Raw genomic sequence first — 71,076 nt, forward strand, 5'->3', positions numbered from 1 at the left:
CTTGGAGAGTAGAGTAGAGCAGAGTAGCTTTTCTACCACATTCAACTGATACAGTAAAAATGGGACAGCATTCTTCCAGGGTTGAGGGTGCTACATGGGCAGCACAAACTACACAATCGTACACGGCATAAAGTGCAGAAGAAATGCAAAACACGCAGGTTACAGTGTCATCGAAGAATGATCAATAACAGGCATTTTCTAGCAGCAATTCAAAGTTGTGTGAAGAATTTCAGACAGGAAAGAGACCGATCATACTAAGGAGCCTGATGGCTTGGGGGGAGAAACTGTTGCCCAGTCTGGCCGTGAGAGACTGAATGCTCCGGTACCTTCTGCTGGATGGCAGGAGGGAGAAGAGTTTGAGTGAGGGGTGTGTGGGTCTTCCACAATGCTCTTTGTCTTTCAGATGCAGCGTGTGGTGTAAATGTCTGTAATGGAGGGAGGAGAGACCCCGATGATCTTCTCAGCTGTCCTCACTATCCGCTGTGGGGTCTTACGATCTGAGACAGTGCAATTCCTGAAGCAGGCAGGGATGCAGCAGGCGTTCCTTGCCACCTCTCAGGCCAAGCCTGGATATTGTCCAGATTTTGTTGCACTTAGACATGGACTGCTTCAGTATCTGAGGAATCATGAATGGTGTGGAACATTGTGCAATCATCAGTGAACATCATCACTTCTGACCTTATGATGGAGAGATGGTCATTGCTGAAGTAGCTGATGATTGTTGGGCTGAGGACACTCCCCTGAGGAACTCCTGCAGAGATGTTGGAGCTTGAGATGACTGACCTCCAACAACCACACCCCTCTTCCTATGTGCCAAGTCTGACACCAACCAGCAAAGAGTTTGCCCTGATACCCATTGATTCCAGTTTAGTTCAGGCTCCCTTGATGTCACACTCATTCGAATACAGCCTTGATGTCAAAGACTGTCACTCTCACCTCACTTCCCGAATTCATCTCTTCTGTCCATGTTTGAACCGAGGCTGTAATGAGGTCTGGCCCTGGCTGAACCCAAACTGGGCGTCACTGAGCAGGTTATTGCTGAGAAGGTGCTGCTTGATAGCACTGTTACTCTCACCTTCCATCACTTTACTGATGGTGGTGAGGACACTGATGGGATGCTAATTGGTGAGGTTAAATGTATTCTGCTTTTTGTGTGTACAGGATATACCTGGGCAATTTTCCATATTGCTATATAGATGCCAATGTTTGAGTTGTAGCTTCGTTGGGGAATGATAAATTCTGGAGCACAAGTCTTCAGTGCTATTCCTGGAATATTATCCGGGCCCATACCCCTTTGCAGCATCTAGTACCTCCAACATGGGTCATTATTCAGAACTTCTGGCTGAAGATTTCTGCAAATGCTTCAGCCTTACCTTTTGCACTAATGTGCTGCTCTCCCCCAGAATGGTAGGATTTGTGGAGCCTCCTCCTCCAGTGAGTTGTTTCAGTGTCCTCCACCATTCCTGACTAGATCTGACGTGTTGGTTGAGGGGTCACTTAGCTCTGTCTATCACTTGATGTTTATGATGCTTGCCATGCAAGCAGTCCTGTTTGAAAGCTTCACCAGGTTGATCCCTCATTTCCAGGTAAACCCAGTGCCTCTCCTGGTGAGTCCTCCTGCATTTTCCATTGAACCAGGGTTGCTCCAAGTTTTCTTGCTCATGTTTAACCTGACACTGTGAGACTTCATGGTGCCCAGAATCCATGCGGTTTCCTGCTGGGGCAGCTCCCTCCTGGCTATCTACCACTGAGGTAAAAACAATAACTGCTGATGCTGGAAACCAGATTCTGGATCAGTGGTGCCACTTTTGATGGTGAAGTGCTCTGGGCTGTTATCTGGATGACCTGGTTCCATGTGTATGGCCATGTCAAGCTGTTGCTTAATGTGTGTGCATCAGCTCTCCCAATGTTGACACACGCTGCCAGATTTAAAGAAGGAAGCCTTTGCAGGGTGTGACAGGGCTGTGTTGTTCTGATTTTATCTGGTACCTTAGGCCATGCCGGGTAGTTTGCTGTCCTTTCTTCCATTCCAGAGGGTGATGTAACTGAAGGCTTGCTGGGCCATTTCAGAAGGCAGTTCACAGTCAGTCACACTGCAGTGGGTATGGAGTCACATGGAGACCAGTCCAGGTAAGAACAGCAGTTTCCTTCCCGAGAGGAGATTTGTGAACTGGACAGATATTCACAAAAATTGACATTGGTTTTCACAGACATCATGAGACCTTGAATTCCAGGTTTCCATTGAATTCCAATGATCCCAGGAGCCATGCTCGAATTCAGAGCTGAGGGAGTCAGGCCATTACCTGAATCCCTGGATGACTAGTCCCAGTGCTAATTGTACCAGGCCTGATGAGAACAGTTTCGGTTTCTGCTCATGGCCGCTATTACATGGGGTAAGGGGGAGGAAGCTGCTGTGTGGAATATGGGACTCCTCACGTGCAGCATCGAACTGAAACATCACTTTGGGTTCTGCTGTTGTTCAATTCCCATTCAGATGGAGCAGATTCCTTCTCCAAGAATATGTTGTTGCAGATAACGAGAATATTCCGGATCAATCACAGAATCACACAGTTTTTCTGGTGCAGGAGGAGGCCTTTCAGTGGATTGTGTCCGCACCATGTGCCTATCTCCTGCCTTTTCCTCATATCCCTGCACATCATTTCAATCCAAATCACCATCCAATGCCCTCTTGGATGCATCAGTTGAACCAGCTCCACCTGCCTCAGGGAATACCTTCCATACCCTTACTGCTCAATATGTGTACAGGTTTCTCTCACACCACCCTGTTTCGTTTGCACATTGTTTTAAATCTCTGCCCCTCATTCTTTTTTCTTTGACAAGCAGGAACAGCTTCTCACTATCCACTCGATCCAAACCCTCTTTCAAACTTCCTCTCAGCCTTCATCTCTCTGAGGAGAACAGTCCCAACTGTGGGAAGGCATTTACATCCCCATCTGACCTGGAACGACCTCGGTGCAGTCACAATGGGAGAGACTGCGCCAACTCTGAGTGGGGGAAGGGATTCAATCAGTTATTGATTCGCTGCAGCACCAGTGGGTTCCCGCTGGGGAGAGACCTTTTAAATGCTCAGACTGGGGGAAATGCTTTAAAGCTCCTGGGGAACTGATGTCCTATCAATGTGTTCACACTGATGAGAGACTGTTCAGGTGCTCTTATACTAGGACTCAAAATGAAAAATTCTCATTCCTGGAATCATTTTTGGAAACCCCTTCTGAATTCTCTCCAATGCCTCTCCTATAATGAGAGTTGAAAAGTGTGGTGCTGGAAAAGCGCAGCAGGCCAGGCAGCATCCGAAGAGCAGGAGAATCGACGTTTCGGGCATAAGCCCTTCTTCAGGAATGAGGTTGGTGTGCCAAGTGGGCTGAGATAAAAGGTGGGGGGGGGGGGGGGGGGGGAGAGTTTGGGGGAGGGGCGCTGGGAATACGATAGGTGGAAGGAGGTGAGGGTGAGGGTGATAGGCCGGAGAGGGGGTGGGGCGGAGAGGTTGGGAAGAGTGGGGGAAGGGATTCAATCAGTTCCTATAATGAGATGCTCACAACTGTATACAATACTCCAGCTGAGATCGAACAAGTACATTGAGCAAGTTCAACATCAGCTTCAGACCATAAGACACAGGAGCAGAAATTAGGCCATTCAGCCCATCGAGTCTGTTCTGCCATTCAATTCCAGCTGATAAGTTTCTCAACCCCATCCTCCCGCTTTCTCCCTGTAACCCTTCATCCCCTTGATACTCAGCAACCTATCTATCTCAGTATTAAATATACTCACTGACCTGGCCTCCACAGCCTTCTGTGGCAGTGAATTCCATAGATTCCTCACCCTCTGGTTGAAGAAGTTTCTCCTTATCTCCATTCTAAAAGATCTTCCCTTTTACTCTCAGGCTGTGCCCTCGGGTCCTACTCTCTCCCACCAATGGAAACATCTTCCCAACATCCACTCTGTCCAGGCCATTCAGTGTTCTGTATGTTTCAATTAGATCCCTCTCATCCTTCTAAACACCACTGAGTATAGACCCAGACTCCTCAAACATTCCTCATATGTTAAGCTTTTCATTCCTGGGACCATTCTCATGAACTTCCTCTGAACACGCTCCAGGGCCAGTACATCCTTCCTGAGATACGGGGCTTAAAACTGCACTCAACACTTTAAATGTGATCTGACTAGAGCCTTATAGAGCCTCAGAATTGCATCTTTGCTTTTATATTTAAGTCCTCGCAAAATAAATATCATCACTGCATTTGTCTTCCTACCTACTGACTCAACCTGTAAGTTTACCTTGAGAGGATCCTGCACTAGAACCAAGTCCCTTTGTACTGCAGACTTCTGAATTTTCTCCCCATTTAGAAAATAATCCATGCCTCTATTCTTCCCACCAAAGTGCATGACCTCACACTTTCCCATATTGTACTCCATTTGCCACTTCTTTGCCCACTCTCCTAACCTGTCCAAATCCTTCTGCAGCCTCCCCACCTCCTCCTCAATGATATCTGTCCCTCCACCTATCTTTGCATCATTGCAAAACTTTTTATCCTCACTCTCCGCTTCCTGCCAGACATCTATCCATGCTAGCACCTTACCTCGAACACCGTGGGCCCTTATCTTACTCAGTAGCCTCCTGTGCGGCACCTTTATCAAAGGCCTTTTTGAAGTTCAGGTCGATAACATTCATTGGATCTCCTTGGTCTGAGCTGCTTGTTACTTCCTCCAAGAATTTGAGCAGATTTGGTCAGGCATGGCCTCCTTCTTGCTGTTGTATTCTATGCCCCTATTAATAAATCTGAGACCACTGTATTAACTGCTCCCTCCATCTGTCCTGCAATCTTCAATGATCTGTGCACATATACACTAAGGTCCCTCTCCTCCTGCATCCCTTTAGTGTGGTACCCCGTGTTTTATGTGGCCTCTCAATGTTCTGCTGACCAACATGCATCACCTCACAGTTCTCTGCATTGAACATCATCTGCCACCTACCCAGCCACACCACCAATTTGTCAATGTCCTTTTGGAGTTCCACACTGCCCTCTTCACAGATCACAATTCTTCCAAGTGTTGTATCACCTGCAAACTTGGAAATTATCCCCTCTATCCACAAGATCCAGTTTTTAATAGAAATTAGGAAAAGTAAGGATCCCACAGTAGTCCACTGGGGAATTCCATTATAATCCTTCCTTCAAACCAAACACCATCAATTGGCCAATTATTCTCTGTTCACTATCACTTAACTAATTTGGTGTCCACTTTGCTACTGACCCTGATTTGCCATGACCTTTAACTCTCCTCACAAGTCTATTGTGTGGCACTGCATCAAACATCTTCTGGAAGTCCTTGCAGACCTCATCAACAGTATTATCCTCATTAACCCTTTTTGTTACATCTTCCAAAACTCCAGCATATTCATTAAACATAATTTCCCCTTTAGAAATCTGTATTGCCTCTTCTGAATTAACCCATAATTTTTCATGTGACGACTAATTCTAAACCCGAATAATTGTTTCTAGAAGCTCCCCCACCACCAAAATTAATCCAATTGGTCAGTAAATGTTGGTATTATCTTGACAGAATTAATTGAACAAGGCCATAATGTTTGACTTCTCCTGTTTTCTGGCACCTCCCTTGAGTCCAAGGTAGACAAAACGATTATGATCAATGCCCCACAATTTCTACCCGCACTTCCTTCAAAATGTTTTGGTGCAAACCATCCAATCCTGGTGTCTTGTCAACTTTAAGTGTCAGCGACTAATCTAAAACTTCTTGTTATATTTTTACAGACAGTGTTCCCCTCTCTATAGCCATGGTGTGGGCAGCATCTTCCTTTTGGAAAAACAGGTGCAAAGTATGAATTTAACCCCTTGACCCTGACCCTTGCTTCCCTTTTTTGATCTCCGATCGCCCCTACTCCTCCTTTAACTACTGTCTTTGTGTTTATGTAAAAGTAAAAGACTTTGGGATTTCCCTTTACATGAGCTGTTAGCCTTTTCTCGTTGCTTGTCCTTTTTGCTTTTCCATCTCCCACCTAAAACATCGATATTCCTTTCAATTCAAATTACATTTCTTGCCTTATACTTGCTACAAACACACTTTTCCTTTCTAATGTTAATTTCTGCCTCATCGGTCACCCAGGGAACTCTGGTTTTGTTTCTCCTAACTTTTGTATTACAGGGAATAGATCCCAAGCCATCTGTTCCTTGAAGGTGACCCATTGAACATTTAATGATCTTCCGGCCAACCTCTTATTCCAATCAATTCTGCTCCATATCCCTGCAGATCCAGTGAATCAGCTCTTTGCCAACTGTCTTTTCTTACTCTGGGTTGCTGCCTCTCATTCTCCACAACTTTCCAGAAAATTCTATTATTATGATCACTGGCTCCTAAATGTTCCCCACTGACACTTGATCCACTTGGCCCGCCCCATTTCCAAGGATCAGGTCCAACAATGCATCCTTCCTTGTTGGACTGGACACTTACTGGACATGAATTATCCCAAACACAATCTGGGAACACTTACCCCTCACTGTTCGTTACCATCCCAGTTTTTATTTGAGTAAAGGAAGATCCCATTTTAACTCCTCTATATTGTTAACATTTCTCTGTCACTTCCCTGTATATTCTACATCTGTTTCACAAGTTACTGGTCTATAGACCAAGTCATGAAACTGCACCTTCTTTACCTCACAGCTGGAGGCAAGTTGACTCTGTCCAGGAACACTCTGAGTCACCTTCCTTCTTCAGAACGGCAATGAACTCCTGAACTCATAATGTCATTCCTCCACATTTATTCCCCGCTTTAACTTTCCTGAACAAGTTATGCACAGGAATATTTAACATTCAGTCTTGTCCTTCCTTTAGCCAGGTTCTCCATCACTGCCACAACATCACAGTTCCATGTTGTAATCTTCATCCGTAACTCCCAACCTTATTTACAATGCCACATCCATTTATGGACGTGCATATTCCCTCTATTATAGACTTCCTTTCTCTCTCCCTTACTCCAGCTTCACATTGTAACTTCCTGCTCTCTATGCTCGGGCCAGCTGTATTCCGAAGGATTTTTTCATTCTCGGCTCTCATGCCCCACCCAAGTTAATACAATGTGTTTTATATATTTTTTGAATAATAAAAAGTATTTGATTTGCTGAGTAACTCACAAGTATACTCAAATGAAACTTCTCAATGGTTCAATTCATTTTGATGCTAAAACAAATACTAACAGATAAATGTCTGCACACTCTCAACACTTCCATGCAGTCTTTGCAAGGAATCTCATAAAAAGACAAAGACGACACAAAACACTATCTAGACAAACAGAGAGACAACTAGCGATCCACATCCATGAACACCAACTCACCACTAAACGCCACGACCAGCTGTCCCCGATAGCCACACACACAGATGACAAGGACCACAAATGTGACTGGAACAACACAACGGTCACAGGACAATCTAAACAGAGGACAGCCAGAGAATTTCTAGAAGCAAAGCACTCATCCACGGACTCCATCAACAAACACACAGACATACCGGCCACTACAACGGTCAACCGGAAACAGCAGGAACAGAATCAAATAAATTCCAGAAGACACAGGACAGCAGCGTTTCACAGGAGGATCCAATGCACTGAAGATGTCCCCTAGCCAGGGGGTGAAATGTCTGCAAATCAACTTCCCAGCTCAGCAGCACTTCACAGTAGGATCTGAAACTGTGCTGATCCTTCCATTTGCTCCACCTTCTCATTTCTGCCAGGTGATCCTGCCTCTAGATTGCCCACTCAGTCAAACAATGTCTTTTTTGAAATTAGTTGCGGAGTAAAAGTCTGTCAATGATTTTTGAGGAAGTTGACGAAGGACATCTTCAACAATGTTTTCCATGGACCTTCATTGGGACATCACATTTTTATTTTTTCCCCCTGCACTGCCTATTTCCGCCACATGGTGGTGGTATTGCTCCATTTACCACTCCCCTCCAAATCCTCTCGTTCCAATGAAACTGTCAGGCAAAGAGATAATCCCTTATCTGTGGTTTCGGAATATAGCAGCCAACCAGATTCAACATCTCGTTTTGAAATTTTGAATTGTACTCTACGTCCCTCTACAATTTTTCAAAGTTAAATATGATACAATACCAGGTTATAGTCCAACAGCTTTATTTGGACGCACTAGCTTTCAGAGCGCTGCCCCTTCATCTGGTGGTTGTGGAGTGTAAGATCGTAGGACACAGAATTTATAGCAAAAGTTTACAGTGTGATGTAATTGAAATTATATGTTGAAAAAGGTCTGGATTGTTTGTTAAGTGTCTCTTTTTTCGAATGAGCATGTTGATTTCAGTTCTTCTATTGTGTGGGTGGGACAGTGGCACTGTGGTTGGCACTGTGGTTAGCACTGTTGCCTCACAGCGTCAGGGACCCGGGTTCAATTCTCACCTCAGGCGACTGTCTGTGTCGAGTTTGCACGTTGTCTGCGTGGGTTTCCTCCGGGTGTTCCGGTTTCCTCCCACAGTCCAAAAATGTGCAGGTTAGGTGAATTGGCCATGCTAAATTGCCCGTGGTGTTAGGTGAAGGGAGAATGGGTCTGGGTGGGTTGCGCTTCGGCGGGTCGGTGTGGACTTGTTGGGCCGAAGGGCCCGTTTCCACACTGTAAGTAATCTAGCCTGAATCTCAGAAATATTCTTAAATGAACTGGAGTCATGTTGGCTCAGATAATGCATTGTAGGTGTGAGTTGCCCTGTGTAGGGTTGTCTGTGTCCCAATGTTCAGACTGATTCTAATCTAAAAAAAAGGGATTTACAGAATCTTACATGGATTCAAGCAGTTTTTGAGCAAAGTACAATGTAATTCTGCAAAAACAAATTCACCCCACAAACTTATATGTGTGTTTTCTTCTACTAAAACACATTACCTCACATTTCCCTGCATTGGGATTCACCTGTCAATCTGTTTGCCCATTTGGCTCAGTTGTCAATGTCCCTTTGAAGTCACTCAGCATCATCCTCACAATTCACTATTCTCCCCAACTTAATATCAGAAGCAAATTTAGAAATGTTGCCTTTAACACCCACATATACAAATCAGAAAAAGCAAAGGTTCTAACACCGAACCTGGGAACACCTCTTTCAACTCGTCTCCAGTCTGTGAAATGCCTATCTATTCCTACTCTCTGTTTCCTATCTTTTAGCTAACTTCTAATCCATGCTGCCATCAATCCCTAACATTTCTCATTTGCTAACCAACCTGCCACGTGACACCGTATCAAATGATCTCTGAAATTCCAAATAGACCACACCCACAGCACCTCCCTCATCCACTGTCTGAGTCACCTTGTAAAGAACTCAGTTGAATTTGTCAGACATGACCTGCCCTTGACAATCTGTGTTGACTATCTGGTATGGTAAATGTTGGGATTTAGTTTCCTGTGGAAAATCTGTCTCCCCCAGCTTTAAATATATTGGACCATGGAGCATCCTTAACCCTCTGCGTAGAGAACTGCAAACACTCACTGTTTCTCCTCATCTAAGCTCGAAATGTTTGGCCCCTAATCTTGACACTGGTGTCCCCATCTCATCGATTTCCTGAACAGAAGGTACAAGCTCTTAATATCTGCCCTGTCAAGCTCCCTTTAGAAACATCAATGTCTCAATAAGGTCATCTCTCATTCTCCTAAACTCCAGACAATTTACTCCCCCTTCATCACAGGCAACCTCCCAATCCGGGGAACAATTTCATGAACCAGGAGGATTCTCTTCAGGAAGAAGGTCCGGTCAAATGGTGATCCTTCCTCCACCTTCTTCATATTCACCCTGACTGGATTAGTGACCCACCCCCCTCCATCTGGCCTGTGGGGCGGGCTCTAGCAGAGGCCACAGCTTTGATCGGCTGCTCACTGAACTGGTGTTAGGCTGAAGCCAGTAACAAGCACCAGTGAGAAGGTGGCTGGTGGTGAGAAGGGCACTGCCTGTGAGATCCTTCAGTCTGGGCCACCTTGAAGTGGCTGCAGGCGGGGGGGCGGGTTCAGACTGTAACACATCTCCTTCTGGAATGTTCCTTTGTAAAGGAAGTCTGGAGGAAGATGCAGTCGGGGTTCATTCTGAGCAGCTCCATGACACGGGACTCTGTGCTTGACTCTGGGCAGAACCCAACTGCTTTTGTGACTGTGTACATTGAAAGATATTTCTATAAATATATATTTTTAAAGTTAAAACAAAATCAACCAATTGCAGCTCAGCTGATCTGACGACCCGCCCACAATCACAATCCAGGATGATCCCAAGATCCTCTGATGATGCAGGGTCTCAGCTCAGTCCCGTCCTGGGAGTCCCACCTTCTGGATCAGGGAATCACCCTGTGCCAGGCGATTTTCTTTCCCCACTGCACCTTGGCAGCAGCTGCCCTGAGCTGTAGTGCGTCCCTCAGCACGTAGTCCTGGACCTTGGAATGTGCCAGTCTGTAACACTCGGTCAGGGTCAACTCCTTGTTCTGGACCAACGGGTTTCAGGCAGATCAAGGATTGTCTTTCACCGAGCAATATTTTGTCTTTAAATAGAAACCCCATTGGGTCATATTTAACCTCATGGCCCTCACTATGTTCTTCCTTTTCACTTCTGCCTCCCTTTCCAGTCGCTGTGTCTGACCCTGAGACTTTAATGTTGCAGATTGCCTCTCCCTCCTGTTCCCTTATACTGACAGGAGCCAGCTCCAGGCTCTGTTCAGCTGATCATGGACATTGGAGAAAGTTCTCACCTTTTCCCTGGACGATGCCCAACTCCTTGTATTTGTTTGGGATCTTTCAGCGGGAATGATATCCACCCGATCCCACTGGGAATGATCTCTTCCTGAAATTAAAGAGGATCTGGGACTCAGGTCTTAATATCTGGTATTTTGTTGACGATTTTCCACTTTTTCCAACAGATGTGTAAAGAATAAACATGATCACAGCAACTTTTCAGTGAATTTACAAATTGATCGATGATCCTCGGAGCCTTTTCAGACACACGGTACAGGACCGCCCCCGCCTGGCGGGAGACGGTACTGCGGCCCAATAGCCTTCAGTAACAGTTCCATCCAGCAGATGGCGGTGACACACAAACAAATCCTGGGGATGCTGGAAATCAGAAATAAAATCAGAAAATGCTGCAAATCCTCAGCAGATCAGGCAGCATCTGTGCACAGAGAACCAGAGTTAACGGGCAGTTAAACTTTGAGCATATTGCATATCCTGACAGAGATTCTGTGTAATTCCCCTCCCCAATGATCCAAGCATCTCAGGAGAGGATGCTATGCAAATGCAGCTTTGCCACCCTTCAGTGTTTGGATTTCTCCCTCAGGATTTCATGTTCCGTGTGCAGAGTGAGAAATGGAAACACAGAGAAATCCCAGTTCCAGACTGGGAAACAGGTGAAGAGATGGAGGATGGGACTGAAGCAGGGAGTAAATGAAGGAAGGAGAGACACATGATATTTAATTTACTTTTTATTTTCACCATCTGACATTTATATTTGTATCTGATTTATTGACAGTTTGGTTGTGATGTTACAAAGTATAATCTCAGAATTCAATAACACATTCAGTAACATCCTGTTGTCAATGGGAGGTTTCTGACCCCAATCCCTGACCCAGACCCTAAACCTGGGGGTCATTGTGATGTCAGGGAGGCCCCGCCCCTTTAACAACTGATTCTCAGAAACTGGTTTAAATCCCAAATCCTGAAGAAAGGATAAAGTTTCCCAGTGAATTTATTCCCAGTGAAGGTGTGGAGATGGGACTTGGTGTCTACGTCGTAAAATGAAACTGTCCCAGATTCATAACTGAGATAAACTCCCACCTTCCTGGGGATCAGATCGACAGGGAGAGGGGATTGAGAAGAGGAGTTTATATAAAACTGATCCTCACCCCGCCCCATGGTCCAGAATCCATTCTCTGGAATCGGACTGACCCATCTCTTCCTCTCCACAGATTCTGAGGCTACTCCCAGACTCCAGCCCTGACTCCCCCCCACCTCCACCTCCCAGTAACGTCTCCCCGATGTGAATCCCTCTGATCCCAGGGCACAGACACAGGCCCAGTTTGTAAACCTCTTCTCTGTGTCAGGGAGACTCCTCCGGGTCTCGGTCCATCTCAAACGCTTCAGATCCACAGAGATCTCGAGCCAGGGACTCGCTGTTTCCACATCCAGGGTCACCGACACTGGGAGAGAAACACGGAGAATGAGAGACAGTCCCTGGGTATGAGTCAGTAGGGAGTAGGGGAAGGGGTAAAAACGAGGTAAAAAAGGACTTTTGCCCGAAACGTCAATTTTGCCTGTCCTCGGATTTTGCCTGTCCTCGGATTTTGCCTGTCCTCGGATGCTGCCTGAACTGCTGTGCTCTTCCAGCACCACTAATCCAGAAGTAGAGGAAGGGGATGTGTGTGTGTGGGGGGGAGGGGGATGTGTGTGTGTGTGGGGGAGGGGGATGTGTGTGTGTGTGTGGGGGGGGGAGGGGTGTGTGTGTTGGGGGGAGGGGGATGTGTGTGTGGGGGGGAAGGGGGATGTGTGTGTGGGGGGGGAGGGGGATGTGTGTGTGGGGGAAGGGGGACGTGTGTGTGTGGGGGGGATGGGGATGTGTGTGTTGGGGGGGGAGGGGGATGTATGTGTGTGGGAATGGGGGCTGTGTGTGTGTGTGGGGGAGGGGGATGTGTGTGTGGGGAGGGGTATGTGTGTGGGGGAGGGGGATGAGTGTGGAGGAGGGGGATGTGTGTGTGTGGGGCGGAGGGGGGTGTGTGGGGGAGGGGATGTGTGGGGGAGGGGGATATGTGTGTGTGTGGAGAAGGGGGATGTGTGTGTGTGGGGGAGGGGGATGTGTGTGTGTGGGGGAGGGGGATGTGTGCGGGGGAGGGGATGTGTGTATGGGGGGGAGGAGGGGGATGTGTGAGAGTTGGGAGGGGATGGGGATGTGTGAGTGTGCGGAGGGGATGGGGATGTGTGAGTGTGCGGGGGAGATGGGGATGTGTGTGTGTGCGGGGGAGGATGGGGATGTGTGAGTGTTGGGGGGAAGGGGATGTGTGAGTGTGCGGGGATATGGCGATGTGTGTGTGCGGGGGGGGGATGCGGATGTGTGAGTGTTGGGGGGGGAAGGGGATGTGTGAGTATTGGAGGGGATATGGGGATGTGTGTGCGCGCGGGGGGGAATGGGGATGTGTGCGCGCGCGCAGGGGGGAACGGGGATGTGTGTGCGCGCGGGGGGGGAAACGGGGATGTGTGTGTGCGGGGGAGAATGGGGATGTGTGTGCGTGCGGGGGCGGGGGATGGGGATGGGTGTGTGTGTGTGGGGATGTGTGTACGGGGGAGAATGGGGATGTGTGTGTGTGGGGGAGAATGGGGATATGTGTGGGGGAGAATGGGGATGTGTGTGGGGGAGAATGGGGATGTGTGCGGGGGGGAATGGGGATGTGTGTGAGTGTGCGGGGGGGATGGGGATGGGTGTGTGTGTGTGGGGATGTGTGTGTGTATACAGGGGATGTGTGTGCGGGGGAGAATGGGGATGTGTGTGTGTGGGGGAGAATGGGGATATGTGTGTGTGTGCGGGGGTGGGATGGGGATGTGTGTGTGTGTGAGGATGTGTGTGCAGGGATGTGTGTGTGTGTGGGGAGAATGGGGATGTGTGTGTGTGGGGGAGAATGGGGATATGTGTGTGTGGGGGAGAATGGGGATATGTGTGTGTGTGCGGGGGTGGGATGGGGATGTGTGTGTGTGTGAGGATGTGTGTGCAGGGATGTGTGTGTGTGTGGGGAGAATGGGGATGTGTGTGTGTGCGGGGAGAATGGGGATGTGTGTGTGCATGGGGGGATGGGGATGTGTGTGTGGGGGGGTGGGGATGGGGATGTGTGTGTGGGGGGGTGGGGATGCGGATGTGTGTGTGGGGGTGGGGGTGGGGATGGGGATGTGTGTGAGTGTGCGGCGGGGATGGGGATGTGTGTGTGTGCGGGGGGGGGATGGGGATGTGTGTGTGCGGGGATGTGTGTGTGCGGGGGAGAATGGGTATGTGTGTGAGTGTGCGGGGGGGATGGGGAAGTGTGAGTGTTGGGGGGGAAGGGGATGTTGAGTGTTAGTGGGGATATAGGAATGTGTGAGTGTTGGAGGGGATATGGGGATGTGTGTGCGCACGGGGGGGAACAGGGATGTGTGTGTGCGGAGGGGTAGGGATGTGTGTGTGTGCGGGGGGGATGGAGGTGTGTGTGTGTGTGGGGGGGAATGGGGATGTGTGTGTGCGGGGGGGAATGGGGATGTGTGTGTGCGGGGGAGAATGGGGATGTGTGTGCGGGGAGAATGGGGATGTGTGTGTGCGGGGGAGAATGGGGATGTGTGTGTGTGGGGAAGAATGGGGATATATGAGTGTGTGAGGGGGGGTGGGGATGTGTGTGTGCGGGGGAGAATGGGGATGTGTGTGTGTGCGGGGGAGAATGGGGCTGTGTGTGTGTGCGGGGGAGATGGGGATGTGTGTGTGTGTGCGGGGGGAGATGAGGATGTGTGTGTGTGTGCGGGGGGAGATGAGGATGTGTGTGTGTGTGCGGGGGCAGATGGGGCTGTGTGTGAGTGTGCGGGGGGGATGGGGATGTGTGTGAGTGTGCGGGGATATGGCGATGTGTGTGTGTGCGGGGGGGGATGGGGATGTGTGAGTGTTGGGGGGGACGGGGATGTTGAGTGTTGGTGGGGATATGGGGATGTGTGTGCGCACGGGGGGGAACAGGGATGTGTGTGTGCGGGGGGGTAGGGATGTGTGTGCGGGGGGGATGGAGGTGTGTGTGTGTGCAGGGGGGGAATGGGGATGTGTGTGTGTGTGCGGGGGGAGATGGGGATGTGTGTGTGTGTGCGGGGGGAGATGAGGATATGTGAGTGTGGGGGAGGCTGATGGGTATGTGTGTGAGTGTGCGGGGGGGATGGGGATGTGTGAGTGTTGGGGGGGAAGGGGATGTTGAATGTTGGTGTGCGTGTGTGGGGAAGAATGGGGATGTGTGTGTGCGGGGGGGAATGGGGATGTGTGTGTGCGGGGGGGAATGGGGATGTGTGTGCGCACGGGAGGGAACGGGGATGTGTGTGCGCGCGCGGGGGGGGGACACGGATGTGTGTGTGGGCGGGGGAGAATGGGAATGTGTGTGTGTGTGGGGGGAATGTGTGTGTGCGGGGGAGAATGGGGATGTGTGTGTGTGTGTGCGGGAGGGAATGGGGATGTGAGTGTGTGTGTGGGGATCTGTGTGTGCGGGGGAGAATGGGGATGTGTGTGTGTGGGTTGATGTGTATGCGGGGAAGAAGGGAGATGTGTGTGTGCGGGGAAGAATGGGGATGTATGTGTGTGCGGGGGGGGGATGGGGATGTGTGTGTGCAGGGGAGAATGGGGATGTGTGTGTGCGGGGGGGGGATGGGGATGTGTGTGTGCGGGGGAGAATGGGGATGTGTGTGTGCGGGGGAGGATGGGGATGTGTGTGTGCAGGGGGAGATGGGGATGTGTGTGTTTGTGAGGGTGGGGATGGGGATGTGTGTGTGTGTGTGCGGGGGGGATGGGGATGTGTGTGAGTGTGCGAGGGTATGGTGATGTGTGTGTGTGCGGGGGGGGATGGGTATGTGTGTGTGGGGGAGGGGATGGGGACGTGTGTGTGTGTGCGGGGGAGAATGGGGATGTATGTGTGTGCGGGGGGGGATGGGGATGTGTGTGCGGGGATGTGTGTGTGTGTGCGCGGGGGAGATTGGGGATGTGTGTGAGTGTGCGAGGGTGTGGCGATGTGTGTGTGTGCGGGGGGGGATGGGGATGTGTGTGTGCGGGAGGGGATGGGGATGTGTGTGTGTGCGGGGGGGATGGGGATGTGTGTGTGCGGGGATGTGTGTGTGCGGGGATGTGTGTGTGTGTGCGCGGGGGAGAATGGGGATGTGTGTGCGCGGGGGAGAATGGGGATGTGTGTGTGTGCGTGCTGGGATGGGGATGTGTGTGTGCAGGGAGGGGATGGGGATGTGTGAGTTTTGGGGGGGAAGGGGATGTTGAGTGTTGGAGGGGATACGGGGATGTGTGTGCGCACGGGAGGGAACGGGGATGTGTGTGCATGCGCAGGTGGGAATGCGGATGTGTGTGCGCGCGCGTGGGGGAACGGGTTGTGTGTGCGCGCGCGGGGGGGGAACGGGGATGTGTGTGCGCGCGCTGGGGGGAACGGGGATGTGTGTGTGCGGGGGAGGGGGATGTGTGCGGGGGAGGGGATGTGTGTATGGGGGGGAGGAGGGGGATGTGTGAGAGTTGGGAGGGGATGGGGATGTGTGAGTGTGCGGAGGGGATGGGGATGTGTGAGTGTGCGGGGGAGATGGGGATGTGTGTGTGTGCGGGGGAGGATGGGGATGTGTGAGTGTTGGGGGGAAGGGGATGTGTGAGTGTGCGGGGATATGGCGATGTGTGTGTGCGGGGGGGGGATGCGGATGTGTGAGTGTTGGGGGGGGAAGGGGATGTGTGAGTATTGGAGGGGATATGGGGATGTGTGTGCGCGCGGGGGGGAATGGGGATGTGTGCGCGCGCGCAGGGGGGAACGGGGATGTGTGTGCGCGCGGGGGGGGAAACGGGGATGTGTGTGTGCGGGGGAGAATGGGGATGTGTGTGCGTGCGGGGGCGGGGGATGGGGATGGGTGTGTGTGTGTGGGGATGTGTGTGCGGGGGAGAATGGGGATGTGTGTGTGTGGGGGAGAATGGGGATATGTGTGGGGGAGAATGGGGATGTGTGTGGGGGAGAATGGGGATGTGTGCGGGGGGGAATGGGGATGTGTGTGAGTGTGCGGGGGGGATGGGGATGGGTGTGTGTGTGTGGGGATGTGTGTGTGTATACAGGGGATGTGTGTGCGGGGGAGAATGGGGATGTGTGTGTGTGGGGGAGAATGGGGATATGTGTGTGTGTGCGGGGGTGGGATGGGGATGTGTGTGTGTGTGAGGATGTGTGTGCAGGGATGTGTGTGTGTGTGGGGAGAATGGGGATGTGTGTGTGTGCGGGGAGAATGGGGATGTGTGTGTGCATGGGGGGATGGGGATGTGTGTGTGGGGGGGTGGGGATGGGGATGTGTGTGTGGGGGGGTGGGGATGCGGATGTGTGTGTGGGGGTGGGGGTGGGGATGGGGATGTGTGTGAGTGTGCGGCGGGGATGGGGATGTGTGTGTGTGCGGGGGGGGGATGGGGATGTGTGTGTGTGTGCGGGGGAGAATGGGGATGTGTGTGTGTGCGGGGGGGGATGGGGATGTGTGTGTGCGGGGATGTGTGTGTGCGGGGGAGAATGGGTATGTGTGTGAGTGTGCGGGGGGGATGGGGAAGTGTGAGTGTTGGGGGGGAAGGGGATGTTGAGTGTTAGTGGGGATATAGGAATGTGTGAGTGTTGGAGGGGATATGGGGATGTGTGTGCGCACGGGGGGGAACAGGGATGTGTGTGTGCGGAGGGGTAGGGATGTGTGTGTGTGCGGGGGGGATGGAGGTGTGTGTGTGTGTGTGGGGGGGAATGGGGATGTGTGTGTGTGGGTTGATGTGTATGCGGGGAAGAAGGGAGATGTGTGTGTGCGGGGAAGAATGGGGATGTATGTGTGTGCGGGGGGGGGATGGGGATGTGTGTGTGCAGGGGAGAATGGGGATGTGTGTGTGCGGGGGGGGGATGGGGATGTGTGTGTGCGGGGGAGAATGGGGATGTGTGTGTGCGGGGGAGGATGGGGATGTGTGTGTGCAGGGGGAGATGGGGATGTGTGTGTTTGTGAGGGTGGGGATGGGGATGTGTGTGTGTGTGTGCGGGGGGGATGGGGATGTGTGTGAGTGTGCGAGGGTATGGTGATGTGTGTGTGTGCGGGGGGGATGGGTATGTGTGTGTGCGGGAGGGGATGGGGACGTGTGTGTGTGTGCGGGGGAGAATGGGGATGTATGTGTGTGCGGGGGGGGATGGGGATGTGTGTGCGGGGATGTGTGTGTGTGTGCGCGGGGGAGAATGGGGATGTGTGTGAGTGTGCGAGGGTGTGGCGATGTGTGTGTGTGCGGGGGGGGATGGGGATGTGTGTGTGCGGGAGGGGATGGGGATATGTGTGTGTGTGCGGGGGAGAATGGGGATGTGTGTGTGCGGGGATGTGTGTGTGTGGGGATGTGTGTGTGTGCGCGGGGGAGAATGGGGATGTGTGTGTCTGCGGGGGAGAATGGGGATGTGTGTGTGTGCATGCTGGGATGGGGATGTGTGTGTGCAGGGAGGGGATGGGGATGTGTGAGTGTTGGGGGGGAAGGGGATGTTGAGTGTTGGAGGGGATACGGGGATGTGTGAGTGTTGGAGGGGATATGGGGATGTGTGTGCGCACGGGAGGGAACGGGGATGTGTGTGCACGCGCAGGCGGGAATGCGGATGTGTGTGCGCGCGCGTGGGGGAACAGGTTGTGTGTGCGCGCGGGGGGGGAACGGGGATGTGTGTGCGTGCGCTGGGAGGAACGGGGATGTGTGTGTGCAGGGGAGAATGGGGATATGTGTGTGTGTGTGTGTGTGTGCGGGGGGGGGGATGGGGATGTGTGTGTGTGCGGGGGTGGATGGGGATGTGTGTGTGTGTGTGTGGGGATGTGTGTTTGCGGGGGAGAATGGGGATGTGTGTGTGTGCGGGGGAGAATGGGGATGTGTGTGTGTGCAGGGGAGAATGGGGATGTGTGTGTGTGCGGGGGAGAATGGGGATGTGTGTGTGTGCGGGGGGGAATGGGGATGTGAGTGTGTGTGTGGGGATGTGTGTGTGCGGGGGAGAATGGGGATGTGTGTGTGCCGGGGTGAATGGGAATGTGTGTGTGTGTGCGGGGGAGAATGGGGATGTGTGTGTGCGGAGGCGGGGGGGATGGGGATGTGTGTGTGTGTGTATGTGTGTGTGGGGATGTGTGTTTGCGGGGGAGAATGGGGATGTGTGTGTGTGCGGGGAAGAATGGGAATGTGTGTGTGTGCAGGGGAGAATGGGGATGTGTGTGTGTGCGGGGGAGATTGGGGATGTGTGTGTGCGGGGGGGGGATGGGGATGTGTGTGTATGTGTATGGGGATGTTTGTGTGCGGGCGATAATGGAGCTGTGTGTGTGTGTGTGCGGGGGGAGATGGGGATGTGTGTGTTTGTGGGGGTGGGTATGGGGATGTGTGTGTGTGTGGGGATGTGTGTTTGCGGGGGAGAATGGGAATGTGCGTGTTTGCGGGGGAGAATGGGAATGTGCGTGTGCGCGGGGAGAATGGGGATGTGTGTGTGCGGGGAAGAATGGGGATGTGTGTGTGCGGGGGGGGGATGGGGATGTGTGTGTATGTGTATGGGGATGTTTGTGTGCGGGGGAGAATGGAGCTGTGTGTGTGTGCGGGGGGAGATGGGGATGTGTGTGTTTGTGGGGGTGGGTATGGGGATGTGTGTGTGTGGGGGCGGGGATGGGGATGTGTGTGAGTGTGCGGGGGGTTGGGGATGTGTGTGCGGAGGGGGATGGGGATGTGTGTGTGTGCGGGGGGGATAGGCATGTGTGTGTGCGTGGGGGGGGATGTGTATGTGTGTGTGCGGGGGAGAATGGGGATGTCTGTGCGGGGTAGAATGGGGATGTGTGTGTGCGGTGGGGAAGGGGATGTGTGTGCGGGGGGGATGGGTGTGTGTGTGTGTGTGCGGGGGAGAATGGGGATGTCTGTGCGGGGTAGAATGGGGATGTGTGTGTGCGGTGGGGAGAATGGGGATGTGTGTGTGCGGGGGAGAATGGGGATGTGTGTGTGCGGGGGAGAATGGGGATGTGTGTGTGCGGGGAAGAATGGGGATTTATGTGTGTGCGGGGATGTATGAGTGTGCAGGGGGGGGATGGGGATGTATGTGTGCAGGGGAGAATGGGGATGTGTGTGTGCCGGGGTGAATGGGAATGTGTGTGTGTGTGCGGGGGCGAATGGGGATGTATGTGTGCGGGGGGGGGGATGGGGATGTGTGTGTGTGTGTGTGTGTGGGGATGTGTGTTTGCGGGGGAGAATGGGGATGTGTGTGTGCGGGGGAGAATGGGAATGTGTGTGTGTGCAGGGGAGAATGGGGATGTGTGTGCGGGGGAGAAAGGGGATATGTGTGTGTGTGTGCGGGGGGGAATGGGGATGTGAGTGTGTGTGTGGGGATGTGTGTGTGCGGGGGAGAATGGGGATTTGTGCGGGGGGGAACGTGGATGTGTGTGTGTGTGCGGGGGAGAATGAGGATGTGTGTGTGCCGGGGTGAATGGGAATGTGTGTGTGTGTGCGGGGGAGAATGGGGATGTGTGTGTGCGGGGGGGGGGGGGGGGGATGGGGATGTGTGTGTGTGTGTGTGTGTGTGTGTGTGTGTGTATGTGTGTGTGGGGATGTGTGTTTGCGGGGGAGAATGGGAATGTGTGTGTGTGCAGGGGAGAATGGGGATGTGTGTGTGTGCGGGGGAGAATGGGATGTGTGTGTGTGCGGGGAAGAATGAGGATGTGTGTGTGCGGGGGGGGTATTGGGATGTGTGTGTATGTGTATGGGGATGTGTGTGTGCGGGGGAGAATGGAGCTGTGTGTGTGCGGGGGGAGATGGGGATGTGTGTGTTTGTGGGTGTGGGTATGGGGATGTGTGTGTGTGGGGGCAGGGATGGGGATGTGTGTGTTTGTGGGTGTGGGTATGGGGATGTGTGTGTGGGGGCAGGGATGGGGATGTGTGTGAGTGTGCGGGGGGTTGGGGATGTGTGTGTGTGGAGGGGGATGGGGATGTGTGTGTGCGGGGGGGATAGGGATGTGTGTGTGCGCGGGGGTGTTGTGTATGTGTGTGCGGGGGGGACGGGGGTGTGTGCGCGGGGGAGAATGGGGATGTCTGTGCGGGGTAGAATGGGGATGTGTGTGCGGTGGGGAAGGGGATGTGTGTGTGTGGCGGGGGATGGGGGTATGTGCTTGTGCGGAGGGGATGGGGATGTGTGTGTGGGGGGGGATGGGGATGTGTGTGCGGGGGGGAATGGGGATGTGTGTGTGGGGGTTGATGTGTGTGTGCGGGGGAGAATGGGGATGTGTGTGTGCGGGGGAGAATGGGGATGTGTGTGTGCGGGGGGGGATGGGGATGTGTGTGTGCGGGGATGTATGAGTGTGCGGGGGGGGGGGGATGGGGATGTGTGCGTGCAGGGGAGAATGGGGATGTGTGTGTGCGGGGTGGGGGATGGGGATGTGTGTGCGGGGGGGAGAATGGGGATGTGTGTGTGTGCGGGGGAGAATGGGGCAGTGTGTGTGTGTGCGGGGGGAGATGGGGATGTGTGTGTTTGTGAGGGTGGGGATGGGGATGTGTATGTGTGTGGGGGCGGGGATGGGGATGTGTGTGAGTGTGCGGGGGGGATGGGGATGTGTGTGAGTGTGCGGGGGTTAGGCGATGTGTGTGTGTGCGGGGGGGATGGGGATGTGTGTGTGTCTGGGGATGTGTGTGTGTGCGGGGGAGAATGGGGAAGTGTGTGAGTATGCAGGGGGGAATGGGGATGTGTGTGAGTATGCAGGGGGGAATGGGGATGTGTTTGTGTGCGGGTGGGGATGGGGATGTGTGTGTGTGCGGGAGGGGATGGGGATGTGTGTGTGTGCGGGGGGGATGGGGATGTGTGTGTGCGGGGATGTGTGTGCAGGGATGTGTGTGTGCTGGGATGTGTGTGTGCGGGGCGGGATGGGGATGTGTGTGTGCGGGGAGGATGGGGATGTGTGTGCAGGGATGTGTGTGTGCAGGGATATGTGTGTGCGGGAATGTGTGTGTGTGTGTGCGGGGGAGAATGGGGATGTGTGTGTCTGCGGGGGAGAATGGGGATGTGTGTGTGCGTGCTGGGATGGGGATATGTGTGTGTGTGTGCGGGGGGGAATGGGGATGTGTGTGTGTGCGGGGATGTGTGTGCGGGGGAGAATGGGGATGTCTGTGCGGGGTAGAATGGGGATGTGTGTGCGCGGCGGGGGGATGGGGATATGGGTGTGCGGGATGGGGGATGGGGATGGGGATGTGTTTGTGTGCGGGGGAGAATGGGGATGTGTGTGTGTGCAGGGGGGAATGGAGATGTGTGTGGGGGAGAATGGGGATGGGGATATGTGTGTGTGCGGGGGGGATGGGGATGGGGATGTGTTTGTGGGGGAGAATGGGGATGTGTGTGTATGCGGTGGAGAATGGGGATGTGTGTGTGGGGGAGAATGGGGATGTGTGTGTCTGCGGGGGAGAATGGGGATGTGTGTGTGTGCGTGCTGGGATGGGGATGTGTGTGTGCAGGGAGGGGATGGGGATGTGTGAGTGTTGGGGGGGAAGGGGATGTTGAGTGTTGGAGGGGATACGGGGATGTTTGAGTGTTGGAGGGGATATGGGGATGTGTGTGCGCACGGGAGGGAACGGGGATGTGTGTGCACGCGCAGGTGGGAATGCGGATGTGTGTGCGCGCGCGTGGGGGAACGGGTAGTGTGTGCGCGCGGGGGGGGAACGGGGATGTGTGTGCGCGCGCTGGGGGGAACGGAGATGTGTGTGTGCGGGGGAGAATGGGGATGTGTGTGTGTGTGCGGGGGAGAATGGGGATGTGTGTGTGTGTGCGGGGGAGAATGGGGATGTGTGTGTGTGCGGGGGAGAATGGGGATGTGTGTGTGCGGGGGGGGGAATGGGGATGTGTGTGTGTGTGGGGATGTGTGTTTGCGGGGGAGAATGGGGATGTGTGTGTGTGCGGGGGAGAATGGGATGTGTGTGTGTGCGGGGAAGAATGAGGATGTGTGTGTGCGGGGGGGGTATTGGGATGTGTGTGTATGTGTATGGGGATGTGTGTGTGCGGGGGAGAATGGAGCTGTGTGTGTGCGGGGGGAGATGGGGATGTGTGTGTTTGTGGGTGTGGGTATGGGGATGTGTGTGTGTGGGGGCAGGGATGGGGATGTGTGTGTTTGTGGGTGTGGGTATGGGGATGTGTGTGTGGGGGCAGGGATGGGGATGTGTGTGAGTGTGCGGGGGGTTGGGGATGTGTGTGTGTGGAGGGGGATGGGGATGTGTGTGTGCGGGGGGGATAGGGATGTGTGTGTGCGCGGGGGTGTTGTGTATGTGTGTGCGGGGGGGACGGGGGTGTGTGCGCGGGGGAGAATGGGGATGTCTGTGCGGGGTAGAATGGGGATGTGTGTGCGGTGGGGAAGGGGATGTGTGTGTGTGGCGGGGGATGGGGGTATGTGCTTGTGCGGAGGGGATGGGGATGTGTGTGTGGGGGGGGATGGGGATGTGTGTGCGGGGGGGAATGGGGATGTGTGTGTGGGGGTTGATGTGTGTGTGCGGGGGAGAATGGGGATGTGTGTGTGCGGGGGAGAATGGGGATGTGTGTGTGCGGGGGGGGATGGGGATGTGTGTGTGCGGGGATGTATGAGTGTGCGGGGGGGGGGGGATGGGGATGTGTGCGTGCAGGGGAGAATGGGGATGTGTGTGTGCGGGGTGGGGGATGGGGATGTGTGTGCGGGGGGGAGAATGGGGATGTGTGTGTGTGCGGGGGAGAATGGGGCAGTGTGTGTGTGTGCGGGGGGAGATGGGGATGTGTGTGTTTGTGAGGGTGGGGATGGGGATGTGTATGTGTGTGGGGGCGGGGATGGGGATGTGTGTGAGTGTGCGGGGGGGATGGGGATGTGTGTGAGTGTGCGGGGGTTAGGCGATGTGTGTGTGTGCGGGGGGGATGGGGATGTGTGTGTGTCTGGGGATGTGTGTGTGTGCGGGGGAGAATGGGGAAGTGTGTGAGTATGCAGGGGGGAATGGGGATGTGTGTGAGTATGCAGGGGGGAATGGGGATGTGTTTGTGTGCGGGTGGGGATGGGGATGTGTGTGTGTGCGGGAGGGGATGGGGATGTGTGTGTGTGCGGGGGGGATGGGGATGTGTGTGTGCGGGGATGTGTGTGCAGGGATGTGTGTGTGCTGGGATGTGTGTGTGCGGGGCGGGATGGGGATGTGTGTGTGCGGGGAGGATGGGGATGTGTGTGCAGGGATGTGTGTGTGCAGGGATATGTGTGTGCGGGAATGTGTGTGTGTGTGTGCGGGGGAGAATGGGGATGTGTGTGTCTGCGGGGGAGAATGGGGATGTGTGTGTGCGTGCTGGGATGGGGATATGTGTGTGTGTGTGCGGGGGGGAATGGGGATGTGTGTGTGTGCGGGGATGTGTGTGCGGGGGAGAATGGGGATGTCTGTGCGGGGTAGAATGGGGATGTGTGTGCGCGGCGGGGGGATGGGGATATGGGTGTGCGGGATGGGGGATGGGGATGGGGATGTGTTTGTGTGCGGGGGAGAATGGGGATGTGTGTGTGTGCAGGGGGGAATGGAGATGTGTGTGGGGGAGAATGGGGATGGGGATATGTGTGTGTGCGGGGGGGATGGGGATGGGGATGTGTTTGTGGGGGAGAATGGGGATGTGTGTGTATGCGGTGGAGAATGGGGATGTGTGTGTGGGGGAGAATGGGGATGTGTGTGTCTGCGGGGGAGAATGGGGATGTGTGTGTGTGCGTGCTGGGATGGGGATGTGTGTGTGCAGGGAGGGGATGGGGATGTGTGAGTGTTGGGGGGGAAGGGGATGTTGAGTGTTGGAGGGGATACGGGGATGTTTGAGTGTTGGAGGGGATATGGGGATGTGTGTGCGCACGGGAGGGAACGGGGATGTGTGTGCACGCGCAGGTGGGAATGCGGATGTGTGTGCGCGCGCGTGGGGGAACGGGTAGTGTGTGCGCGCGGGGGGGGAACGGGGATGTGTGTGCGCGCGCTGGGGGGAACGGAGATGTGTGTGTGCGGGGGAGAATGGGGATGTGTGTGTGTGTGCGGGGGAGAATGGGGATGTGTGTGTGTGTGCGGGGGAGAATGGGGATGTGTGTGTGTGCGGGGGAGAATGGGGATGTGTGTGTGCGGGGGGGGGAATGGGGATGTGTGTGTGTGTGGGGATGTGTGTTTGCGGGGGAGAATGGGGATGTGTGTGTGTGCGGGGGAGAATGGGAATGTGTGTGTGTGCAGGGGAGAATGGGGATGTGTGTGTGTGCGGGGGAGAATGGGATGTGTGTGTGTGTGTGCGGGGGAGAATGGGGATGTGTGTGTGTGCGGGGGGGAATGGGGATGTGTGTGTGTGGGGATGTGTGTGTGCGGGGGAGAATGGGGATGTGTGTGTGCGGGGGTGAATGGGAATGTGTGTGTGTGCAGGGGAGAATGGGGATGTGTGTGTGTGCGGGGGAGAATGGAGCTGTGTGTGTGCGGGGGGAGATGGGGATGTGTGTATTTGTGGGTGTGGGTATGGGGATGTGTGTGTGTGTGGGGGCGGGGATGGGGATGTGTGTGAGTGTGCGGGGAGTTGGGGATGTGTGTTTGTGGAGGGGGATGGGGATGTGTGTGTGTGCGGGGGGGATAGGGATGTGTGTGTGCGCGGGGGGGGTTGTGTATGTGTGTGCGCGGGGGATGGGGGTGTGTGTGTGCCGGGGGGATGGGGGTGTGTGTGTGCGGGGGAGAATGGGGATGTGTGTGTGTGGTGGGGGAGGGGATGTGTGTGTGTGGCAGGGGATGGGGGTATGTGCTTGTGCGGGGGGGGTGGGGATGTGTGTGCTGGGGGTGATGGGGATGTGTGTGCGGGGGGGGAATGGGGATGTGTGTGTGCGGGGTGGGGGATGGGGATGTGTGTGCGGGGGGGAGAATGGGGATGTGTGTGTGTGTGGGGGGGAGAATGGGGCAGTGTGTGTGTGTGCGGGTGGAGATGGGGATGTGTGTGTTTGTGAGGGTGGGGATGGGGATGTGTGTGTGTGTGTGGGGGGGCGGGGATGGGGATATGTGTGAGTGTGCGGGAGGGATGGGGATGTGTGTGAGTGTGTGGGGGTTAGGCGATGTGTGTGTGTGCGGGGGGGATGGGATGGAGATGTGTGTGTGTCTGGGGATGTGTGTGTGTGCGGGGGAGAATGGGGAAGTGTGTGAGTGTGCAGGGGGGAATGGGAATGTGTGTGAGTGTGCAGGGGGGAATGGGGATGTGTGTGTGCGCGGGTGGGGATGGGGATGTGTGTGTGCGGGAGGGGATGGGGATGTGTGTGTGTGCGGGGGGGATGGGGATGTGTGTGAGTGTGCGGGGGTTAGGCGATGTGTGTGTGTGCGGGGGGGATGGGATGGAGATGTGTGTGTGTCTGGGGATGTGTGTGTGTGCGGGGGAGAATGGGGAAGTGTGTGAGTGTGCAGGGGGGAATGGGGATGTGTGTGAGTGTGCAGGGGGGAATGGGGATGTGTGTGTGCGCGGGTGGGGATGGGGATGTGTGTGTGCGGGAGGGGATGGGGATGTGTGTGTGTGCGGGGGGGATGGGGATGTGTGTGTGCGGGGATGTGTGTGTGCAGGGATGTGTGTGTGCTGGGATGTGTGTGTGCGGGGATGTGTGTGTGCGGGGGGGGATGGGGATGTGTGTGTGTGCGGGGGGGGATGGGGATGTGTGTGTGCGGGGATGTCTGTGTTTGTGAGGGTGGGGATGGGGATGTGTGTGTGTGTGTGGGGGCGGGGATGGGGATATGTGTGAGTGTGCGGGGGGGATGGGGATGTGTGTGAGTGTGCGGGGGTTAGGCGATGTGTGTGTGTGCGGGGGGGATGGGATGGAGATGTGTGTGTGTCTGGGGATGTGTGTGTGTGCGGGAGAGAATGGGGAAGTGTGTGAGTGTGCAGGGGGGAATGGGGATGTGTGTGAGTGTGCAGGGGGGAATGGGGATGTGTGTGTGCGGGGATGTCTGTGTTTGTGAGGGTGGGGATGGGGATGTGTGTGTGTGTGTGGGGGCGGGGATGGGGATATGTGTGAGTGTGCGGGGGGGATGGGGATGTGTGTGAGTGTGCGGGGGTTAGGCGATGTGTGTGTGTGCGGGGGGGATGGGATGGAGATGTGTGTGTGTCTGGGGATGTGTGTGTGTGCGGGAGAGAATGGGGAAGTGTGTGAGTGTGCAGGGGGGAATGGGGATGTGTGTGAGTGTGCAGGGGGGAATGGGGATGTGTGTGTGCGCGGGTGGGGATGGGGATGTGTGTGTGCGGGAGGGGATGGGGATGTGTGTGTGTGCGGGGGGGATGGGGATGTGTGTGTGCGGGGATGTGTGTGTGCGGGGATGTGTGTGTGCAGGGATGTGTGTGTGCTGGGAAGTGTGTGTGCAGGGATGTGTGTGTGTGTGTGTGTGCGGGGGAAATGGGGATGTGTGTGTCTGCGGGGGAGAATGGGGATGTGTGTGTGTGCGTGCTGGGATGGGGATATGTGTGTGTGTGTGCGGGGGGGAATGGGGATGTGTGTGTGTGCGGGGATGTGTGTGCAGGGGAGAATGGGGATGTCTGTGCGGGGTAGAATGGGGATGTGTGTGTGCGGGGGGATGGGGATGTGGATGTGTTTGTGTGCGGGGGAGAATGGGGATGTGTGTTTGTGCGGGGGGGAATGGAGATGTGTGTGGGGGAGAATGGGGATGGGGATATGTGTGTGTGCGGGGGGGATGGGGATGGGGATATGTGTGTGTGCGGGGGGGATGGGGATGGGGATATGTGTGTGTGCGGGGGGGATGGGGATGGGGATATGTGTGTGTGCGGGGGGGATGGGGATGGGGATGTGTGTGTGGGGGAGAATGGGGATGTGTGTGTATGCGGTGGAGAATGGGGATGTGTGTGTGGGGGAGAATGGGGATGTGTGTGTGTGCGGGGGAGAATGGGGATGTGTGTGTGTGCGGGGGAAAATGGGGATGTGTGTGTGGGGGAGAATGGGGATGTGTGTGTGCGGGGGAGAATGGGGATGTGTGTGTGTGCGAAGGAGAATGGGGATGTGTGTGTGCGGGGGGGATGGGGATGTGTGTGAGTGTGCGGGGGGGGATGGGGATGTGTGTGAGTGTGCAGGGGGGAATGGGGATGTGTGTGTGTGCGGGTGGGGATGGGGATGTGTGTGTGCGGGAGGGGATGGGGATGTGTGTGTGTGTGCGGGGGGGATGGGGATGTGTGTGTGCGGGGATGTGTGTGTGCAGGGATGTGTGTGTGCTGGGATGTGTGTGTGCGGGGATGTGTGTGTGCGGGGGGGGATGGGGATGTGTGTGTGTGCGGGGGGGATGATGATGTGTGTGTGCAGGGATGTGTGTGTGCAGGGATGTGAGTGTGCGGGGATGTGTGTGTGCGGGGATGTGTGTGTGCGGGAATGTGTGTGTGTGTGTGTGCGGGGGAGAATGGGGATGTGTGTGTGTCTGCGGGGGAGAATGGGGGTGTGTGTCTGCGGGGGAGAATGCGGATGTGTGTGTGTGTGTGCGGGGGGGAATGGGGATGTGTGTGTGTGCGGGGATGTGTGTGCGGGGGAGAATGGGGATGTCTGTGCGGGGTAGAATGGGGATGTGTGTGTGCGGCGGGGGGATGGGGATATGTGTGTGTGCGGGGGGATGGGGATGGGGATGTGTTTGTGTGCGGGGGAGAATGGGGATGTGTGTGTGTGCGGGGGGGAATGGAGATGTGTGTGGGGGAGAATGGGGATGGGGATATGTGTGTGTGTGTGTGGGGGAGAATGGGGAAGTGTGTGAGTGTGCAGGGGGGAATAGGGATGTGTGTGAGTGTGCAGGGGGGAATGGGGATGTGTGTGTTTGTGGGTGGGGATGGGGATGTGTGTGTGTGCGGGAGGGGATGGGGATGTGTGTGTGTGTGTGCGGGGGGGATGGGGATGTGTGTGTGCGGGGATGTGTGTGTGCTGGGATGTGTGTGTGCGGGGATGTGTGTGTGCGGGGGGGGGATGGGGATGTGTGTGTGTGCGGGGATGGATGGGGATGTGTGTGTGCGGGGATGTGTGTGTGCAGGGATGTGTGTGTGCGGGGATGTGTGTGTGCGGGGATGTGTGTGTGCGGGGATGTGTGTGTGCGGGAATGTGTGTGTCTGTGTGCGGGGGAGAATGGGGATGTGTGTGTCTGCGGGGGAGAATGGGGATGTGTGTGTATGCGGTGGAGAATGGGGATGTGTGTGTGTGGAAGAATGGGGATGTGTGTGTGTGCGGGGGAGAATGGGGATGTGTGTGTGTGCGGGGGAGAATGGGGATGTGTGTATGTGCGGGGGGGCGGATGGGGATGTGTGTGTGCGGGGGGGATGTGGATGTGTGTGAGTGTGCGGGGGGGTGATGGGGATGGGGATGTGTGTGAGTATGCGGGGGGGATGGGGATGTGTGTGTGTGCGGGGGGGGATGGGGATGTGTGTGTGTGCGGGGGGGGATGGGGATGTGTGTGTGTGCGGGGGGGAAGGGGATGTGTGTGTGTGCGGGGGGGGATGGGGATGTGTGTGTGTGCGGGGGGGATGGGGATGTGTGTGAGTGTGCGGGGGGGATGTGTATGTGTGTGTGGGGGGGGATGGGGACGTGTGCGTGTGTGGGGCAGAATGGGGATGTGTGTGTGTGGAGGGGGATGGGGATGTGTGTGCGGGGGGGTGGGGGGGGGGGGGTTGGGATGTGTGTGTGCCGGCGGGGAAGGGGGATTGGGATGTGTGTGTGCCGGGGGGATGTGGATATGCGTGTGCAGGGGGGGAAGGGGATGTGTGAGTGTGCGCGGCGGGATGGGGATGTGTGTGTGCCGGGGGGGATGGGGATGTGTGTGTGTGTGGGGGGGAATGGGGATGTGCGTGTGAGTGTGTGGGGGGAAATGGGGATGTGTGAGTGTGTGGGGTGGGGAATGGGGATGTGTCAGTGTGTGGGTGGGAGTGGGCATGTGTGTGTGTGCGGGGGGGAATGGGGATGTGTGTGTGTGCGGGGGAGAATGGGGATGTGTGTGTGTGCGGGGGAGAATGGGGATGTGTGTGTGTGCGGGGGAGAATGGGGATGTGTGTGTGTGCGGGGGAGAATGGGATGTGTGTGTGTGCGGGGAAGAATGGGGATGTGTGTGTGCGGGGGAGAATGGGAATGTGTGTGTGTGCAGGGGAGAATGGGGATGTGTGTGTGTGCGGGGGAGAATGGGGATGTGTGTGTGTGCGGGGGAGAATGGGATGTGTGTGTGTGCGGGGAAGAATGGGGATGTGTGTGTGCGGGGAAGAATGGGGATGTGTGTGTGCGGGGCGGGGATGGGGATGTGTGTGTATGTGTATGGGGATGTGTGTGTGCGGGGGAGAATGGAGCTGTGTGTGCGGGGGAAGATGGGGATGTGTGTGTTTGTGGGTGTGGGTATGGGGATGTGTGTGTGTGTGTGGGGGCGGGGATGGGGATGTGTGTGAGTGTGCGGGGGGTTGGGGCTGTGTGTGTGTGGAGGGGGATGGGGATGTGTGTGTGTGCGGGGGGGATAGGGATGTGTGTGTGCGCGGGGGGGGTTGTGTATGTGTGTGCGGGGGCGATGGGGGTGTGTGTGTGCGGGGTAGAATGCGGATGTGTGTGCGGTGGGGAAGGGGATGTGTGTGTGTGGCAGGGGATGGGGGTATGTGCTTGTGCGGGGGGGATGGGGATGTGTGTGCGGGGGGGGAATGGGGATGTGTGCAGGGGAGAATGGGGATGTGTGTGTGCGGGGATGTATGAGTGTGCGGTGGGGGATGGGGATGTGTGTGTGCAGGGGAGAATGGGGATGTGTGTGTGCGGGGTGGGGGATGGGAATGTGTGTGCGGGGGGGAGAATGGGGATGTGTGTGTGTGTGCGGGGGAGAATGGGGCAGTGTGTGTGTGTGCGGGGGGAGATGGGGATGTGTGTGTTTGTGAGGGTGGGGATGGGGATGTGTGTGTGTCTGGGGATGTGTGTGTGTGTGGGGGAGAATGGGGAAGTGTGTGAGTGTGCAGGGGGGAATAGGGATGTGTGTGAGTGTGCAGGGGGGAATGGGGATGTGTGTGTTTGTGGGTGGGGATGGGGATGTGTGTGTGTGCGGGAGGGGATGGGGATGTGTGTGTGTGTGTGCAGGGGGGATGGGGATGTGTGTGTGCGGGGATGTGTGTGTGCTGGGATTTGTGTGTGCGGGGATGTGTGTGTGCGGGGGGGGGATGGGGATGTGTGTGTGTGTGCGGGGAGGGATGGGGATGTGTGTGTGCTGGGATGTGTGTGTGCGGGGATGTGTGTGTGCAGGGATGTGTGTGTGCGGGGATGTGTGTGTGCGGGGATGTGTGTGTGTGTGTGTGCGGGGGAGAATGGGGATGTGTGTGTCTGCGGGGGAGAATGGGGATGTGTGTGTGTGCGTGCTGGGATGGCGATATGTGTGTGTGTGTGCGGGGCTGAATGGGGATGTGTGTGTGTGCGGGGATGTGTGTGCGGGGGAGAATGGGGATGTCTGTGCGGGGTAGAATGGGGATGTGTGTGTGCGGCGGGGGGATGGGGATATGTGTGTGTGCGGGGGGATGGGGATGTGTTTGTGTGCGGGGGAGAATGGGGATGTGTCTGTGCGGGGGGGAATGGAGATGTGTGTGGGGGAGAATGGGGATGGGGATATGTGTGTGTGCGGGGGGGGGATGGGGATGGGGATGTGTGTGTGGGAGAATGGGGATGTGTGTGTATGCGGTGGAGAATGGGGATGTGTGTGTGTGGAAGAATGGGGATATGTGTGTGTGCGGGGGAGAATGGGGATGTGTGTGTGGGGGAGAATGGGGATGTGTGTGTGGGGGAGAATGGGGATGTGTGTGCGGGGGAGAATGGGGATGTGTGTGTGTGTGCAGGGGGGCGGATGGGGATGTGTGTGAGTGCGCGGGGGGGGATGGGGATGGGGATGTGTGTGAGTGTGCGGGGGGGGGATGGGGATGTGTGTGCGGGGATGTGTGTGTGCAGGGATGTGTGTGTGCGGGGATGTGTGTGCGGGAATGTGTGTGTGTGTGTGTGTGTGTGTGTGCGGGGAAGAATGGGGATGTGTGTGTCTGCGGGGGAGAATGGGGATGTGTGTGTGTGGGGGAGAATGGGGATGTGTGTGTGTGCGGGGGAGAATGGGGATGTGTGTATGTGCAGGGGGGCGGATGGGGATGTGTGTGAGTGCGCGGGGGGGGATGGGGATGGGGATGTGTGTGAGTGTGCGGGGGGGGATGGGGATGTGTGTGTGCGGGGATGTGTGTGTGCAGGGATGTGTGTGTGCGGGGATGTGTGTGTGCGGGAATGTGTGTGTGTGCGGGGGAGAATGGGGATGTGTGTGTCTGCGGGGGAGAATGGGGATGTGTGTGTGTGCGTGCTGGGATGGGGATATGTGTGTGTGTGTGCGGGGCTGAATGGGGATGTGTGTGTGTGCGGGGGAGAATGGGGATGTCTGTGCGGGGTAGAATGGGGATGTGTGTGTGCGGCGGGGGGATGGGGATATGTGTGTGTGCGGGGGGATGGGGATGTGTTTGTGTGCGGGGGAGAATGGGGATGTGTGTGTGTGCGGGGGGGAATGGAGATGTGTGTGGGGGAGAATGGGGATGGGGATATGTGTGTGTGCGGGGGGGATGGGGATGGGGATGTGTGTGTGGGGGAGAATGGGGATGTGTGTGTATGCGGTGGAGAATGGGGATGTGTGTGTGTGGAAGAATGGGGATGTGTGTGTGTGCGGGGGAGAATGGGGATGTGTGTGTGTGCGGGGGAGAATGGGGATGTGTGTATGTGCGGGGGGGCGGATGGGGATGTGTGTGTGCGGGGGGGATGGGGATGTGTGTGAGTGTGCGGGGGTGGATGGGGATGTGTGTGAGTGTGCAAGGGGGAATGGGGATGTGTGTGTGTGCGGGTGGGGATGGGGATATGTGTGTGTGCGGGAGGGGATGGGGATGTGTGTGTGTGTGTGCGGGGGGGATGGGGATGTGTGTGTGCAGGGATGTGTGTGCGGGGATGTGTGTGTGCGGGGGGGGATGGGGATGTGTGTGTGTGCGGGGGGGGGGATGTGGATGTGTGTGCGGGGATGTGTGTGTGCAGGGATGTGTGTGTGCGGGGATGTTTGTGTGCGGGAATGTGTGTGTGTGTGTGTGTGTGCGGGGGAGAATGGGGATGTGTGTGTCTGCGGGGGAGAATGGGGATGTGTGTGTCTGCGGGGGAGAATGGGGATGTGTGTGAGTGTGCGGGTGGGAATGGGGATGTGTGTGTGTGCGGGGATGTGTGTGCGGGGGAGAATGGGGATGTCTGTGCGGGGTAGAATATGGATGTGTGTGCGGCGGGGGGATGGGGATATGTGTGTGCGGGGGGATGGGGATGGGGATGTGTTTGTGTGCGGGGGAGAATGGGGATGTGTGTGTGTGCGGGGGGGAATGGAGATGTGTGTGGGGGAGAATGGGGATGGGGATATGTGTGTGTGCCGGGGGGATGGGGATGGGGATGTGTGTGTGGGGGAGAATGGGGATGTGTGTGTTTGCGGTGGAGAATGGGGATGTGTGTGTGTGGAAGAATGGGGATGTGTGTGTGTGCGGGGGAGAATGGGGATGTGTGTGTGTGCGGGGGGGAATGGAGATGTGTGTGGGGGAGAATGGGGATGGGGATATGTGTGTGTGCGGGGGGGATGGGGATGGGGATGTGTGTGTGGGGGAGAATGGGGATGTGTGTGTATGCAGTGGAGAATGGGGATGTGTGTGTGGGGGAGAATGGGGATGTGTGTGTGCGGGGGAGAATGGGGATGTGTGTGTGTTGGGGAGGATGGGGATGTGTATGTGCGGGGGAGAATGGGGATGTGTGTGTGTGCGGGGGAGAATGGGGATGTGTGTATGTGCGGGGGGGGCGGATGGGGATGTGTGTGTGCGGGGGGGATGGGGATGTGTGTGAGTGTGCGGGGGGGGGATGGGGATGTGTGTGAGTGTGCGGGAGTGGATGGGGATGTGTGTGTGTGCGGGAGGGGATGGGGATGTGTGTGTGTGCGGGGGGGGATGGGGATGTGTGTGTGTGCGGGGGGGGATGGGGATGTGTGTGTGTGCGGGGGGGATGGGGATGTGTGTGTGTGTGCGGGGGGGGGGGGATGTGTGTGTGTGCGGGGGGCATGGGGATGTGTGTGAGTGTGCGGGGGGGATGGGGATGTGTATGTGTGTGTGTGGGGGGATGGGGACGTGTGTGTGTGGGGTGCAGAATGGGGATGTGTGTGTGTGGGGGGGGATGGGGATGTGTGTGCGGGGGTGGGGGGGGGGGTTGGGATGTGTGTGTGCCGGGGGGAGGGGAGATTGGGATGTGTGTGTGCCGGGGGGATGTGGATATGCGTGTGCCGGGGGGGAAGGGGATGTGTGAGTGTGCGCGGCGGGATGGGGATGTGTGTGTGCGGGGGGGGATGGGGATGTATGTGTGTGCGGGGGGGAATGGGGATGTGTGTGAGTGTGCGCGGCGGGATGGGGATGTGTGTGTGCGGGGGGGGATGGGGATGTATGTGTGTGCAGGGGGGAATGGGGATGTGCGTGTGAGTGTGTGGGGGGGAATGGGGATGTGTGAGTGTGTGGGGTGGGGAATGGGGATGTGTGAGTGTGTGGGGGGGAGTGGGCATGTGTGTGTGTGTGGGGGGGAATGGCTATGTGTGTGTGTTGTGGGGGATGTATGTGTGTGGGGCGGGGATGGGTGTGTGTGTGTGACTGGGGGGTGATAGGGATGTGTGTGTGTGTGTGTGGGGGGGGATGTGTGTGGGGGGGGGATGTGTGCGCGGGGGGGATGGAGGTGTGTGTGCGGGGGGATGGGGGGATGTGTGCGGGGGGGAATGGGGGTGTGTGTGCGTGCGGGGTGGGGATGTGTGTGTGCGGGGGGGATGGGGATGTGTGTGCGCGGGGGGGATGGGGTTGTCTGTGTGGGGGGGATGGGGATATGTGTGCGGGGGCTGTCGGGATGTGTGTGTGCGGGGGGCAGGGGGATGTGTGTGTTTGGGCCGGGATGTGTGTGTGTGTGGGGAGTGGTGTGTGTGGGGAGGGGTGTGTGTGGGGTGTGTGTGTGTGTATCGGGGTGGGGGGGAACGGGGATGTATGAGTGTGTTGAGGGGGAATAGGGATGTGTGAGTGTGATGGGGGGGAATGGGGATGTGTGAGTGTTTTGGGGGAAATGGGGATGTGTGAGTGTGTTGGAGGGGAATGGTGATGTGTGAGTGTGTTGGGGGGTGGGGATGTGTGAGAGTGTCGGGGGGGAATTGCGATGTGTGAGTGTGTGGGGGGAATGGGGATGTGTGAGTATATGGGGGGAATGGGGATGTGTGAGAGTGTGGGGGGGGGCAATTGTGATTGTGAGTGTGTGTGGGGGGAATGGGGATGTGTGAGTATGTGGGGGGGGAATGGGGATGTGTGAGTATGTGGGGGGAATGGGGATGTGTGAGTGTGTTGGGGGGAATGGGGATGTGTGAGTGTATTGGGGGGGAATGGGGATGTGTGAGTGTGTTGGGGCGGAATGGGGATATGTGAGTATGTGGGGGGGGAATGGGGTTGTGTGAGTGTGTTGGGGGGGAATGGGGATGTGTGAGTATGTTGGGGGGGGAAATGGGGATGTGTGAGTATGTTGGGGGGGGAATGGGGATGTGTGAGTATGTGGGGGGAATGGGGATGTGTGAGTGTGTTGGGGGGGAATGGGGATGTGTGAGTGTGTTGGGGGGGAATGGGGATGTGTGAGTGTGTTGGGGCGGAATGGGGATGTGTGAGTGTGTTGGGGGGGGAATGGGGATGTGTGAGTGTGTTGGGGCGAATGGGGATGTGTGAGTGTGGGGGGGTGGGGAATGGGAATGTGTGAGTGTGTGTGGGGGGGAATGGGGATGTGTGAGTGTGTGGGGGGGGGAATGGGGATGTGTGAATGTGTGGGGGGGGATGGGGATGTGTGTGTGCCGGGGGGATGGGGATGTATATGGGTGTGAGGGGGATGTGTGTATGGGGGATGATGTGTTAGGGAGGTATGTGGAGAGGGAAATGTGTGGGGGAGGGAAATGTGTGGGGGAGGGGGATGTGTGGGGAGGGGGAGTATGAGTGAATTGGGGGGATGTGGCTGTGCTGCATTGTGTGTGGAGGGGGAGGTGTGTACAGGGAGGTGTACTGCTGTGTGTGTGTATCTGTTGTTGGTGATGTGTGAGTGAATGGGAGGGATGTGGGTGTCTGTGGCGATTGTGTGGGTGTGTATGATGTGTGAAGAATGAGGGATATATGTGAAAGTGGGGAATGTGTGTGGGCGGAGAGAGATGTGCATGTGGGGTGGTGAGTATGTTGGGCAGGGAGGAACACACTGCAGTGTGTATGGGGGGGCGCAGTGGGGAGGGGGGGCATGTGTCTGTGTGTATTCTGCAAATGTTTAAAACCTGGAAAATAAATTATTCAAATTTAAGTCCTTCACATCTCCAAACATTTCAAAATTCTCTGCTTTTATGTTATTCCAACCTAATTCGGATTATTCTCTCCGTTTACACCCAATGGGATATAGCTCCAGCTGCCTCAGTGAGAACAAGCTCCTGTTTGTGGGAGTCCCACTGTCATTCATTATTTTCCAATATCATGGGGGAGTGAAATGGGTTTTCACAAAATTGGAAGTGGAAATGCTGAATCTGATCTCAAATTACCAATTAAACCTCCTGAAATCCCCAATGTCATCGAAAGGAATTCAGCTGGCCCTGGGTAAACTGAGGTTGGGGCCATTGACAAAGAGCTTTATTGAAACAGTGGAGACAGGTCAGAGAATGTTCACTCGGTGGGTTCCTGGGATGAAGCAGTTCCCTTGTGATGGAAGGGTTCAGGCTGGGCTGTACTCATTGGAGTTTAGAGGAACGAGAGATTCTTACTGAAATGTATAAGGTGGTGAAGGTGTTGACAGAGTAGACATTGAGAGGCTGTTTCCCATCGTGGGGGAATCTGGAACCAGGGACAGAGTTTTAAAGTAAGGGCCCTGCCAATTAACATGGTGATGGGGAGGGATTTTGTGTCTCGGGATCATTAATCTTTGGAATTCTCTCTCCGCCTCGGGAGCAATGGAGCCCAGTTCATTGAATCTATTGGAAGCTGAGTTAAACAGGTTTTTAATCAATGAGGGAGTTGAAGATTGTGGGAGTCAGGCAGGAAAATGGAGTTAAGGTCACAATCAGATCAGCCGCCATCTTTATGAATGACAGGGCAAGCTCTCGGGGTCACTCCTGCTCCTGTTTCTGATGTACAATGTTCACATGGGATTTTCACATGGACATGTTTTAAGTTGTCAGCTTTTGAGTTTCTTTCCTTCCTGTGTGTTAAATAATCAGTGAAGAACTCACTTTCACCCTCACAAATTCCCTTCCATCTGGAAACCCATTTCAATGCCTTTTAAATGTTGTAATTGTACCAGCATTCACCACTTCATCTGGCAGCTCATTCTATGCACAGGTGGCAGGGTACGTGAAAACGTTGACCCTCAAATCCCTTTTAAACATTTACACCCTCACCTTAAACTAATGCCCTCTAGTTTTGGACTCCCCTACCCGAGAGAAAGCCTTGTTTGTTTACCCTATCCATTTTCCTTGTAATTTTATAAAACTAAAAAAGGTCACCCCTCATCCTCCGACGCTCCAGAGAAAATAGCCCCAGCTGATTCAGTCTCTCCTTATAGTTCAAACGCCCCAAAGCAGGCAACGTCCTGTCAGCCTTGAATAAACCCTTCCAAGTCCCACAATGCCTTTCCTATAGCAGGGAGTCCATTGAATGCAGTATTCCAAAAGTGACCGAATCAATGTCCTGTACAGCCACAACATGACATCCTAAATCCTTTACTCAAGGCACTGAGCAGTAAAGGCAAGCATACCAGATGCCTTCTTCACTACCCTGTCTACCAGCGATTCCACTTTCAAGGAACTATGAACCTGTACCCCAAGGTCTTTATTCAGCAACACTGCCCAGGACCTTACCATTAAGTGGATAAGTCTTGCCCTGGTTTGCTTTTCCAAAGTGTAGCATCTCATGTTTATCTGGATTAAACTCCATCTGCCACCCCTCAGCCCACGAGCCCATTTGATCAAGATCCCAGTGTACACTGAGGTAACCTCCTTCACTGTTCACTGCACCTCCAATTGTAGTGTCATGTGTAACATTACTAACCATCCCTCCTAGTCACACCCAGTTTGTCTGGGAGCCCACCACACGCCTTAGCCCCCTCGAGTGTACGTGAGGTCCCAGGGCCGAGTGCCTCGTCCATCAGACTCCGGACATCTCGGATCGGGAACCGGGCGTGGACCCACTCCCTCACTGTGCCGGTGTTATCCAGCCCACTCCCTGCCATCCAGCACATCCCCGACTCTGGTCAGCCCTGTATCCCGAGCTCTCTCCTCCCTCAGCCAGCACAATCCGTGCTCGAGGAGGAACCTGTTCCTGAGCAAGCTCTCCCTGACGAGACCCCCCACTCCCCGGAGGGGGAGAGCTCCTGGGTGGGGGGAGCTGACCGTGTCCCAGACTGTGATTGGGTCCAGGTAGGAGATAGGCAATTCCTGGAAGAAGACCCGAAGCTGGGACCACTCCATGAACAGGAACTGTGTGTCATAATGGAGGCCGTGCACCTGACGGAAGCAATATGTCATCAGAGTGTCCCACCCTGGAGGAGGCTCGATGGAAAGGTATCGCTGCAGGGTCTGAAGGTGGAAAGTCACTCCCTGGGTGTGAAGGTACACCAGCCCCTGACCACCCTCCTCAGGAGACTCCAAACTGCAGCAGCGACCCAGTGTTGCCCCTTGTCCCAGAAAAACCCGAGGAGCTGTTTCTGAATGGCGGTGACAAAGCCAGGGGGGAGGGCCCAAAGTGACCAGCCGGTCCCACAACATGGCGGCCACCAGCTGGTTTCTGAGCAGCACTCGCGCCCTGTAGGACATCACTCGGAGCACTCCTGTCCAGTGAGCTGGGGGAGTGGTCACCTTGGCCTCCAACTCGTGCCAATTCCCGGCCAGGATTCCTCAGCACGGTGAAGGTGGATTCCCAGGTAGAGGAGGGGAGGGGGACTCCATGTGAAGCACCGGAGCTCCTCCGGCAGGGGGTTCCATCCTCACGGACCGACCAGAATTCCCAAACACTTGCTCCAGTTGATCCTTGTGGAGGGCGCTGCAGAGTAGACCTCCTGGCACTCGCACATCCTCCGCAGGTCAGCTGGGTCTGTGACCATGAGAAACACCGCGTCGGTGAAAGCTGGAAAAATCCCCTCCAGCCCCGGCCTGCGCAGAGCCAAACCCGAAAGGTGCTTATACAAGAGGCACAGGAATGGCTCCACACAGAGAGAATAAAGCTGGGTGGACAGGGGCCAGCTCTGACACACTCCTTTCCTACAGCGTAGGGGCACCGTCAGGGACCCATTAACCTCCGCTGGGCACTCCGCAGCGGCGTACAGAACTCAGATCCCAGCGACAAAACATGTCTGGAACCTGAAAGCTGACAGAGTCCCGAGGTACCAAGGGGAGGCGAAAGTGCCCTGGTGAAGATTTTGTAGTTTGTGCTGAGGAGGGAGACTGGGCACCAATTCTTTAACAAACGGAGATCCCCTTCTTAGGCAACAGAGTGATGATGGCCCTGCACCAAGAAAGGGACATCTCTCCGGTGGCAATACATTCCTCCAGGATATCCCAGATTGCCCCGAGGAACCCCACAGTCAGCCAGTCAGCCCCTGGAAAGACAGTTGAGGGCACGGGTCAGCTCCAAGCTCAGAGGGGCATCGAGCACCCCAGGCCTCACAAAGGGGAAGGCAATGGAATCGGGACAGAGATTTCACCAAATGTCTACCAAGTCAAAGGTCTCACCTAAGTCCTTCAACTTCCCCACCAATGCTGAACTCTTCTGGTACCACCACAGTCACACACAAGCCCCCCACCCCACCCCACCCACCCACCCCAATTTTATACCGAAATGGCTAGTTCTTCCTGTATTCCACATGATGTAACCTTGTTAACCAGTCTACTGTGCACCACCTTGTCAGACACCTCATTGACGTCCACATGGGTAACATTCACTGCTCTGCCTTCATCAATCATTTCAGTCAGTTCTTCAAAACATTCAATCCGAGCAATCTGGTGAGGGGGGTGGGACCCAGACAGAGAATGTGAAGAAGGATCTGTCTGAGGCTGCGAAAAGGAGCAAGTCAAATAATCAAGGCAGGCAGGGGCAAAGCAAAGGTGGATATGGTCATAATCAATACAGGACTGGCACCACTTCCAAACAATCTGTGAGGCCTGGAACCTGTCACTGCAGCCTCTGTCTGTCCCGGGACCTCGTGACTGAATTGCCCCACTGATGGATCAGGCCTTGAGAGCTGAGGAAGTGGGGGCCCATCCTCTTGTGGTTCCTGAGAAGGGGACAGTGGTGTGGAAACTCATTGTGTTTGGCTTCTTCCAGGGAGCCACTGGAGATCTGTGTGGGATCTCTCAGTCACCCACCCACAAATGGATCAGTGCCATCTGTACAAGATTTCAGCACTTCCTCTTGTTTCCCCACGTCAAGGTCAGTCCTTTAGCCCAGGCAGTAGGATTCAGGAACATTGCTGTCTTCCCCCAGGAACAGGGCACCATCAGCTGTAGTCATGTCCCATTGAGAGGGCAATATGACAATGCAGTGGAGTTCATCAATAGGAAGTGCTTCCAATCCATTAATATGCAGATTGTCTGGAATCACCAGTCCCACTTCCTGAAGGTGTGTCCCCAGTACCGTGGGAGCTGCCATGGTTTCTACACCCTGGAGCACTCTCATGTCCTTGCTGTGTCTGAGGGCCCAGGTGCCCTACAAGCTGGTTCCTGGAGACAAGGGCTATCCACTGTGGTCCTGGCTGGTGAAACCATTCCACAACCCCCTGACTGAGTAAGAACAACCTATTGCTTTAGTTTTATCTCTGGGTTGTGTTTTAGCTCTGAGAAGACCTTGGGACAGGATGGCTGTGCACAGCAGTGTTCCTGAGAAGTGGATAATGGACTTAGTGAGTCACATTATATTGGAGTGAAAAGTTAGTTTCAGTCCCAGACCCACAGTGTTGGGATGAAACCCGAGGAGAGGTTATTTAAGCCAAGTATTTTGAGGGTGTGTGATAGCTCCAGGACAAAGCTATCACAGTTCCATCCATGACCTGAATGACACTAAGTTTCCTGTGAGGGGAGGAAGTGGTCCAGATTGTTCATCCAGATGCCTAGGCAATGTTCTGGGGACACATAAGAACTAGGAGCAGGAGTAGGCCATCTGGCCCTTTGACCCTGCCCCACCATCCAATAAGATCATGGATGATCTTTCTGTGGTCTCAGCCCCACTTACCTGCCCTGTCACCATAACCTTTAATTCCTGTTCTGTTCAAAAATGTATCTATCTTACCTTTAAAAATATTTTCTGAGGAAGCCTCAGCTACTTCATTGGGCAGGGAATTCCAGAGATTCACAACCCTCTGGGTGAAGACGTTGCTTCTCAAATCAGTCCTAAATCTGCTCTCCCTAATGTTGAGGCGATGTCCTCTTGTCCCAGATTCCCCTGCCAGTGGAAACATCCTCTCTACTTCTATCTTATCTATTCCCTTCATAATTTTATATGTTTCTATAAGATCTCTCCTCACTTTTCTAAATTGCAATGAATATAATGCCCAGTCTACTCAGTCTCTCCCAATAAGGCCAACTCCCTCAAATCCGCAAACAACTGGAAAACCTCCTCTGCAACCTCGCTCGTGTCAGTACATCCTTTCTCAAGTAAGGAGACCAAAACTACACACAGTACTCGAGATGTGGCCTCACCTACACCCTACACAGCTACGACTTAAGCTTCCTGCTTTTAAACACAATTGCTTCAGCAATGAAGGAGAAAATTCCATTTGCCTTCTTAATTACCTTTTACACCTGCAGACCAACCTTCTGTAGTTCATGCACAAGGACACCCAGATCCCTCTGCACAGCAACGTGCTGCAATTTTTCACCATTCAAGTAATAGTCCTTTTTATTGTCATTCCTTCCAAAATGAATGACTTCACATTTATTAACACTGTACTCCATCTGCCAGACCCTTGCCTGCTCACTTAAACTATGTCCCCCTGCAAGGTTTCACAGTCCTCTGCGCACTTTGTTCTACTGCTCACCTTGGGGCCATCCACAAACTTTGACACACAACGCATGATCCCTAACTCCAAATCATCTCTGTAAATTGTGAATAATTGCAGTCTCAACACGGACCCCTGAGGCACACCGCTAGTCACAGATCGCCAGCCAGAAAAGCACTCATTTATCGTCACTCTTTGCTTCCTGTTAGTTAACCAATCCTCTATACATACCAGTACATTGCCAGTGCCTTGCAACTTTATCTTATGCAGCAGCCTTTTGTGCTGCCCCTTGTCAAATGCCTTTTGCAAATCTACATACGACACATCCACTGGGTTACTGTTGCCCGTCATGCTCGTAAAGTCTTCATAGAATTCCAGTAGATTTGTTAAGCGTGACCTGCCCTTCATGAATCCATATTGCCTCTGCCCAAGGGGACAATTTTCATCTAATTGCCTTGCCAGCTCTTCCACAATAACAGACTCAAGCATTTTTCCCATTACTGAAGTTAAGCTAACCAGTCTAGAATTCCCCACCTTTTATCTACCTCCCTTTTTAAACAGTGACATCACATTTGCTGTTTTCCAATCTGCTGGACCTGCCCCAGTGAAATTTGGAAAATTACCACAAATGCAGTTACTATTTCTCCCACCATCTCTTTTAGTGCTCTGGGAGACATTCCGTCAGGGCCAGGAGACTTGTCTACCATTAGCTCCATGAGCTTGCCCAACACTACCTCTTCTGTGATAATGATTGTTTCCAGGTCCTCACGTACCTTCGTTTCTTCGTCAATTACTGCCATGTTATTCGTGTCCCCCACTGTGAATCTCTCCTTTTCACACAAATCCAATCCAATCAATAAAAGGAGCAATTTCAAAAGTTGCTAACAATGTTAATCCCATGTCAAAAATAATCCATTGATTATGAAGTGCTCAGGAATCCCCAGGAAATAACATGGAGCTATGTAACAGCAAGGTCTTTCTCAGTCTCTTATCAACACATTTTATTTCTCTGTTTCACTCCCCACTTTCTGCTCTCACACTGAAGCTACAGCCTTTGCTGCTGCTGATGGACACACAATATTTTGTTCTGGTCAGCACTGTTTCCATATCAGCCCAGCCCAGGGGCAGCAACCATTTTTGCTGAAGAGATTTTCAAGAAAAAAAATGCCTAAAATAGAAAATAATCTGAATGACCAGGTGAAAATTTAGCATTTCTCAGCCAATTGCCCTGTAAATTGTCACATGAGTCTACTGAATGTATAATTTTCATATAACAGTAAATAAAGCACACGTACTGAATGTGAGTCACAGAGTCATACAGCACAGGAGAGACCCTTCAACCCACTGGTCTTGCACTACAGGAATCACACTTGCCAATTCTTGGCCCAGAGCTTTGAATGCTATGACGTTTCACATGCTCATTTGTAAACTTTTATAAAAGTTGTGTGATTCCCCCTCTCGTGCCCCCCCAGGCAGTGAGTTCCAGATTCCCATTACCCTCTGGGGGAGAAAGGGTTTCCTGAAAAACTCCTGAAACCTCTTGCCCTTCATCTTAAAACTAAATCCCCTCATTATTGACTCTGCTTTAAGGAGAACAGCTGCTTCCTCTCCCTCCTCAGTCTTCCCTGCTCTAAAGAAAACAACTCAAGCCTATCCAACCTCTCTTCATAACCAAAATGTTCCAACCTCGCAACATCCTGGTGAATCTCCTCTACACCCCCTCCAGTGAAATCACATGCTTTCTATTATGAGGAGACCAAAACTGCACACAGTACTCCAGCTGTGGCCAAACCAAAGTCCTGCACAGCTTCAACATAACCTCCCTGCTTTTATCATCTGTGCCTCAACTGATAACAGGGAGCACCTTGTTAACAGGGAGCCCTATTAACAATTTTAATCCCATGTCAAAAAATAGTCCATTCATTATGAAGTGTTCAGGAATTCCCAGGAAATAACATGGAGCTATGTAACAGCAAGGTCTTTCTCAGTCTCTTATCAACACATTTTATTTCCCTGTTTCACTCCCCTCTTTCTGCTCTCACACTGAAGCTACAGCCATTTTCACTGATCTATGGATAAGCACCGTTAGATCCCTCTGAGCTTGACAGTGTCCTGTCATTCATTCACTACCCCCTTGTCTTGTTACTTCTTCCAAAGTGCATCACCTCACACTTTTCAATATTAAGTTCCATCTGCTATTGATCTGCCCATTTGACCAACGCATCATGATCAAACAACCCCATCTCTGACATGATGCTGGGGGGAGCATTCCTGCTGAAGTAGGTTGTTGGGCCGAGGACACAGACGTGAGGAGCTGCTGTTGTGAAGGCCAGCGGTGGAGATGATCGATTTCCAAATAATCACAACTATCTTCCAATGTGTTCAGTACAATTCCCACCAGTGGAGAATTCCACCTGATTCCCATGGACTCCTGTTTCACTGGGGCTTCTTGGTGTCACACTTGGTCACATGCTGCCTTGATGTCAATGACATTCAAGGCCAGATTAATCCAGGTTTCTGGATAATTGAGTGCTTAAACATACTCTCTTTGATATTTATATACATAACAATTTAAATTATAAATTATAATCAGCACAAAGTGATTATCTGACCTTTATTCGGTTTTATGGCCTCCACTATTTCTGTCCACACTGGAAATGGTAAAAGGATGTTGGATTTTTCAGTTGACAGGTCATTACCAATCTCATCGCTAACCCTTTAAATATTAAACAGTTTATCATAAATTCACCAGAAAGACTTTCCTGAATAATTTCATCAATTTTCAATCAGTTGCAGGAAACTGCTTGTCCTACCTCCTCCTCCGAGAAACTTCCTCCTGAAATAAACCAAACACAATCTGAGTTGTCAGAGACTGACTGTCTATACCAGAAAGCAACAATTACACCTTATTAAGAGCTGTCATTTTAAAAAAAAACTAATACATGGGGTATGATTCGATTAGATTTTTAGATTCGATTAGATTACTTACAGTGTGGAAGCAGGCCCTTCGGCCCAACAAGTCCACACCCAGACCCATTCCCCTACATTTACCCCTTCACCTAACACTACGGGCAATTTAGCATGGCCAATTCACCAAACCTGCACATTTTTGGATTGTGGGAGAAAACCGGAGCACCCTGAGGAAACCCACGCAGACACGGGAAGAATGTGCAAACTCCATACAGAGAGCCGCCTGAGGCAGGAATTGAACCCAGGTCTCTGGCGCTCTGAGGCAGCAGTGTCACCAACTCAACCAATGTTCCTTACCCATCTCCAAGAGTGATCTAAATTGCTGGGTCTAGAGGCATATAGAGACCAGACCAGGGAAGGACAGTAGATTGTCTTCCCTGATGGATGTTAGTGAATCAAATGGTTTTACAACTATCGACAATGTTTACATGGTCGCCATTAGGTGATCCTTTCTATAAAATGTCAGGTATTTTTTGTTGAAGTTAACTTTCACCATCTGTGAAAACTCGTCCAGCAGCATTACCAATAAACCCATCATCTCCCCTGTTCTCATTGTTGCAAACATGGAATACACTAAGGATACTGAAGACTGGGAGAAAATATTTTAGAAAGCAACAAATGCAAAAGTTAATTAGTGATATTAAACGACTCGATAAAACAGAAGATCTGATTCAGATGTTGAAAAGATGACAGAGTGGATTTGCTGAATTCAATGAAGATGCTGCCACTTGGAGGGAATCTGAAAATATAGATCTGTAAAAGTAATCATGGAACAAATAAATCCAAAGGGAAGTTCAGAACCAAATTCTTTGTCAAGAAAGTGATGAGAATGTGGAATCCACTGTCACACAGTGTGATTGAGACAAGTGTATTAAACAGGAAAGTGGAGAAACCCATGAGGGAGAAAGGAGCGGTGGGAGATAGTGACAGGGGAATGAAGGAGGATGGGTGTCTGCATCATGTTGGGACTGTTCACAGTCACACTTTCACTGAAATATAATCCCTCACCTTCAGAAATATCACTCCGCCTGTTTGTTCCCACTGTTTTTCCAACTTTGAGAGTTTCTGCTGAATAGACTTTAAATTCTTTTGAATTTCTTGAAGATGTTGCTCCATTGGTTTGAGAATGTTTTCCTCTTGTTCCCTGAGATCTCGGAGTAAACTCTGCTCTTTCTCAGTCAGCATCTGGTGCATTTGAGAAAATTCGGATGTGATGTGTGTCTGAAGATTTCTGGATTCCTCCTGTGAAATGAAACACCAACACAATATTTTTCCATGAAAAAACACAAACAGCCGAACCTAATGTTGAAGTCGAACCCAGGGAGATTTTACCTGAATTTGGGAAATCTTCTGTTTCTGCTGCTGCTCCATTTCTAGAGCCGCTGATTTCTTCCCTGTGAGAGAATCCATGGAAGATTTGACCTGATCCTGGGATTGGGAGAGAAAATAAGAAAATTAAACAGTTAGACCTTGAAAATGTGATGGAATAATCAGGGGATGAAATCTGTTTCCTTTTACCTTGTAGATTCCAACAGCTTCTTTAATCGGGATGAAGTTGTGAGATTTGTGTTCCCGGGAATCTCGACAAATCACACAGACCAATTTCTTGTCAGTTTCACAAAACAGCTTCAGTTCTTCCTGATGTTCCTCACAGAGATGTTTACTTTCCTTCTCTTGCGGATTCAAACTTAATTTCCGAGCTTTCTCGGTCAGATTCGCTAAGGCCCGGTTGCCTCTGAGGTTTCTTTCCGGAAACCCCTGTCTACATTCTGGGCAGGAGTTTATCTCCTGCTTTTCCCAACTCTGGGTGATACAGGAGCGGCAGAAGTTGTGTCCACAATCGAGTATAACCGGATCGGTGAAGAAATCCAGACAAATGGGACAGATTATCTCCTCGGTCCAACTCTCTCCCTGCTGTCTGGAATCCATGTTCACCCTCAGCACTTCCTGGTTCCAACCACTTTTACTTTGCTGTTATTGCTTTTGTGAACACGTTCAATTCAGTGAATCCTGAGGAAATTTGACAGAAGACTCAAGAAATTATTATTGAGCACCAATCTATTTCCCACTCACTGTTCTTTGTCAACGTGAAATGTAGGGTAGAGATCAGGAAAAACACAGTGAGAACTCTGAAGGAGAACGTACGGAAGGTGAAAATCCATAGAGATGAAAGTCCAAGGAATGTTGGCAGAGGGAGGGGCTGGAAGGAGGGGAGGAGTTTATATTTTAACCCTGTAAGTGACAGGATTGCCACAATTGTCTTTCACATACTAACGCCTCTCAGTGATTTCTTTTATTAATTCACGTGTGGGATGTGGGCATTGCTGGCTGGGCCCTTAAGAAGGTGGTGGTGAACTGCCTTTTTGAACCGCTGCAGTCCATGTGCTGTGGGTTTACCCACAACATCATCAAGAAGCAAATTTTGCGATTTGGACCAGGCAACAGTGAAGGGACAGCGATACAGGATGGTGAGAGGCTCAGAGGGAACCTGCAGGTGGTGGTGTTCCCATGTACCTGCTGCTCTTGTTCTTCTGGATTGAAGTGGTTCTGGGTTTGGAAGGTACTGCCTGAGGACGTTTGGTGAATTTTTGTGGTGCATCTTATAGATAGTACACACTGCTGCTACTGAGTGTTGTGGTGGAGGGAGCGGATACTTGTCGATGTGATGCTCTTCAAATGGGCTGCTTTGTCCTGGATGGTGTCAAGCTTGTTGAGTGTTGTTACCATCCAGGCAAGTGGGGAGTGTGCCATCACACTCCTGATTTGTGCCTTGTAGATGGTGGGCAGGCTTTGAGAAGTTTGTTTCGAGCTTCTGGCATGTTCTTGTAACCAAGGTGTTTACACTGGCTGGGAGGATGAGTCCTGGAGATGAGTCTAGGACAAGACACCAATGTGTGGAGGCAGCAAGGCATTGTGGTCTGAATCCTGGTGGGCATAGACTCAGAGAGAAAGGACTATAACTTGAGTACTTTAAAGATACTTTTTATTCACATTCTGGACTTTTTAAACCCTGTATTCCCATGTTCACTCTTTTTCACTATTTCAATTCTGCAACAATATTTAAAGTATCTGTACTAATGTACCCTGTACCTAAGATGGTGCTAAGTGATGACATTACAACGTTTCACTGCACCCACTCCGGTGCACGTGACAATAAAGGCTTGTCTTATCAATTCTATTCTTTTCTATTCTATTCTTTCTCTCAGGTGTGTCCTGTCCATAAAACAGCAACATGACAAATCCCATCCGGATAATCACCAGCACATCAGGTTCCTCTCGATCCTCAGTAAAGTGATGGCAGGAACCATTCACAGAGAGAGCAAGCTGCCACTCAGTGATATCCCACTCACTGACACTATGTTTAGATTCCACCAAACCAACTTTACCTCTGACCTCATTAGATCATTGGTCAAAAGAACAGATTTCCAGAAGGTGGGAATATCTGCCCCCAGTGTCATGGCAGCTTCTGACTGAGGCTGGTACAAGGAGATCCAGTCCATGGCAACCAGGAGAGAGATTCTCTTCTGCCTCACAGCTCGCACAAAGAAAATAGATGTTGAAGGTCACTCCATTTAACTTGAGGACCTCCTCAGAGTAGATAGTATTACACAACCTGTTCAGAGACATCATTACACACCCTTGCAGTTGGAGGGTTTGAACACATTCCTCCTGGATCAGAGGTGGGACACAACCATTCCACCAGAAGAACCCATCAGTTCCTCAGAGCAGTGTCCTACAAACAGCTATTTTCACCCCCTTCATCAATGAACATCCCTCGGTCACAGGATGGGAATGGAAATGTTCACAGATGATTGTACAGAGTTCAGTCCCATTTAAACCTCCTCAGATACTGAAGTAACCTGTGTCAGTATGTGGCAGGAACTGGGCAATGTTCATGCTTGGACTGACAACATAGTAATTCACACTTTCACCACCGAATGGCAGAGACTGACATAAGAGGAGAATATCTGGCTTTCCCCCACATCATCATTTCAAAATACCCCCCACTGTCCTCGATCCTACCATCACATTGAAAGTTAACCTGAACATCCACAGAAACGCTGCAGCTACAAAAGCAGGCTGGAGGTTCAGAATTTTACAGTGAGAAACTCCCCAAAATCTGTCCACCATTTACATGGAACAAGTTAGGAGTGTGATGGGAAACTCTCCAATTAATGGGATGAGTGTAGCTCCAACATCTTTCCTTCAAACGTCAGAATATTTAAAGCAGGAACAAGCAGGCTGCCTTACCAGCATCCAGACACCATGATAAACATTCAGTACTTCCAATACTGCTGTACATGGCCACAGTGTGTGTCATTTACAAGATGCACTGCAATACTTGCCAAGGCTTCTTTAACTCTACCTTCCAAATCTGGAGCCGAGGAGCTTGATTAAATAAAGATTTGGGTGGCAACAAATAGGTCATTGGTCTGCAGATTGGTCTCCAGCTGTTGATGACAAAGGCATTTTGCCTGACAACAACTCTGTGATTGGTTCTCAAGTCACTGAACATCCTGGGAATGCAGGTCAAAACGTGTGGTGCTAGAAAAGCACAGTCGGTCAGGCAGCATTCGAGGAGCAGAAGAATCAGCGTTTTGATCATAAGCTCTTCATCAGGAAGAGCTGGGGCTGTGAACAGGATAGTGAGTCACCATCAGACATCCACCTGCACAGGAGCTGTCTCTTTTCTCTGCTGTAAAAGCCACTTAAATCTGAAATAAAACCAGTTTAGTTTCTTTCAGGAGCTGCTGCAAGCTGTGCCTTTTAACTGAAAAGTCAGGGAGATTTTAATAAATATCAACCAGCCACCCAGTGCCTCCTGCAAACCATTGTGAGCTTGCAGAGAAGGAAAACTGAGACACAGCATTCTGATCAGAACAAGAGTCATCTCAGCAAATCCTGTGAACAGAATACACTGACTGGTTTCCCAATCTTCCTCTGTCCAGAACACCCATTTTTATCTATTTGAGAATGAGAGAGTTTGTGTATGTGTGTGTGTGTGTTGTGTGTGTGTCTGTGTGTGTTGTGTGTGTGTCTGTCTGTGTGTGCGTGTATAGGTGTGGGTGTCTCACAGGTCACACAAAGAAAGATGGCTGTGGTTGACAACAAATCAGTTTAACTCTAGGAGTTCCTAAGGGTTAAAATCCTGGATATTTCCTTCAGAATCTCAGAATCTCCACAGTATGGAAGCAGGCTACTCAGTGCATCAAGTCAACACTGACCCTTCAAAGAGTATCTTACCTAAACCCACCCCATGTCTGTAACCCAGTATCTCCCATGGCTAATCCACCTACTTGCAATCCCCAGACACTTGGGCAATTTAGCATGGCCAGTCCACGTAACCTGCACATCTTTGGGCTGTGGGAGGAAACTGGAGCAGCCAGAAGAAACCCACACAGACACAGGGGTGCACGCAAACTTCACACAGACAGCCACCCAAGGGTAGAACTAAACCCAGATCCCTGGCGCTGTGAAGCAGTCGGACTAACCACTGAGCCAAGGTTTGTTTCTGGGATTTGGACATTAATGCCTTTTTCAGCACTTATTGCCTATCCTTAATATCTCAGAGTCAGTTTACAGCCAACCTCATTATTGTGGGTATGGAGTCACATGCAGGCCACAGGGTTATAGAGTCATAGAGTTATAGAGATGTACAGCATGGAAACAGACCCTTCGGTCCAACCCGTCCATGGCGAAAAATGTCCCAACCCAATCTAGTCCCACCTGCCAGCACCCGGCCCATATCCCTCCAAACCCTTCCTATTCATATACCCATCCAAATGCCTCTTAAATGTTGCAATTTTACCAGCCTCCACCACTTTTTCTGGCAGCTCATTCCATACCCATACCACCCTCTGCGTGAAAACGTTGCCCCTTAGGTCTCTTTTATAGCTTTCCCCTCTCGCCCTAAACCTATGCCCTCTAGTTCTGCACTCCCTCATCCCAGGGAAAAGACTTTATCCATTTATCCTATCCTTGCCCCTCATAATTTTATAAACAATTATAAGGTCACCCCTCAGTCTCCGATGGTCCAGGGAAAACAGCCCCAGCCTATTCAGCCTCTCCCTGTAGCTCAAATCCTCCAACCCTTGCAACATCCTCATAAATCTTTTCTGAACCCTTTCAAGTTTCACAACATCTTTCAGATAGGGAGGAGACCAGAATTGCATGCAATATTCCAACTGATGCCCTGTACAGCTGCAACATGACCTCTCAACTCCTGTACTCAATATTCTGACCAATAAAGGAAAGCATACCAAACGCCTTCTTCACTATTCTATCCACCTGTGACTCCACTTTCAAGGAGCTATGAACCTGCACTCCAAGGTCTCTTTGTTCAGCAACACTCCCTGGGACCTTACCATTAAGTGTATAAGTCCTGTTAAGATTTGCTTTCCCAAAATGCAACACCTCGCATTTATCTGAATTAAACTCCACCTGCCATTTCTCGGCCCATTGGCCGATCTGATCAAGATCCCATTTTAATCTGAGGTAACCTTCTTTGGTGTCCACTGCACCTCCAATGTTGGTGTCATCTGCAAACTTACTAACTATACCTCTTATGCTCACATCCAAATCATTTATATAAATGACATAAAGTAGTCAACCCAGCACCAATCCTTCTGGTACTCCACTGGTCACAGACCTCCATTCTGAAAGGAAACCCTCTACCACCACCCTCTGTCTTCTGTCTTTGAGCCAGTTCTGTATCTAAATGGCTAGTTCTCCCTGTATTCCATGAGGTCTAACCTTGCTAACCAATCTCCCATGGGGAACCTTGTCGAACATCTTACTGAAGTGCATATAGATCACATCTACCGCTCTGCCCTCATCAGTCCTCTTTGTTACTCCTTCAAAAAACTCAATCAAGTTTGTGAGACATGATTTCCCACGCACAAAGGAGTGTTGACTATCCCTAATCAGTCCTTGCCTTTCCAAATACATGTGCATCCTGTCCCTCAGGATTCCTTCCAACAACTTGCCCACCACCAACATTAGGCCCACTGGTCTATAGTTCCCTGGTTTGTCCTTACCACCCTTCTTAAACAGTGGCACCATGTTAGCTAACCTCAAGTCTTCCGGACCTCACCTGTGACTATCGAAGATACAGATGTTCTAAACTTGGAACTGAAAGATCAGTCAGCGTCTGAGGGGACTGGGAGCAAGATTGTGGGGCAGTGAAGAAATAAATGGATGGGGAATAACGCAGAGGGAGTTTGTGGTGTGGATGAGTGGGGAATAGTACAGAGGGAGCTAGTGGGTAGAGTGAGTGGGGAATAGTGCAGAGGGAGTTAGTGGGTAAGTGAGCTGTGAGCTGCAGGAAGCTGGGGAGCTGCTGCCTGGAATGTTGTTCCATAGGTGGGAGGTGAAGCTCCATCGCTGGGGTTGGAATGGATTGCAGCCTGTAGTTCCCTCCTCCCAGGTGTAGGGGGAGACTGTGAGCTGTACACCTTCTGAGACCAGGGAGTGTCCAACACTTGGATTCACCACCATCTGATCCCCTGGGCAGCACCTCTTTCCCCATTAGCCCTTTCCCCTTCACTTCAGCTGCTTTTCCACCCCCAGCTCATTGGCCTCAGTTCCCCAAGGGGCCACCAGCTTCATTCTCACTGAGGCCAAAGGGGTGTCGAATACTCAGATCCACTACCCCACCTCCCCAAAACATCTTCCCCCGTGCCCTTGGCAGAATGCTCATTGTTCCTTGATTTACAGACTTGCTCTCACCGGCTGATCCACCAATCACAGGCTCACTCTCTGCACTGATTCTCCAATCACAGGCTCATTCTCTGCAGTGATCCACCAATCGCAGGGTCACGCTCTGCACTGATCTACCAATCACAGACTCATGCTTTGCACATCCACCAATCAGAGGCTCATTCTCTGCACTAATCCACCAATCACAGGCTCCCTCTCTGCACTGATCCTCCAAACACAGCTTCAATCTTTCTGACTGACCATCCAAACACAAGTTCCCTTCTTCTGGCAAGTCACCAAGGACAGCCTTGCTCTCTCCTGATGATTCTCCAATCAAAACCTTGCACTTTCCACCTAATTTTCCAATCACAGCCTCACTCAATCCACCCCTTCTCCAACTTGAGCCTCGTACTGACTATTCATCATCCAATCACAACCTCAGATCCACTCATCAATCCCAAATCGTAGCCTCACGCTCTCCCAGTTGTTCCTAGGACACGATCACAGAACTATACCAACTACTGCTGTTTGATCTGCAACTTGAGGTGGAGTGGGGGGAGGGTGTGAGGTCTGTGGGGAGGTAGGTGACCATCCTATCACAGTGAGAGCTTCTTTCATTTCTATGGAACTGACCGTTTCCAAAGATTCACTGGTGACTTGTGTCAGAAATGTACCAAGGCTGTTACTGATGTAGTTTGTTCCAGATCACATTGCTTCGGCTTGTTTCCCTGTGAAACACAAAATGTCAGCATCAGTCCTACAGCCCGGGCAGTAGCAACAAACGTGGCTTTCCCAGGTGCAGGGTGTTATAGATTGTACACGCGCAACACTGGGCATGCCATGACATAAGATAGCAGAGTCTATCAACATGCTATCAATGTACAACTCATCTGTGATTATCAGTCCCACATCGACAAAGTCTACGCCAGGTACCCTGGAGGTTGTCATGAAGCTGATGTCTTTGGGGACTCTCATGTTTGTGCATAGTTTCAACAGCCAGGTACCCTTCAAGCTGGTGACTGGGAGACAGGGGGCACTGCTGATGACTCCATCAAACAACTTCCTGACTGAAGCCAAACAAAGTTAGAATGCAGAACATTTTTCAACCAGGACCATTGTGGAGCAGACAGCAGGTCTGCTGAAGATGATGTCCCAATGCTTGGATCAGTCTGGGGGCAGGTCATGCAATATCGACCAGTCAGAGTGCGCTGCATAATCGGAATGATTCCTGATGAAAGGCTTTGGCCCAAAATGTCGATTTTGCTGCTCCTCAGATGCTGCCTGACCTGCTGTGCTTTTCCAGCACCACTCTAATCTAAACTGTACAACTCAAGCAAGCGAAAGGAGAATGGGATAGATGTTGGAGAGCTCAGGGAGCAGCAGCAGATTTCCAAAGAGGAGGGTGAGGACACTGAGCAGGAGGAACATCACCTTCAGCACAATAGAGCAGTGCAACATTGAGTGCAACAAGCCAGACAGGACTGAACTGACACACGGCTTAAATAGATGTGAGCTCAGTGCAGTAATGATCCATTGGCTGTGAATTTGTTGTTGATTGAAAGGCAAGTGGTTCCTGATTGTTCCCAGAAGAAACACAGCTGCTTTTTCTTTGTTTTATCTTTATTTTTGTTGTTACTGAATGAAAGTTAACTTTGTTATCGGTGAAAGGTTTTCCATGTTGAACAGTGAGAACTTGGTTGGGAAAATGAGCTGTGAGGAGGATACAGAAATGTTTCAGTGTGATTTGGACAAGTTGAGTGAGTGGGAAAATGCACAGCAGATGAAATATAATGTGGGTAAATGTGAGGTTATCCACTGTGCAGCACAAACAGAAAGGCAGGTTATATTCAGAATGGCAATGGATTGGGAAAAGGGGATGTGCAATGAGACTTGGATGTCCTTGTACACCCATCGCTGAAAGTAAGTGTGTAGGTGCAGCAGGAAGTGAAGGAGGCAAATGATAAGTTAGCGTTCATAGTGAGAGGATAGTGTACAGGGACAGGGATGAGCTGCTGCAGCTGTACAGGGCCTTGGTAAGACCACACCTGGAGTAATCTGTGTGGTTTTGGTTTCTTTATCTGAGGAAATAAGTTCTGACTATGGAAGCATTGAAATATGGTTTGCCAGACTGAATCTTGGGATGGCAGGATGGATGTGTGACATCAGTCAGGACGGTATACCCTGGAGCTCAGATGAGGTGAATCTTATAGAAACCTATAAAATTCTAACAGGACTGGACAGGATAAATACAGGAAGGATCATGATCAAGAATGCAGCACCGAGTCACAGTCAGAGTACAGAGAAGGTTTACCAGGATATTGCCTGGTGTGGGGGATTTTAGCGATGAAGAAAGGTTGGATAGACTGGGTTTGTTTTCACAGGAATGTAGGGGTTGAGGGGTGACCTGATTGAAGTTTATAAGATTGTGAATGGCAGATAGAATGGAAAATATGAGGGTTTTTCTCAGAGTGGAGAGATCAATTACTAGAAGGCACAGATTCAAGATGAAGGGGCTGGGTTTGGGGAATGTTTTGAAGAGATGTGCGATTTACATTTTTCACACAAAGGGTGGTGAGTGCCTGGAACATACTGCCAGAGGAGGTGGTGGAAGCAGACACAACAGCAGCATTCGAGAAGCACCTGGACAAATACATGAATAGGAAGGGAAGAGAGGGATATGGATCCTGTAAGTGAAGACAGTTTTAGTGTGAATGGGCAAAATGTGTCAGCACAGGCTCGGAGGGCCAAAGGGCCTGTACCTGTGCTGTATTGTTCTTGGGTCTGAAATGAAGAGAAATTTCTACATCCAGAGGAGGCTAAGCCTGGGGAGTTCTCTGCCTCAGAAAGTGGTTGAGGCTAAAACATTTAATGTTTTCATGAAGGCATTAGCCTTGTGTCTTGGTGCTAAAGGGATCAAAGGGGATGTGGGGAGAAAGTGAGATCAGGGGACTGAGTTGAATGACCACCCAAGGTTCAATTGAAAAGTGAATTAATTTCAAAGGGTCAAATGGCCTCCTCCTGTTCCTATTTTCAATGTTTCTATGTCTATGAGATAATGTAATGCAATGCTGCGAGTTAGGAAAAGATTAATAGTCCATTAGACAGAGTTAAAAGATGGTATGGTGTTCAGGGTGTGCAGCCTGTGTAGATTGACTGTCTTTGTAGCTGTAGGTACAGGAATCAATCAGAGACGAGATGATGTATAATAGCAATACACTTATGAATGGGAGTTTACAATGAAGGGTCATCTGTGGGCCCCCAGAAACATTTCTTTCATTACCCTGTCACTACATGCACTGTGAAAACCAGCTCCTGGCTGGCAGCACTTGGTCTGGTGCATGGCCCAGCTTTAATATGGGAATCCTGGGAGCTTCCAACAGTGAGGAACACCTTCACCAGTGTGAGGGAACAATAGTGTGAGTGAGGCACCTTGGAGTCACAGTCCATTTTTAATGATGAGCTATGGAGAACTGTGTGAAAGCCTCACTCCAGCTCACAGAATGATACCATCCATGGAACTTCCCAAAATTGACAGTTGTCAATTGGCTTGATGGATCTACACTCTGGAACACACACTGAACTATATTTCAACAGCAATGTTTTTTTGTTAAAAATCGCACATCACCAGGTTATTGCCCAACAGGTTTACTTGGAAGTACAAGCTTTCAGAGCACTGCTCTTTTGTCAGGTAGCTCGTGGGGCAAGATTGTAGGACACAGAATTTGTACTAAAAGATCAAAGTTTTTTGCAGTAGAGCAGAGAGAAGGAAACTGGAATTGTCAGAAAGATCATAAGAACTAGGAACAGGAATACGCCATTCAGCCCCTCAAGCCTGCTCTGCCTTTGATGAGATCAGTCATGGTGCTATGTCAGCCTCAACTGCACTTCCTGCCTCCTCCTTCTTACCTTTTAACCTGTTAATCTGTCCCCACCTTAAATTTACTCAATGTCCCAGCATGCACTGTACTCTGGGGCAGTCAATTTCACATATTCCAGACCCTTTGAAAGAAGCAATATTTCCTCATTTCTGTTTTAAAACTAGTATATTTTGTCCAAAAAACTATGATCTCTAATTATAGGAACCATCCTCTCTACATTTAATTTCTCAATCCCCTTTACCATCTCACATACTCACTTAGATCTCCTCTTCACTTCTTACCTTCAGTCTCATAAAACAAAACCTTATCTCTGCAATCAATTTGTTGAATTTCTTCTGAACTGCTTCCAGAGCAATTATATTCCTCCTCAAGTATGGGGAATAAAATTGTGCATAATCCTCAGGGTGTGTGTACATGCCTTGTACAGTTGTAGCAACATTCACCTACATACACTCTATTCCTTTAGTAATAAATGTCAGGATTCCATTTGCTTTCCTTGTTACCTGCTGTACCTACATACAACTTTCCTATATTCACGCCCAAGGATATCCGGATCCCTCTACACTGAGGCACTCGGAAGTTTCTCTCTGTTTCGATAAGAAGATGCCTTTCTATTTCTCTGACCAAAATGGATAAGCTCACACGTATTCATGTTTCATCTGTCAAAGTCTGCCCCATTCACCTCATCTATCCAGGTCCATTTTTATATTTCTTATTTCTTTATTACAACATATTTTCTCACTTTTTAGTGTCATCTGCAAATTTGTCCATAATTCCTTCTATCCCTGTCTCTAAGTCATTCATAAAGATTGGAGATATCTGGGGTCTGTGACACACTATCGGTTACATCTTGCCAACCAGAAAAAGAACCATTCAGCCCAACACTCAGCTTTCTGTTTGTCAGCCAATCCTCCATCCAAACTCGTAAATCCCCACCAACACCACGTAATATCACCTTGTGAAGTGAAAGAGCTAAAGGGGGTTCTTTCTGTCAAACTCAAAGTCAGTGCCCAGTGGAAAAGCAACTTGGATAAAACAACCATTCACCAAGAACTCCAGGATATTTACAAACCTTTCTACTGCTAAACAAACAAGACAACAGCAAAACAGACAGGATTCAGGTAATTCTCACACTCAAAGATGAAACTTCAGCTTCCTGTCTGGGTCAGACACCTTGTCCCTTGTCAGTGGTTATGCTTGATGGTACATTTTTATTATTTTCTCAGGGCCATTGGGAACAAAATTCCTCTTTTTCCCCTCAAGAAAACCTTATCACTTGGTTCCATCATTTTGATCTCATTCATTACATTTGAATTGAAGTGTGTAGTGTGAACCAAAACAGGAAATGAAGATCAAGGTTTGTGTGTAGATTTGTAGCTCGGGTGCCAGTTCCCGTAGTTGTGGGTATGTTCACCGAGGTAGGAACTGGATTTGCAGATGTTTCCTCCCCTGTCTAGGGGACATCTTCAGGGCTTTGGATCCTCCTGTGAAGCGCTGCTGTGCTGTGTCTTCTGGAATTTATTTGGTTCCGTTCCTCCTTCCGGTTGTTTGTTGTAGTGGCCGGTATATTGGGCCACGGTCTATGTGTTTGTTGATGGAGTCCATGGATGAGTGCCATGCTTCTAGAAATTCTCTGGCTGTCCTCTGTTTAGCTTGTCCTGTGATTGTTGTGTTGGCCCAGTCGAAATTGAAGTGCTTGTCATCTGTGTGTGTGGCTCTTCATTTCTTCAGCCAGAGAGTGGTGGGCCTGTGGAATTCATTGCCGCGGAGTGCAGTGAAGGCCGGGACGCTAAATGTCTTCATGGCAGAGATTGATAAATTCTTGATGTCACAAGGAATTAAGGGCTACGGGGAGAATGCGGGTAAGTGGAGTTGAAATGCCCATCAGCCATGATTAAATGGTGGAGTGGACTCGATGGGCTGAATGGCCTTACTTCCACTCCTATGTCTTATGGTCTTATGGTCTTATGGGACAGTTGGTCGTGGTGTTTAGTGACAGGTTGGTGTTCATGGATGTGGATTGCTAGTTTTACAAGGAATCTTGTAAAATGCAAAGACTGCACAAAACACTATATAGGACAAACAGGCAGATAACTGGCAATATACCGGCCACGGCAATGAACAACCAGAGCTGGCAACTGGAAACAGCAGGAACAGAACTAAATAAATTCCAGAAGACACAGTAACATCAGCGTGTCACAGGAGGCTCCTGAAGATGTCCCCTAGACAGGGGAGGAAATGTCTGCGAATCAACTTCCCAGCTCGGTGAACATATCCACAACTACGGCAGGAAACGAAGATATTTGTTGTGGTGGAGGAAGGGGGCTTGAAAAGCGAGGACTTGATATATGAATGTAAGAACATAAGAAATAGAAGAGTTAATAGGCCATTCAGCCCCTCAGGTCTGCCCTGCCATTCAACAGGATCATGGGTAATCTGCCCCAGATCTGAGCTCCATTTTGATGGCAGCTCATCATAGCCATCAACTCCCAGATATTTCAACGTCTATCAACCTCCACTTTAAACCCTTTCAGTGATGGCACCTCCACAACTCTCAGTACTACATTAGTATTTGATGTTTCTTGTTCCAAATGCATTATGTTAAACTGATATTCATATTATTTCACTTTTTTCTCCCTTTCACTTCTAAATCTAGATTTCTGTTTTCCATTTCCTGTCGTTTCACCAAAAGAGAAAATGCTGGAAAATCTCAGCAGGTCTGGCAGCATCTGTAAGGAGAGAAAAGAGCAGACGTTTCGAGCCTAACTGACCCTTTATCAGCTTTGACAATGTGTCAGTTAGACTCGAAACATCAGCTCTTTTCTCTCCTCACAGATGCTGCCAGACCTGCTGAGATTTTCCAGCATTTGCTCTTTTGGTTTCAGATTCTAGCATCCGCAGTAATTTGCTTTTATCCTGTCTTTTCAGCTTGATTTCATCGCTTCCTAATTCCATCTCCTTTGCCTTAAATTTCTCTGCTCTTTCTCATTTTCTGCTCTTTATCTTTTTCTGCTTTCTCTAGTTTTTTTATTCTCTCTTTAAGCTCAAGCTGCCTTCACTGGAACTGCATCTGTCCCGATTCCAGCTCATCCTGCCTCTAAATTGTCCACCAAATCAAACGTCGTTTATGAAATTAGTCGCCACGTAAAATGATTTTTGAGGAAATTGGGAAAACGTTTGGCCCTTAATATTGACACTCGTGTCCCCGTCTCATCGATTTCCTGAACAGCAGGTACAAGCTCTTAATATTTACCCTGTCAAGCTCCCTTTAGAAACATCAATATCTCAATAAGGTCATCCCTCATTCTCCTAAACTCCAATGACTTTACTCCCCCTTCACCCCCTTCCTGATGAAGGGCTTTTGCCCGAAATGTCGATTTGCCTGCTCCTTGGATGCTACCTGATCTGCTGTGCTTTTCCAGCACCACTCTAATCTTGACTCACAGACAACCTCCCAATCCCAGGGAATATTTCATGAATCTTCACTCGACAGCTTCCAATGCAAGAATACATTTCCTTCAATGTGGAGAGCAAAACTGTGCTCAGTGTTGGACAGGGAACATGATGACCAACATATCGAGTCCTTGTATGGTACCACAAACCCATTGGGGTTAATATTCATCTTGGGATGGAGGCATCAAACAGAGTTGTGGGATTGAACACCCACTATAGACCAAACCTGATCTTGGTGGAATGAAATTGAAAATGGGATGAGATATATCATCAGGCACTTGAATGTTAATGTCGATCGCTCTCTCTGCACCTTCTCTGTAGCTGTAACAAAGCCATCTTGACTATCCCTAATGAGTACTTGCCTTTCCAAACACATGTAAATTCTGTCCCTCAGCATCCCCTCCAACAACTTGCCCACCACCGATGTCAGGCTCACTGGTCTATAGTTCCCTGGCTTTTCCTTACCACTTTCTTAAACAGTGGCACCACATTAGCCAACCTCCAGTCTTCCGACTCCTCGCCTGTGGCTATTGATGACACAAACATCTCAGCAATGGGCCCGACAATCACTTCCCTTGCTTCCTCTTGAGTTCGAGGATACACTGGATCAGGTCCCAGGGATTTATCTGCTTTAAGACGTCCAGCACCTCCTCTTCTGTAGGAAGTCAAGATGTCACTATTTATTTCTCCAAGTTCTCTATTGCCCAAATCCTTCCCTGCAGTAACTGATGAAATAATATCTTTCCCATCTCCTGTGGTCCCACACATTGGTGGCCTTGTTGATCTTTTATGGGCCCTATTCTCTCCCTTGTTACTCTTTTGTCCTTCATGTGTTTGTAGAATCCCTTTTGATTCTCCTTAACCCTATTTGCCAAAGCTATCCCATGTCCCCTTTCTCCCTCCTGATTTTCCTCTTAAGTGTACTTCTGCCACCTTTTACTCTTCTAAGAATTCACTCGATCATTGACAAATGCTTCCTTCTTTTTCTTCACCAAAACCTCAGTTTCTCTCATCATCCAGCATTCCCTACATCTACCAGCCTTGTCCTTCACCCTGACAGGATCATTCAGTCTCTGGACATTTGTTATCCCAGTTTTAAAGGCTTCCCATTTTCCAGCCGTCCCTTTACCTGCAAATATCCCCCGCCCAATCAACTTTTGTAAGTCCTTTCCAAATTCCGTCATAATTGGCCTTCCTCTAATTTAAACTTGAACTTTTCAATCTGGTCTATCCTTTTCCATTTCCACGTCTATTATAAAACCAATAGAATTATAGTCGCTGGGCCCAAAAGTGCACCCCACTGACACCTCAGTCATCTGCCCTGCCTTATCTCCCAGTATTGGGTCAAGCATTGCTCCTTCTCTAGTCGGTACATCCATATACTGAATCAGAAAATTTCCTTGTGCACACTGAACAAATTCCTCTCCATCTAAGCCCTTAACACTTTGGCAGTCCCAGTCTGTGGGAAGTTAAGATCCTTTGCCATAACCACCCTATTATTCTTACAGATAACAGACATATCCTTCAAGTTTGTTTCTCAATTTCCCACTGACTATTGGAGGGGTTTATAGTACAATCCCAATGAGGTTATCATCCCACTCTTATTTTTCTGTTCCCAAATAACGTCCCTCAATATATTCCCAGGAATATCCTAAATACAGCTGTAATGTTATCCCTGATCAAAAATGCCACTCCCCATTCTCTCTTATCCCTCTTTCTATTCCTCCTCTGGCATCTATACCATGGAACACAAAGCTGCCAGTCCTGTCCACCCCTGAGCCATGTTTCTGTAATCCTTATGATATCCCAGTCCCATGTTCCTAACCATGCTCTGAGTTCATCTGCCTTCAATGTTCGGTCTCTTACATTGAAATAAATGCAGTTTAATTGATCTGTCCTACCTTGTTCTCTGCTTTTTTCCTGCCTGCTCTGACTGTTTTACTTGTTCCTTTTCCCAACTGAACCAGATTCAGATAGATCTCTTTCCTCACTATCTCCCTGGGTCCCCCACCCCTCACTAGTTTTTTTAATCGCCCCGAGCAGCTCCAGCAAATCTCCCTGCAGGTATATTAGTCTCTTTCCAATTCAGTTGCAATCTGTCCTTCCTGTACAGGTCACTTCAACCCCAGAAGAGATCCCAATGATCCAAAAATGTGAATCCTTCTCCCCTGCACCATCTCCTCAGCCACACATTCATCTGCTCCATCCTTCTATTCCTGCCCTCACTCGCTTGTAGCACCGGGAGTAATCCAGATATTCCTGCCCTCGAGGACCTACTTTTTAAAATTCCTGCCTAATTTCCGATATTCTCCCTTTAAAATCTCATCCTTTTCCCTTCCTATGTCATTAGTTCCAATGTGTACAATGACCTCCTGCTGGTCCCACTCCCCTGTGAGAATATTCTGCACCCTCTCCGAGGTATCCTTGATTCTGGCTCCAGGGAGGCAACACACCATTCTGACATCTCACTGTTAGTGTCTGAGCCTCTGACTGGAGAGGCACATGTCACCCTCTACTCTGTGTCAGCTTCATGTCATCCAAAACCAGTATCACCCACATATGAACTCGGACTGAGCCCCTATCCCTCTGTCACTCACTGACCTGCATCAAAATAGGGTCCATTGATTTCAGATTCTTGTTCACATTTCACCAGCTGCCCTGATTCAACCCCATGTCCCCAGATCATGAGTCTGTCCCTTTGGATTATGAGGCCACAGACAGAGATGTTTGGACAGATGAGCCAAACACATGGTCAAAGACACAGGATTGTCTTAAAGGAGGAAAGCTGGGTCGGGAGGATGAAAAGTGTAGGCTGGGAATTAGGCTCCAACACCTCGGAGTGTTGTGAGACAGGAGATTACAGGGATAAGGTGGGGAGGGTGAACGAGACACGGCTCCTCTGTGCAGGGAGAATAAACAATGGAGCCACAGACAGGACGTAGAGGGGACCCTCACCTCCTTTCTCCTCGAATACCTTCAGGAGACACTCCCATTGCTTCACACTCCTGAAGGTCATGTCGAAGTACCCCCGCTGGGGAAATCCTGCAGATAGAAAATATCTTTTCTTTGTTTTTCCAAAAATATACTTTATTCATAAATAATTTGATGGTCTGTACAATTGGTCATCCCATATGTATGTAAACATTTACATACAGAGATCAAAACTTATCATTTTTATACAGGTCTGTACATTTTTTGATCATATGCCCATATGATTAGCTGAGGGGTCAACAGATCCCAAATGACTGCATAGGCCCCCTGTTCTTCGTTAGGCAGGCAGACTTTACACAGTGGTCTTTCCCCACCGCGCCTTGGCGGCAGCTGCCCCAAGCTTCAGCGCGAACCTCAACACGTAGTCCTGGACCATGGAATGTGCCAGTCTGCAACACTCAGTCGGGGTCAACTCCTTCAGCTGGAAGATCAGCAGGTTTCGGACCACCCAGAGAGCGTCCTTCACCGAGTTGATGATCCTCCAGGCACAGTTGATGTTCGTCTCAGTGTGCGTCCCGGGGAACAGGCCGTAGAGCACGGAGTCCCGCGTCACGGCGCTGCTCGGGACGAACCTCAACAAACACCACTGCATTCCTCTCCAGACTTCCTCTGCATAGGCACATTCCAGAAGGAGGTGTGTGACAGTCTCGTCCCCCCCGCAGCCGCTTCGAGGGCAGCGTGCGGTGCGGCTGAGAGTCCGGGCATGCATAAAGGATCTCACAGGCAGAGCCCTTCTCACCACCAGCCAAGCCATGTCTTGGTGCTTGTTGGAAAGTTCTGGCGATGAGGCATTCTGCCAAATGGCTTTGACAGTCTGCTCAGGGAACCGCTCGATAGGATCTGCCCTCTCCTTTTCCCGAAGTGTCTCAAGGACACTACGTGCTGACCACTTCCTGATGGACTTGTGGTCAAAGGTGTTTTTCTTCATAAACTTCTCCACGAAGGACAGGTGATACAGAACGGTCCAACTACTCAGAGCGTTCCGCGGCAGCGAGGCCAGGCCCATCCTTCGCAACACCGGGGACAGGTACAACCTCAGTACGTAGTGACACTTGGTGTTTGCGTACCGGAGATCCACGCACAGCTTGATGCAGCCACACACAAAGGTGGCCATCAGGTTGAGGGTGGCATTGGGTGTATTTTTTCCCCCGTTGCCCAGATCTTTATACAGTGTGTCCCTTCGGACCTGGTCCATCTTTGACCTCCATATAAACTGGAAGATGGCCCGGGTGACTGCAGCGGCACAGGTTCTGGGAATAGGCCAGACCTGTGCCACGTATAACAGCAATGACAGTGCCTCACACCTGATGACCAGGTTTTTTCCCGCGATGGAGAGCGACCGTAGCTTCCATCTGCCTAGTTTCTGCCTCACTTTGCTGATACGCTCCTCCCAAGACTTGGCGCACGCCCCAGCCCCTCCGAACCAAATACCCAGCACCTTCAGGTGGTCGGTCCTGACGGTGAAGGGAATCGAGGATTGGTCGGCCCAGTTGCCGAAGAGTATGGCCTCGCTCTTGCCTCGGTTTACCTTGGCCCCCGAGGTCCGTTCGAATATCTGCTGCTTGGAACCCGCACCAATCCAGGAGGATTCTCTTCAGGAAGAAGGTCCGGTTAAATGGTGATCCTTCCTCCACCTTCTTCACAGTCACCCTGACTGGATTCATGACCCACCCCCCCTCCACCTCCACCTGGCCTGTGGGGCTGGCTCTCGCAGAGGCCATAGCTTTGGTCTCGGAGCCTTTTCAGAAACACGGTGCAGGACCGCCTTCGCCTGGCAGGAGCTGGTACTGCGGCCAATATAATTCAATAACAATTACATCCAGCAGATGGCAGTGACACACAACCAAATCCTGGGGACAATGAAAATCAGAAATAAAATCAGAAAATGCTGCAAATCTTCAGCAGGTCAGTCAGCATCTGTGCACAGAGAACCAGAGTTAAGAGACAGTTAAACATTGGGGATACAGCATATCCTGGGATAGTGTGGATTGTGTGTAATTCACCTCCCCAAAGATACAAAGAGTTCAATAGAGGATGCTATGTAAATGCAGCTTTGTCACCCTTCAGTGTTTGGATTTCTCCCTCAGGATTTCATGTTCCGGGTGCAGAGTGAGAAATGGAAACACAGAGAAATCCCAGCTCCAGACTGGGAAACAGGTGAAGAGATGGAGGATGGGACTGAAGCAGGGAGTAAATGAAGGAAGGAGAGACACAAGATATTTAATTTACTTTTTATTTTCACCATCTGACATTTATATTTGGATCTGATTTATTGACAGTTCGGTTGTGATGTTACAAAGTATAATCTCAGAATTCAATAACACATTCAGTAACATCCTGTTGTCAATGGGAGGTTTCTGACCCCAATCCCTGACCCAGACCCTAAACCCGGGGGTCATTGTGACGTCAGGGAGGCCCCACCCCTTTAACAGCTGATTCGCAGAAATTTATTTAAACCCCAAACCGTGAAGAAAGGATAAAGTTTCCCAGTGAATGTATTCCCAGTGAAGGTGTGGAGATGGGACTTGGTGTCCACGTTGTAAAATGAAACTGTCCCAGATTCATAACTGAGATAAACTCCCACTTTCCTGGGGATCAGATCGACAGGGAGAGGGGATTGAGGAGAGAAGTTTATATAAAACTGATCCTCATCCCGCTCCATGGTCCAGAATCCATTCTCTGGAATTGGACTGACCCATCTCTTCCTCTCCACAAACACTGAGGCTACTCCCAGATTCCAGCCCCGATTCCCCACCACCTCCACCTCCCAGTAATGTCTCCCCGATGTGAATCCCTCTGATCCCAGGACACAGAGACAGTCTGTAAACCTCTTCTCGGTGTCAGGGAGACCCCTCCGGGCCCCGGTACGTCTCAAACTCTTCAGATCCTTAGAGATCTCGAGGCAGGGATTCGCTGTTTCCACATCCAGGGTCACAGAGACTGGGAGAGAAACACAGGGAATTAGAGACAGTCCCTGGGTATGGGTCTGTGGGGGAGGGATGTGTGTGTGTGTGTGGGGGGGGTGGGGGGGGAGGGGAGAGGGGGATGTGTGCGGGGAGAGGGGAAAGAGGCATGTGTGCGGGGGGAGGTGGGATATGTGTAGGGGAGAGGGGAGGGGAGAGGAGGATATGTGCTGGGGAGTGTGGGGAGAGGGGAATGTGTGTTGGGGGGAGGGGGGAATGTGTGTGGGGGGAGGGGAGGGGGAAGGGGAAAGTGTGCGGGGGAGTGGGGAATGTGTGTGGGGAGAGGGGAGAGGGGAGAGGGGAGAGGGGGATGTGTGCGGGGGAGGGGAGAGGGGAATGTGCGGGGGAGGGGAGACGGGAATGTGTGCGGGGAAGGGGGGAGCGGGATATGTGCAGGGGAGGGGGAGCGGGATGTTTGTGGGGGGGAGACGGGGAGGTGCATGGTGGAGAGAGGGTAGGTGTGGGTGGTGGGGGAGGGCTCGGTGTGCACGGTGGGCAGAGGGGAGAGGTGGATGTATGTGTGTGGGGGAAGGGGGATATTTGTGCACGGAGGGGAGCAGGATGTCTGTCCATGGGGGAGAGGGGGAGGGGTGCGTGGGGGGAGAGGGGGAGGGGTGTGTGGGGGGAGAGGGGGAGGGGTGCGTGGGGGGAGAGGGGGAGGGGTGTGTGGGGGGAGAGGGGGAGGGGTGCGTGGGGGGAGAGGGGGAGGGGTGCATGGGGGGAGAGGGGGAGGGGTGCATGGGGGAGAGGGGGAGGTGTGCGAGAGAGAGGGGGAGGAGAGTGTGGGGGAGTGGGGGAGTGGGGGAGAGGGGGAGAGGGGGAGGTGTGCGTGGGGAGAAGTGGGGGACGTGTGCATAGGGGGGAGAGGGTGAAGTGTGTGCTTTGGGGAGAGGGGAGAGGGGGATGTATGCGGGGGAGGGGGAGAGGCGGACGTGTGCAATGGTGAGGGGAGAGGGGGACATGTGTGGAGGGTAGGGGAGGGGGAATGTGTACAGGGGAGTGGAGGATGTGTGTACGGGCAGGGGGAATGTGTGTGGGGGCAGGGGGAATATGTGCAAGGGCAGGGGGGATGTGTGCGGGGAGAGTGGAGGGTGAGGATGTTTATGGGGAGGGGGATTGTGTGTTTGAGGAGGAGTGGATGTGTGTATGGGGGAAGGGGATATGTGTGTGGGGGGGGGAAGGGAGGGGTGTGTATGGGGGGGGAAGGGAGGGGTGTGTGTGTGGGATGGGGAGGGGGATTTGTGGGTTAGGGTGAGGTATATGTGTGGGGGGTGGAGGAGGTGTGTGGGTGGGGGTTTGGGGGAGAGGGGGATGTGTGTGTGGGGGGGAGGGGGAGATGTTTCTTCAAGCTTTATTCAAGCTTTGTCTCTCAGTTTATACCCAATATACGGAATGAGCTGCCAGAGAATGTGGTGGAGGCAGGTACAATTGCAACATTTAAGAAGCATTTGGATGGGGTATATGAATAGGAAGGGTTTGGAGGGATGTGGGCCGGGTGCTGGCAGATGGGACTAGGTTGGGTTGGGATATCTGATCGGCATGGACGGATTGGACCAAAGGGTCTGTTTCCATTCTGTACATCTCTATCACTCTATGACTCTATGACAATGGGATATAGCTCCAGCTGCCTCAGTGAGAACAAGCTCCTGTTTGTGGGAGTCCCACTGTCATTCATTATTTTCCAATATCATGGGGGAGTGAAATGGGTTTTCACAAAATTGGAATTGGAAATGCTGAATCTGATCTCAAATTACCAATTAAACCTCCTGAAATCTAATGTCATCAATGGCACTAGTTAGACTGAAGTCAGGACCATTGGGAAAGAGCTTTATTGAAACAGTGGGGACAGGTCAGAGAATGTTCACTCGGTTGGTTCCTGGGATGAAGCAGTTCCCTTGTGATGGAAGGATTCAGGCTGGGGCTGTACTCATTGGAGTTTAGAGGAACGAGAGGTTCTTATTGAAGTGTATAAGATGGTGAAGGTGTTGACAGAGTAGACATTGAGAGGCTGTTTCCCATCGTGGGGGAACCTGGAACCAGGGACAGAGTTTCAAAGTAAGGGCCCTGACAATTAACATGGAGATGAGGAGGGATGTTGTGTCTCGGGATCATTAATCTTTGGAATTCTCTCCCCCTTGGGAGCAGTGGAGCCCAGTTCATTGAATATATTGGAAGCTGAGTTAAACAGGTTTTGGATCAATGAGGGAGTTGAAGGTTGTGGGAGTCAGGCAGGAAAATGGAGTTAAGGTCACAATCAGATCAGCCGCCATCTTTATGAATGACAGGGCAAGCTCTCGGGGTCACTCCTGCTCCTGTTTCTGATGTTCACATGGGATTTTCACATGGACATTATTTTGAGTTGTCAGCTTTTGAGTTTCTTTCCTTCCTGTGTGTTAAAAAATAAGTGTTGAACTCACTTTCACATTCATAAATTCCCTTCCACTCTGGAAACAGAAATAATAAATAGACTGAAGAATTTAGAGTCATAGAGTTGTACAGCATGGAAACAAACATCTGCTGATCAGATATCCTCAATTAATCTGATTCCATTTGCCAGCACTTGGCCCATATCCCTCCAAACCCTTCCTACTCATCTACCCATTTCAATGCCTTTTAAATGTTGCAATTGTACCAGCATTCACCACTTCATCTGGCAGCTCATTCCATACACAGGTGGCAGGGTACGTGAAAACGTTGACTCTTAAATCCCTTTTAAATCTTTAACACCCTCACCTTAAACTAATGCCCTCTGGTTTTGGACTCCCCTATCCAAGAGAAAGCCTTGTTTGTTTACCCTATCCATGTTCCTCATGATTTTATAAAACTGAAAAAGGTCACCCCTCATCCTCCGACGCTCCAGGGAAAATAGCCCCAGCTGATTCAGTCTCTCCTTATAGTTCAAATGCCCCAAAGCAGGCAACGTTCTGTCAACCTTGTATAAACCCTTCCAAGTCCCACAATGTCTTTCCTATAGCAGGGAGTCCATTGAATGCAGTATTCCAAAAGTGACCGAATCAATGTCCTGTACAGCCACAACATGACATCCTAACTCCTTTACTCAAGGCACTGAGCAGTAAAGGCAAGCATACCAGATGCCTTCTTCAAGGGCTTTTGCCCGAAATGTCGATTGTCCTGCTCCTCGGATGCTGCGTGACCTGCTGTGCTTTTCCAGCACCATTCTAATCTTGACTCTGATCTCCAGCAGTCCTCACTTTCGCCTTCTTCATTGCCCTGTCTAACTGCGATTCCACTTTTAAGGAACTATGAACCTGCACCAGCTGGCACTCGCACATCCTCCACAGGTCAGCTGGGTCTGTGACCATGTGGAACACAGTATTGGTGTAAGCCAGAAAAATCCCCTCCAGCCCCGGTCTGCGCAGAGTCAAACCTGAAAGCTGCTCACACAATAGGCACAGGAATGGCACCACACAGACAGAATAAAGCTGGGCGGACAGGGGCCAGCCCTGACACACTCCTCTCCCACAGCGTAGGGGCACCGTCAGGGACCCGTTAACCTTCACTGGGCACTCTACTGCGGGGTACAGAACTCAGATCCCGGCGACAAAACGTGTCCCAAACCCGAAAGCTGACAGAGTCCCGAGGTGCCAAGGGGAGTCGAATGTGCCCTGGTAAAGATTTTGTAGTTTGTGCTGAGGAGGGAGATCGGGCACCAATTCTTTAACAAACAGATATTCCCTTCCTAGGCAACAGAGTGATGACGGCCCTGCACCAAGAAAGGGACATCTCTCCGGTGGCGACACATTCCTTCAGGATATCCCAGAATGCACTGAGGAACCCCACGGTCAGCCCGTCCAACCCCGGAGACTTGCCCCGGAAAGATGGTCGTGGGCACGGATCAGCTCCAACATCAGAGGGGCATCGAGCCTCTCGGCGCCCTCAGGGCTGACCTGCCACAGCTCTTCCCACAGAACTCTGCGAGCTTCCTCACTGGACAGATCCGGAGAGAAGACAGCCCGATAATAGGCCCTCACTTGGGCCCTGATTCCCTCCGGATCCAAGACGAGGGATCTGTCATTGGCACAAGGAGCTGCTGGTGGATCCCGGGCCCTTTTCCCAGCGAGTAGAAGAAGGGGGAGCCCTGGGTCAGGATCCTGAAGGAACTGGATCTGTGATCTCACGTACACACTGCGGGGCCCAGTGAGCTGCAGATCCCGGAGCGCGGCCTTCTTCTCTTCATACACCCCCCACAGGGCTGGGTCCACATCGGGCTGACTGAGACGTGACTCCAGGTTGAGCAGCTCCTTCTCCAACCCCTCGATCCTGGATTTCTGCCTCTTCCTCACTGACCCTCACACAAACTTCTGACAGAGAGACGGGCATGAGCCTTGCCCACATCCCACCATAGCCTCAAGGAAAGGAAGCACAACCCCAACCCCAACCCCTCCACTCCTCCTCCAGCCGGTCCAGAAGTGACAAAATGACCCCCAGAGCCGCTCCTCCTCCAGAAGCAAGTTATTAAAGGGCCAGTACACCGACCTCACCCTGACGCTGAATGGAACAAGCTCTCCCCGACACCAGGTTGTCATCAGAGAGCAGTTCCTGTCACATGGAGACCTTCGGAACATGGGAGACGTACACCCTGGAAATGTAGAGGTGGTCAATTCTGGACACTCTAACCCCAGGCCTCACAAAGAGGAAGGCAATGGAATCGGGTTGGAGAGTTGACCAGACATCTACCAAGACCAAGTCAAAAGACTTAACCAAGTGTTAGGACACAGGTGAATCTTTTCTATGTTGCTGGTTTAAATTAGCAGAGGGGTTTACCCTGTGTTGTAACAGTTTGGGGGCTCGTTACCAGGATTTGAACAGTTTGTGTCTCAGATTCGTGGTTTGAACAGGTTTAGACAGATTTGAATAGATTTGGGGTATGAGAAAGCCCAGTAGATTTAAACACTTACAGATTATTATCCCAGATCTTTAAATAAAACATAGGTGCGACAATTTGTTTAATTTCGGTGACTTGTGATTGGTTAATTTAAAAGTGAGAGAAATGGCTCTTCAAATTGCGAAAGAGGTTCTGGGATTTGAAAGTGATTCTCAAATTTGTCAAGAAAGTTTAGAAGGAAAGAAAAAGGCCATACTTTTAGAATTAGCAAATAAGTTAGATTTGGGTTTAACCGAGGACAAAAGTGAAGCTGACATTGTAAAGGAGTTACTCAAATACTTAGGTGTGTCAGAGAAACAGACAAGTGTAGTAGAGGTAGAAAATCTTAAATTAGGATTGAGGAGTTAGAAGATAAAAAAAAAGACAGAGAGGAAAGAGAGAGGGAGAGAGATGAGAGAGAGAGTAGAAAAAGAGAGAGAGAGGAA

The 71,076-nt window shown here is 51.6% G+C and overlaps 2 protein-coding genes across 3 annotated transcripts in view; both read right to left on the minus strand.

Moving 5' to 3' along the window:
- Positions 1 to 11,471: 11,471 nt before the first annotated feature.
- On the minus strand, positions 11,472 to 46,946 carry LOC148140045 (zinc-binding protein A33-like). Its single transcript, XM_087979223.1, has 6 exons — positions 46,281 to 46,946; positions 46,095 to 46,190; positions 45,771 to 46,004; positions 44,606 to 44,628; positions 44,405 to 44,508; positions 11,472 to 12,193 (listed from the first exon to the last, which is right to left on the minus strand). The coding sequence occupies exons 1-6, from the start codon at positions 46,689 to 46,691 to the stop codon at positions 11,673 to 11,675; spliced, it is 1,389 nt and encodes a 462-aa protein (XP_087835349.1). The 5' UTR covers positions 46,692 to 46,946; the 3' UTR covers positions 11,472 to 11,672.
- A 17,913-nt stretch (positions 46,947 to 64,859) lies between these two features.
- LOC148140046 (zinc-binding protein A33-like) overlaps positions 64,860 to 71,076 on the minus strand; it is a 9,783-nt gene continuing 3,566 nt past the window's right edge. For both annotated transcript variants that reach the window (XM_087979218.1, XM_087979217.1), the window contains exon 6: positions 64,860 to 65,722. In XM_087979218.1, coding sequence (XP_087835344.1) covers positions 65,208 to 65,722 — 515 coding nt within the window. In that variant the 3' untranslated portion in view covers positions 64,860 to 65,207. The remainder of the gene's footprint in view (positions 65,723 to 71,076) is intronic.

This window comes from Chiloscyllium plagiosum, unplaced genomic scaffold (assembly GCF_037043375.1).
Source record: "Chiloscyllium plagiosum isolate Xiang-an unplaced genomic scaffold, Cpla_swu_hap1 HiC_scaffold_35, whole genome shotgun sequence".
Lineage (NCBI taxonomy): Eukaryota > Metazoa > Chordata > Chondrichthyes > Orectolobiformes > Hemiscylliidae > Chiloscyllium > Chiloscyllium plagiosum.

What these genes read in the sequence shown, in the direction of transcription:
- LOC148140045 (XM_087979223.1), bottom strand. Translation starts at nt 46,691, where the DNA reads ATGGATTCCAGACAGCAGGGAGAGAGTTGGACCGAGGAGATAATCTGT. An exon ending in AAGCTGTTGGAATCTACAAG is followed by an intron (nt 46,191 to 46,280) that starts GTAAAAGGAAAC and finishes TCCCAATCCCAG; the next exon opens with GATCAGGTCAAATCTTCCAT. An exon ending in GAAGTTTCTCGGAGGAGGAG is followed by an intron (nt 44,509 to 44,605) that starts GTAGGACAAGCA and finishes TAATATTTAAAG; the next exon opens with GGTTAGCGATGAGATTGGTA.